The sequence below is a fragment of the Myotis myotis genome, unplaced genomic scaffold, assembly GCF_014108235.1.
Source record: "Myotis myotis isolate mMyoMyo1 unplaced genomic scaffold, mMyoMyo1.p scaffold_m19_p_2, whole genome shotgun sequence".
Classification (NCBI taxonomy): Eukaryota; Metazoa; Chordata; class Mammalia; order Chiroptera; family Vespertilionidae; genus Myotis; species Myotis myotis.
The window spans coordinates 40,120,878-40,192,966 of NW_023416324.1; the positions used below are offsets into that span (position 1 = coordinate 40,120,878).

Below are 72,089 nucleotides of genomic sequence, written 5' to 3' on the forward strand. Positions count from 1 at the left end.
TAGTGTCTGGCGCTATTTAACAATAAAGAATATCTCCATTAATTGAATAAGCGAATCCTCTGAGAACTGTCGAGGCGGCATAGAGGACTGGATAAGATCATGCTCTTTAGGAGTAGACAGACAGACTGTTCCAGTTCAACCCCGTTACCAGGGACAACTTTGGGCAAGATTCTTAACCTTAATTTTCTCATCTATAAAATGAGGCAAATGAGACCTACCTCACAGAGAAAGCATACAAAACCCTTAGAATAGTGCCTAAACCAAAGTTACCTATAAACCCTGTTAGATAATTATAATTCTGAACAGACCTCTCAAAAAAGGTAATTATAAAAATCAAAATTTTAAATTATTTCCCTAGACCATTAGGTGAAAATACTGGGGAGAATACAAGTAGGCAGTAATTACCTCACCAGCCTGCTGCAGCAATATTTCCCCTAATTACAATGTACATTTCATAAGCTGGTTCTGCAACATTCGGTGTAGGACACAAAATCCCATTGGACAAATGAGCACCTTGTGCGCAGCAGGCAGAGAGCCCTTCATCCGAGCACCTGGAGCTCTCAGGGCGTATGTATTATCATCATTTGCCATCCCAGGCAATGGCAGGTGTAATTTGGGAAACCTGGAAGGTTGGAAAACTGGTTTTGAAGAGGGAATACTCAAGTAAAAACATGAGAAGAAGGTTTGGTTCTGACTCCTTGTCACTCCTTCTGCTGGCCATGCCATCTTGAACAGGGGACCCATCCATCCACCCAACCATCCATCCACCCATTCAACTTTTACTAAGCACTTACTGTGTGACAGCCACTCTGCTGGACCTGTAGACAGGGATGAGCAGTTTCAGCCCTCAGGGAGCACACTCTCTCCTGGGAAAGAGAGAAAATCACAATTGTATATCCAAGTAGCAAGCACTCAAGTTCAGTCGCATGTGCTCTGGGACTTAGTCCTGTGATGGGACCAGGAAAGTCAGGTGAAACTTGCTGGAGAAGTTGATGCTGAGTCAGTCAGGTGGAAAGAGTGGGAACAAAATTCCAGAAAGAGAGAATGACACGTAGATAGGGATGAAGTCTTGGGAGAAGGGTACATTAATGAGCAATGAATAGCCAAGCAAGACAGATATAGAATGATGCATGTTAGGAAATGAGGAGTGGCGAGTCCAGAAAGAAAAGCCGAGTCAAAAACAGAAGGAGCCATGGGAAGCTAAGGAATTTGAAACTTGTCCTAATGATAATGGGACAGCGAATGGTTTTAAAAAGACGAGAGGCACAATCAAATTGGTGTTTGTAAAGACCATGCGGTACCCATTGGGATGTGTGGTCTAGAAGGGGAACTAGAGCCTGGCAGGGTAGAAGTGGGATTGACAAGACAGGAGGTCAAAATGGCATCCAGGCGAACAGCCTGGGAGAGGTGACCAGGGCCTCAGCTGACGCAGGAGCAGTGGTTTGAGGAGAGCTGGGAGAGATAAACCTCACAGACTGATGGCATGTGGGAAGGGAGAGAGGGGGGGAGCATTGGCTGTCTTGCAAGTTTCTGGCTGGGTGACCAGGTAGGTAGGTGTTGGAGGTGGGATTTAAGGTGGGGCCCGTACCCATTGGGCGAGTATTAGGGCTGTGTGAGTCAGAGAGGAGTCTGTGGCTGGGTTTACTGGATGTTTAACACTCCGCCCCCACTAAAGTCAGAACTGGTTCCAGAATAGAGGGCAGAGCTCAGTCTGAGGAGGAGGAGGAGCAGGGGGCCAAGTCACTCCAGCTTCCAAGGTCAGGGGCAAAACACTTTGAGGAGTCCGGAAATTATTCTGACATTCCAAAGGTGTGTTATCATAGATGCAAAAGAAGACCACAGGCTCAGTTTAGGTAAAACTGGCCTTTGCTAGGGAAAAATATTGGCTGTTTTCTCCCACTCCTGGAATGATCTGCACAGAGCAGAGACCACAAATCCCCTCACTGTTACTATTATCATTTAATTATTGGCTGTTAACTATCCTATATCCACCAGTATAAAAAAGTACATGCATATTCATTTTACTTTTTATCCAACCCCAGAGATTTTCCCTTTGCATTCTCCTACCTCCCTAATCTATCACCAATGGAGTTCCCTTCGATTCTGATGTATAAAATAAGTGGTTGCCAGGCCAGCGTAGCTCAGTGATTGAGCATCCACCTATGAACCAGGAGGGTCACGGTTTGATTCCCGGGTTGCGGGCTGCGGGCTTGATCTCCAGTGGCTCGGGGGGGGGGGGGGGGGGCGTGTGCAGAAGGCAGCTGATCAGTGATTCTGTCTCATCATTAATGTTTCTATCTCTGCCTCTCCCTTCCTCTCTGAAATCAATAAAATATATTTTTTTTAAAAAGTGGTAAAACTCCCATTTTACAGTGCATTTTCTCAATCTGTTAAGATTTTGCTTCCTAGCAATTGTCATCAGCTTGGCTCAAATAAACTAAAGCATTCATACAGGTGAGAGCACTCCATCCTTACATTGACACAGCATAAAGTCCATCTATGTTGTAGCCTAAATCAGTCCTCATTCCTTCTAAGGGTGAATATTATTCCATCAAATGGATAAACCACGTTTTGTTTATCCATTTTTCAGTTGATAGCCAATTGATTCTTTCTACTTTTTGGCTTTTATCTGTTTTAAATGCTTGGTTTTGATGCAAGCTGGCCTTTAAACAGAGATCTCTGGCTAAAGAAAAGCCTGAATCCAACTAGTTTTGTGGTCGGCAGTTAGACAGACGTGAGCAGAGCAAGGACAATGGGCCAGGTACAGAAGGTCATCTGGTGCCTAGCAACCAGCAAAACTGGGAAAACAAGGACCTCAGGTGCCCAGGGTAACCTTCCCTCTCCTAGTCATGCAGGTTTGATCCCCTTTAGCAGGGAAACAAACATGGGGGCCACAGAACAGTCCTTACGCATTAAGCCCACAGGACAATGAGGTTCTGACCTACCTCAGCTGCATCTAGGCTTCAGTTGTTTCAGCTCCAAGCCCAGAAAAACAGCAAAACCAGACAAGCGGCGCCATGGCTGACCTCAGGACCAGCTGCATTGACTAATGACCCTCTCCCCTGGTGCGGACCAATCGGGGAAGACCAGGACCTGAAAGGCCTCACCTGGAAAGTTGATGAATATTCTATTGAGATCCTTCCCTAGAAGCTCTCCTAAAATCTCTACCCTTAAAAGCCTGTAGGATGGAGGACCTAGTGGCTTTGTCTCCCAGGAGCACACCATGGCATTCCCCTCCACCACTCCTTCTCCCCCTAGGCACCTTCCCTTTGCCTCTCTCTCTCCTAAGTTCCAAGGGCCCTTCTTTGGCCTCTGTAATTTGTGTCTACCTTTGTGATTCTCTAAATCAGTGGTTCTCAACCTTCTGGTCCTTTAAATACAGTTCCTCATGTTGTGACCCAACCATAAAATTATTTTTGTTGCTACTTCATAACTGTAATGTTGCTACCGTTATGAATCGTAATGTAAATATCTGATATGCAGGATGGTCTTAGACGACCCCTGTGAAAGGGTTGTTCGACCGCCAAAGGGGTCGCGACCCACAGGTTGAGAACCGCTGCTCTAAATAAAGGTTCTCTTACAGTCTGAGTCTTGGCTTTGAATTCCTTCCTAACCAGAGCTGAAGTACCGAGGTTGCTGAACCCAAGTCCCCGTCTGACCCCACCCATCTCATACCTGTGCCATTTTTTGCTGCTGCCAATAGTTTTGTGGAACCCCTTCACTTTAGGATTTGAAGAGGGTGGTTGTTGATTGCCCACACCTCTTCATGAGGATCACGAATATCCCGCTCTCTAAAATGCCATGTGACCCCCTTGGGGACCCGACCCCACAGCCCCATCTCCTGTGGTGGCCTCTGACTTGTAGCCACACATGGGACACACCAGCTTCACAGAAATCTTCACTTGGCTTCATGTGCCCCTGTCTTCTCTCGTCCCTGTGCCGCTGCTGCCCCCTACCTCCTGCTGGAGGTCTTTTCACTCCGGAGGCTAAAAAAGTAATACTTTTCCTCCCACCTTCTTCTTCTAGCTGGGCTAATCATCCAATCGATAGGAGAAAGTAAGATTTTTAATACATGCCCATGGGGAATTCACAAGCATGAAAACTCCAAAGACAGTGAAGCAACATTGGGTGCACAAGACATTCTGGACGAAGGAGAGGAGCGGGGGACGGGGTCTTAGGTTTCAGAAGTGAGAGTGGGCGATTTCAGGTAGTTGAGGAAGAGGGGAAGGCACCGGGCAGGCAAAGCCTTGCTAGGAGACTCAGAAACAATGGGACACAGGGGCTCGCTAGCCCACTGGCCCTGCCTGAAGCCCCCGTTTACTAATATTTAATTCAAATGAGACGAAGGGAACAGCCTAACACCTCCTGTCTGAATCTCTGGAGAAGGAAAGGGAGGAGGGTCAAGGGTTCTTTCTAAGTCTTGTTTCTTAATAAACAGTTTAAAATCAAATCAATATCCTAAAAGACAGCATAGGGTGGCAACACTGATTCCCTTTACGCCCCTTCCCGGACTGCCCCAATCCTGCTCTCCCTTTTACAGAGAGATCAGTGACTGGGATTTCAGCTCCTCCTGCCTGGCCCTGCCTCTCCACAGCCAGCTCTGCCCCCTCCAGGGAGCTGGGTTCTGTGTGGGGGGTCAGGAGGAAGGGCAGTTGCACCCCTAAACCAGGGTCACGGGAGAATCCTTTTCTTTTCTTGTAGCAGTGAAAAAAGCATCCAGCCCAGCAAGGGCCTGCTTGTTTTGTTCTCCTGGTTTTTGTTGTTCTCTCTCCTAATGGGCGAGAGGACTCCATCTGGGTCCAGAGAGGCAGGTGTACCCCCATCACGCCTATGCCCTCCACGTGGGCCTGGGCAGAGAAGCCGGCTGGACTGACTCCAGGGCGGGGGGGAGGGGTTACAGTTCAAGGGCATCTTGCCAGTGGAGATGGGCCTTGGAGGGGAGCTGAAGCCGCCTCTCCCTGCTCCCCTTGGCCAGGTCTCAGGATGATGTACTTATGTCCCCATTTGCCCGACAGAGAAACACAGTTGCCCAAAGAACTCAGAGCCCATTTCACTTTGGACCTCAAATGACTGAGGCACCTGTGTCACCTTAAACTGATGCTACCACATTGCCTGCTTCCTCTTTCGAGCGGTTTTTCTCCCTGTGCAGTGCAGTTGCCATGGCAAAGAACAAGAGGGGATAGATCCCAATGTGTGAAGGCCCCCAGCTCGCAGCGATACAAACACCCAGGGTGGAGAGGGATAAAGCCACTGACGTCTCAGAATGATTGAGTTATGTCCCACTTTTAATTAGAAAGCGCAATTATGTTTATCATGTTATAATCTCACCTGCCTTTGTGTTTGGGGGAAATTGCCAGAGAACGCATCTTCTAGAGCGAGCTGTCCGTGCATAGCTGTGGGTTCCTGTCTCTGGAAGCTCCCTCACACTCACGCTACCCAGGAAATGCTGCTTCTCCCAGGCTCCCAGCCCCCTCACCCTGACTGGGGACCCGTTTTCAGAAGGAATAGGGCCCCTCCGTTCTTTTCTCCTCCTTCTAGTAGGAAACAAGAAAATCTGGCGCCTGCGTGTAATAGAACTGATTTCCCCCAAAGGATCTGCCTTCCGTTCTTCCTTTTGGTTTTCTTTCATTCATTTAATCATGTATTCATTCATCAAACTGCTGTTAAGTGTCCTTTAAATCTATGCTAGGTCTTATATTAGCCAATGGGCATATGAAGTTTAAAGAGGCAGGGTCCATCCTCAGAAGCTCAAGGCCAGTGAAGGCAGAACAGTAAAGAGACAAGTCAGAGCGGGTGTGACAGGGCAGTCAGAGCAGGGTGTTAGAGGCACTCCACTAACAGGCTCTCTCCCAGGCCCAGCGTGAAGAGTGTAGGGGCAGGACAGGCTCCTAGGTAGGGGTGATGTTTGGGTTTTGAAGCTGGCCCAGAAAGCAGACAATGGTGGGACCAGGGACTGTGCTCCATGCACAGGGAAAGGCATGTGCAGGCCTGCAGGGATGGGTTCACCACACAGTTCATATGACCAGAAATCGGCAAAAGGTGAGACCAGAGAATGGATAGGGGCACATAATAAGGGTCTTCAAAGCTTTCATATTGGACTTGGTGCAAAAGTGTGGGGAGCCATTGGAGAGTTTCAAGCAGAGAAATGACATGCTCAGATGTGTGCTTCATAACACACCACCCTGTGGCTGCAGTGCCGAGGGTGGAGGGGGACTGGTGAGGCGAAGAGATTAATTACTTTTGAAAATTCGAGGTGTGCTTATGAAGTCACTTCTCCTGGGTTTGGCCATACTGGAAAAGCAGAGAACCATGCTGGAGTAAAATCTCTACCCATCAAATCTTTCTATTGTCCAGGTAACAGACACAATCCATGGCTTCACCTGCTGTATTGGGGTGGGAACCTTTTGTTTTTGCCAAGGGCCATTTGGATATTCATAACATCATTCGAGGGCCATACAAAATTATCAACTTAAAAATTAGCCTGCTATATTTGGTCAAACATTCAATTGACTCACTCACGCCTAATGCCTCTGCAGGGCCAGACCAAATGCCTTATGCCTTATACAGCACACGGGCCGGACGTTCCCCACCCTTAGGGTATAGCACGGTGCAGAATTGAGAGCTCAGGATTTCTTTGCCCTGAGAAGGCAGAGGTTCCATGGGGTATAATCCAGGAGCACTGGCATTGGGAACACCTTGACTTTTCAGTCTGGCCTGGATGTGGACAAGTCACTTCTCTTACCTGGGTATCAGTTCTCCCACTCAAAAGTGAAGACATTGAACTCAATTGTTCCTTAGGTTCCTCTCAGCTCTGAAACCAATAACATGATAGTTTGGTGAGCTGGTATTAGAATGATAATGTAAGTCTCTGTTTGAATTCCATCTCTGCCATTTCTGGTTGCATGACTTTGGATACCTTACTGAAACACTCTAAGGCGAAACTTAAAATTGGGACCGTCAAACCTCTTGCAAGGTTGTTGTGGAATTAGGTAGTATATGTAAAGCATTTAGCGCTGTGTGTACCTAGAAATGGATGGATGCTGTTCTTATAAAATAGCTTTAAAAATGGAAAATAGCTAACCTAGAGAGACCATGAAACAAGGAAACTCACACCTGGATCACACAATGTCAAGGAACTAGGCAACTGAATGTTTCACAGTGTTTACAAATTCAGCCATATGTGCAGTCTTTTCTGACTTTGTTAAACCAGACAGCATTACAGGCTGAGACTATTGTGCTCATACACTATGACGGAGCGCCCTCTCGTGGCTGCAGATATTAACATTTCATTAAGATGATTGAAGAACAAATGTAGCTTTGTGGATTTATAAGCAAACAGCAAGGATTTGGAGGTTTGTTAATCTTAGATGAAGCTAATAAAACTAACCTTAGATAACGCTAGTAAAGTGCCATTAATCAAATCACTTCTAATAGTAATCCCTTAGTCAACTTTCCCATAAAAGTCATATTCTGGGCATTTATTAGATCTTGCCGTTCCAAAAGACAAAATTACATTTTAAATTAAAACATAAATTATATCAAACACTTTAATTGCACATGAAATCTTTACAGTTCTTTTTGCTATGAAAACTTAAAATAATTTGGAATCGCTCAAAAGGATGGTGCAGTAGAACTGAGGGTTTCCTAGAGGCTACCTTGCTACAAACTTGGCTGTGTAACTTTGGGCAAGTTGCTTATTTCTATGGACCCCAGTTTCCTCAGATTAGGCTATAGGACTCTAAGCCTGAACGTTTTCAAGGTTCTTTCCAGTTCTAAGATTCTTTGATTTGAGGGGGGTAAATGATCCTTTTATTTATTTTTTTAGATATATTTTCCCGCCGCTATCTTGAATCCTCTATTTTTATTGATTTCAAAGAGGATGGGAGAGGGAGATAGAAACATCAATGATGAGAATTACTGATGGGCTGCTTCCTGTACGCCCGCTACTGGAGATCAAGCCCGCAACCCAGGCATGTGCCCTGTCCCGGGAATCCAAAAGGTGATCTCCTGGTTTATAGGTCGAAGCTCAACCCCTGAGTCACGTAAATGATCCTTTTTAAAAAATTAGGGCTCTGCCTTTAAAGAAACTTGATGTCAACTTTCCATTATGAACTTGTGTCTCAAGCACAGGGGTTTAAAGCCCGTATGAAGATGTGTATACGTTTTACAAAAGCCACCCTATCCGGCTGTGAGAGAACTAGTCACTAACAGATTCTCACTCTCCCTCCACAGTGAAGAGCTTTGCAGAGAAGCAGCTGCGCAGGCGGGACTTCATTTAACAGCCCCTCTTTGCATCTGGGTAGAACCATATGATGAGTTCTTGCCAAAGGACTGTGAGCAAAAATGATGTACTACTTCCAAGCCAAGATATTAAATATCGCGTGTGACTTTCCCTTCTTTCTCCTTCACCTTGTCCTCAAATGGATGACACCTGGGCTGCTTGGAGTCACAGGATGGGAGAGCCACATGGGAAAGGAACCTGTTACCTCCTGGACACTATCCACCCAGGAGAGCCACGCGGTCAGAACACCTGCAGTGCACTTCGTGTGAGCGAGAACCTGTACTGTGTTTCACGGTACTAAAAATCTGGGTGGTGTGTTAGAGCAGCTTGCTTTAATTATCCTAACAGACGCTCCAACTCCATACTATGCGAGTCTAATTTGAGGCTTTGCATAAAAGCAAACTGGCCTCATAAAAGCAAATTCTCTTTCTCTCCAGAGGGTGAGGGTGGGGTAAGTCTACTCATTAGGTCTTATGATTAAGAAAATAGTTGTTCTGCAAAAAGGTCTTTATCAAGATTTCGCGTAATTTTGTTTCACAAATGGAGTCTGATGTAGAAATCTCTGGCTATCGATGGGATAGATGCCACAATTACTGCTGAGCTGTTTATCAGGTATTTTGGAACCATAGAAAGTTCAATAATCATTGATGTAAATAAAATAAACTAAGCAGTTAACTTGCTTTCTGAAACTTTCCCATTCTTCTATAGTTTGAGATGACCTTGTTAATGGGGGCAAGTGGAGAGGAATCATTGATTATATCCAATAACAGGTACTCATTAGTTATTAATAAGAATTGTTTTTGATCACAGGAAAAATATGGAAGATAAAATAAGTATTTTTAGCTATATCTATGTAGATACTGACAATATTCTATTTAAGCTAGCATTCTATGGGAAGATAATTGAGAATCAGTGATGAGGAAACACATCAGCAACACTAAGAAAAACCCATTAGAGTACAAATAGGATTGTGAGACAATGCCGGTCTGGGGCCATAGGCAGGATATGATGCTGGCCTCAATCAGAAAATTATATCAAATGCTTAATTAGCAAGAACCCATACAGCTGTACAGAGGCATGAACTTCCACTGAAATAAATGCCTTGCAGAATTAGAACTCTTAGGATTTCATGTACTTTGCCACCTAAATTACCATTTAGGAGCTTCAGTTCAAATTGGTTCTGTAAACAAGATGTACACAGCTGTATTACTATGAGGAAAATTAGCTTGTATTGAAAACTTTTCTGCAGAAACTAACATAATTTAAAGGGTACATAGATCTTGATCTGGCAACTAAGCTTCTAGAAATTTATTCAGCCTTAGCTGGTTTGGCTCAGTGGACAGAGCATTGGCCTGCGAATGGAAGGGTCCAGGGTTTAATTCCGGTCAAGGGCACATGCCCGGGTTTTGGACTTGATCCCCAGTAGGGGGCGTGCAGGAGACAGCTGATCAATGATTTTCCTTATTGATGTATCTCTCTCTCTCCCTTCCTCTTTGTAATCAATAAAAAATATATATTAGAAACTTATTCAGAGAAATATCACCAGTGTACAAAAAAGATCAATTTTCCATAAAAAAAAAACAATAACCTAACCTTCATCAATTAAAAACTGATCAATTATGCAAATCTGTACTACAAAATGTGCTAGGTACTTCTTGCCAAGAATAGATATTTATGTACAGCTATGGAGGGAAGTCCCTGTGAAAGGATAGAAATTAAAGATACTATATCTATATATAACAGCTCTATTGTTTTTCAAAATTGATAGGTTTGTATATACTCGGAGGAAAGACTAAAAAGTTATAGTTAAGAGTTAATTCTAATTTTAAGGTAAGATTTTCTTTATACCTTCTGTATCTTTAATTGACTGGATGTGAATTGCCATCTATCATAATTAATACCTGCATATACTCTGGCCCCACATGCTAAATATTCCTTAAATATTTCTCAGCTCTTACCTTTATGCCTCCCATGCTAAAGTCACTTCTTTCTGGAACATCTGCCCCCAAATGTCATCTACCCCAAACCCTGCCAGGCTATTTGAAGGCACTCGCTTCCAATAAATCAGTATCAAGGCTCACATTTTAGAGAATCATTTCTCATTTGTCTAAACACCTATTACCCGTGAGGTCTTTTTACAGGCATTTATCACCACTTACAGTTTGTATCTTAAGAAGTTAGCTATCTATGTCAGGTTTTAAGTGTTTCTAACTCATTAGGTAATAAGCTTCTCATGAGAAGAAACCAAGATTTATTCATCTTTGTGCCCCCTACAATCCTCAACATAATAGATGCTTAGCCAATGTATACTGAATTAATGGGACATATTTTGCCATTCAATGTGTATGCTGCTAACAATTCAGAAAAAGACAAAATGATTCACCACTTTATTTTCAAAACTTTACTTATAATCTTCAGAATGTTTCTCTTTAATTTTTACCACAAGATAAAATCCCACTTTTTAAAGTCAGATATTTTATAATATGTCACAGTTAAGTATTGGGAGGAGAGTTCAATCATTTTGTGAAAAAGTTTTCATAACCATATAAATATTCATATTCACAATATTCTTTAATATATAGTCAACATGGCATCATATTTAAACGTACAAAATAGCTTAAGTTGTATTTTGTTACAGAACATTCCAAGATTCAAACTACTAAAAGAAATCCATAAACACTGATAATATTTTGGGAAAACAGCAATAGTCTTATCAATAATCATAGTAACCTTATACATAATACACAATTTACATGTCAAATCCACAGATTTAAAAATATATGACTAATCTACTTAAATCATGCTAGAATCTACATACTACTTTACCATTCATAGGTTGAAACAAATATTTTTTTGTACCCTATGAAAGAGGAACATAAACTATGAAATCATATTTAACATCCTTCTTAATTCCTAAGAGACTACTTGAGGAATTCTCAAAGATAGCAAATCAGGCATTTTCCCCTAAAATTAAAGTCCTTATGAATAAGTTCATAAGTAATATTCAAAGAAAATAAAAACAAGATGTCATAAGTTAATTAATTAGGGGGAGACCATATGTGTTCTCTGTCTTGTTCCAGAAAGGATTTAAGATGACTTAAAAGATCGGATGCCTGGCCAGAGTGGCTCAGTGGTTGAGTGTGGACCTGTGCACCAAGAGCTCACTGGTCTGATTGACTGTCAGGACATATGCCTGGGTTGCAGGCTTGATCGCCATTAGGAGGCGTGCAGTAGACAGCAGGTTGATGTTTCTCTCTAATCAATGTTTCTATCTCTCTCCTTTTCCCTCCCTCTCTAAAATCAATAAAAACATATTAAAAAAACCTTGGAAAACAGCAGAAAGCACAAATTACAGGTTAAATGAAAACAAAAATAAAAAAATACCCAGAATAAACAGTTTGGGGAAACAGCACACATAAAACCACTTAAGGAAAGGTCAGGAATGAAATATATTACATTATTCTCCATAGTGATTTTTTGGAAATATTGCAAAATCTGGTATTAATTTACAAGAAAGTTATTAAACTACTGAAGAACTGGAGATGCAGATCAAATGTGTTACATGCTTATGAACACTGATGGAGCAGATGCTGATAAAAATGTGCTTTTTCCTTTGTGCATAAGTGAAGTTTTACTAACTGCCATGATGTGTGTGATTCTAGATTTAATCTCTAGCTATTAAAAAAAAAGTGTAAAAAAACCTCACACCCACAAAATGTGGGTATCCTGACTTCATTTTTACTGAGAAAAACAACAAGTGGATATCTGCTGATGACTTGAGAACAGGTAGCTACCTTTCAGGTATTCAAATGTCACTTGGCTCTTATTTAGGTATAGGACAAAGCATCAATCCTAGGACACCCAGACTACATCAGTTCCTCAGTTCCTCCAGCTCACCTTGTTAGGACCCAGCATGAAACAGGAAGCAGGTAAACTGAAGAACAGAAGACCTGCTCAGGTTGGCATGTTGAGGCCCTCGTTTCCTCTGCTACCCAGAGAGCTGCAGAGGTTCTCTGACCCTGCTTGCAGGGTGCATGTCACAGACCCCACCACTCCTGTGGGGGAGGCAAGTTAGAGAGAGAAGGCTGGGGCAGCATTAATCAACTTCTGGGAAATATGAATGTATGTGTTCATCTCTATTTTTCAGGTCCTGCTTTCAACAAATGATAGAATGAATAACCTCGTACCTAAATGCTGACAGGTCAGAAGTAGAGTGAGGATGAAGAAAGGGCTTGAGGGAAATGAAGAGAGAAGTTGGTAGGATGTATGGATGAGTTTAAAAACTACAGATTATAAATTCATTTTATGCAAATGCAATTATAATGTACTAGAGACCTGGTGCATGAATTCATGCACCAGTAGGGTCCCTTGTCCTGGCCTGTGGGATCAGGCCGAAACTGGCTCTCCGACATCCCACAAGGGGTCCCGGATTATGAGAGGGTGCAGGCCAGGCCGAGGGACCCCACTGGTGCATGATTGGGGCCGGGGACGGACGCAGGAGGTTAGCCAGCCAGGGAGGGACCATGGGAAGGCTCCAGGGCATGTCCGGCCAGTCCCGATAGGCCGGACCCCAGCAGCAAGCTAATCTACCGGTTGGAGCATCTGTCCCCTGGTGGTCAGTGCACATCACAGTGAGTGGTTGAGCAGCCTTAAGATATCATTAGCATATTACTCTTTGACTGGCTGAACGGATGACTGGATGACCAGACACTTAGCATATTAGGCTTTTATTATATAGGATTAATTTTTAATGGAAGAGGTCCAAGAAGACAAAAGTGTCTTAGGCCCTGTGATAGTCATAAGGTAGCTCTGAATATAGGGCCAATGGACCAATACTGGAGTAATGGAGAGGGACGAAGAGTCTGATCTTATTCCACTGATTTTTTTTTTTAACATTACTTTCGGATTAGATTTTTCAAGAGAGGTAAATCTAATACTGGTGAAGTACTAGTGTCAATTTCTATAGCCAAGCTAGAAGAAAAAAATTAAGTTCATTTGAAGAGACTTGGATGTTTTCAAGTCCTATCTCCAATACTGTACACATTATGAGAGACAGATTTCCCTTTAAGACCCTGCCTCCTGAGCTTCCTGTACTACACTGCCATTCAGTTCTAAATTTCTTCTGTTTCTCCACGGACCTGCCTGCTTCAACTACCCTCACAGCCCAAGGTTGATAGTGACAGAAATGTGGGTACCTCCAGCTACAAAAATGTTTTAAGAATATGCAAGAAAAGGAAGCAGGAGAATGAATGAGGGAGGAGGAGAGGAAATATCACAGCTTTTAAAGTTCTAAAAGTACACTATCCAAAAAAAATAAATAAAAAATGGGGAAGGATGTGGTTTTCTAGATAGTGGAATATTTTCTTTTATTTTTAAAAAATATTTAATTTAAAAAATTGTGCTCTCAAAGCTCTAAATGCTGAGGATTACCAGCTTTGCATTCCTCACAGTATGGCTTAGTAAATATAGTTAACCACTGCATGCAGAGGACCCAGATTGGAGAAAAGAGCTTCTAACAATTTCCACAATTTTCTATCACCCAATATAAATTTGGGGACTGTCGATCACAAAGGCTAACTAATACCATCTTCTAAGATCTGTTCCCCATGTACAATGAGGAAAATATGTCAAAAGGAAGAGTACAAAGAAATGAATTACTACCTTTACAGAATCACAGATTTTTCTGCACTTGGAAAGAAATACTAAAATCATAAAATTTAGACCCTTGAATTCTAGATGAAGAACCTGAGGTCCAGACAGGTTATGTGATTTTATCACGGTCACACAGCAAAGCTGATAAAAGAATTAGGGTAAGAACTCTTAAGTTTCCTGAATTTCGGTCTAGAGCTTACACCCCCAGTCCCCAAAGCAATGGCTTTATATGTTATGTTTCATTGTTTATTCTAAATGCATATGGAGAAATAGAAAATACTACCAGTTTTCTTTAAAAACATTTGCTAATTTTGGAACTATACCATCTCAAAATATCAAGTCCCAGGTGAGTAGTCCAACAATTAGAATGAAGTGTATGATTTCAGACCTGGAGGGATGTCAGGAAGATAATTCAGACCTCAGATGTACAGGAATTTAGGCCTAAAGAAGTTAGTAAGCTTACCCTCTAAAATTACAAGGTTGAATCAAGACCCAGATCATCTAAAACTAGCTCACTGTTTCTTCCAGTACTGCCTTATTCTTCCTTGGCTACTGATTATAACCAAAAAGGTAAAAATACAGGATCATATCCAGATTAGACATAATAAATCTGTTATTAATAAGAATATTGAAGAATGAATATAAATTTGATGGTTAATAGAAATAAACTACAATTAGGATAAATCAGGCAGCATGATTGTTAGTTTTTGGGTTTTTTTAAAAAATGTACTTAAATGTAAATCACAATTTTGAGTTTTATTTGTTTGAAAATGATGCAAGATCTTTCAGTGTCTTAAGCTTATGCATCTAAAAAGAAATCCTAATTATCTGCAGTTCTCTAGAGCAGGGGTTGGAAGGTAATGACCAGCAGTGTTTTTTTGTGAGGCTTATGAGCTAAGAATGGCGTTACATTTTTAAAGGGTTGTAAAAAAATATAAAAATGTCTGGCAGAGACAGTATGTGTCCAGCAAAGCCTACATTATTAACTAACTGCTCCTTTACATAAAAAATTTGCTGACTTCTGTTCTACATTCAAAAAGTATATGAAATTGGGTTGCATATGCAATTTGTCCTGGAAGGCTTTTTTGTTTTTAAAAGTAAATCTCTGATTTATTTAAGCTTTATTGTAATTTGCCTCTTTCTACTGATAGCAGGTAGTAGAAAAAGAGTCTAGTTTGAGGGTTATGATTATCTGTGTTGCAGTTAAATGAGGTTTTATCACACACACACTAATGTGTGGACCTATAATTGAAGCTAATTATTTTATATATCTGAAATCCATACAAAATGTTTCAGAAAGCTGAGGAAATGGCATATTCTGTAGTATTGTGGTTATAAAAAAAATGGAAGCAAATATCTATAATTAAAAAACTGATAATTTGATTCTCTCCTTTGGGCCTCTTCCCAATTTTTAAGATTTTCTCCTTAGGCTCTCCCTGCCGCCCGCCCCTGGCCTCACATAGCATGTTGTTAGATTTATTAAATCAGTAATTTTCAACCATGTTAATTACCTCTGGGACCACCCATCCATATGTCACTTGCAACCATAAACAAATCTCACCAAAACACATGGAAAGGATGGAAGTGCTCCTAAGGAGACATGAGATCCCAAAAATGGAATGACTAGTTCAGGGAGAAATAAAAATTAGAGACACATTCTACTTATCAACCTGAATACAACAGTAAAGCAGACAGCCCTTCAGTCTGCTGCTCTGCTTGCTGGCCACTGCTCACAGGACAGGAGCAACGTGGCAAACCCATTTACACAAACTCTGGTACTCACTACATAAAAACAAGTCCCTATCTCTTTCTGTCACACGATTTATGTGGCAAAGTTCCGATTTTGTGAACTAGAGAAAAGTATCAAAGCTGTGTCACTGTTAACTAAATTAGAATCATTCAAGGTTGTAAATGACAGTAGGACCTATTGTGTCAAGATTAAAATGTCTTACTTTAAAATCACTACATTAACAATTCCTTTGGACCTACAGTACAGTTGTCTTCACCCAATCCATTCTCCTGCTTGCTTTTATAACTGGAAAGGAATAAATTTTCTATTTGAGTCAAGAATTCTTCAGCGATGAAGCAATTTGTCACTTTGCTCAGAGTTTTCCTCAGACACTCCAAAAGCTAGTTGAAAAAGAAAAGTTTTACATTTAAACACACGAAAAGTATAAGGTTTATATTATCATCCTTATTTAATGATAAATCTCACATTTTCTAATGCTCAAATGAGAAACATTTTTCTTACATATGGCTGACAATAAACTTGTGCACAGTAACCGTGCAGCAGGAGTATAGGAAGTCACTATTGACTGCTTAGGTTAGTTCCTTTATGATTTATATAAGGAAACACAATTGATATTGTATGTGCAAATGTGATGCTTTCTACTTGGACAAATTTGTGACTGTGCTCTTTTTTTTTAATCCTCATCTGAGGATGTTTTTATTGGTATTTTAAGAGAGGTAGAGAGAGAGAGAAAAACATAGATTTAAGAGAGAAACATCAACCAGCTGCCTCCGACATGTGCTCCAAGAGGGGACTGAACCCGCAACGTAGGTATATGCCCTGACCAGGAACAGAATCTGCAACCTCTTGTGCACAGGATGATGCTACAACCAACTGAGAGCCACCCAGCCAGGGCCTGTGCTCCTTTCTTAGTAGCTACATTACAAAACAAAATATCCAGCCTGGCCCATGTGGCTCAGTTGGTTGAGCGCTGCCCCATGCACCAGGAGGCTGCTGGCTTGATTCCCAGTCTGGGCACATGCCCGGGAGGCAGCCAATGGATCAATGTTTCTCTCTCTCTTTCTCCCTCTCTCTGAAATCAATAAAAATAATTTTTTTTAAAACTGGGATAAGATTAAAAAAAAATCTATGTAAATACAAACACAGGACTCTACCATTTCAAAATTAGGATGCTACAGTCTATTTCCTGGTAAAGGTGCATATTAATCTTACAACAAAGCACAGATAAAGTGGTTATAATAGAAGGGGGTAAAAATATTATAAAAGAAACAGCATGTTTACATTTTCTATTTCCAAACTGCTACCAAAAAAGAGAGAGAGAGAGAGAGAGAAATGTTGCCACTCTACTGGTCTTAATCCATTACACTCATAAACAAAATTAGAAGTGAAATAAAAGAATTCAGGACTCATATCCTACCAGAAAGTTAAGTAAGATGACTATTTAAATTTAATTGTTAGATTTATAATACCATTCTTTAAAATGATCAATTGTTAAAGCTAAATGGAAACATGGTGCTTTTGAATTTAATAAAATGAGAAAAATGTTCTCTATTGTGTACAATAATATGCTAAGAAATTTATCAGCTAACACTGACAAATTTATTCTAAAATAGTATTATTTCTATATGCAAGTGTGGGCAACAAAACATATTACTAATTATCTCCTAGAAATTAATTTTAAAAAGAAAAAAAAAGCAATAAAAGAAACAGAAAATGTATCCACAAAGCATTAGGCATCATGGGAAAACACACTGAGATAAATAGCTTTAGAATCCTCAAACAAAGGAGCCAATTAAAATGAAGGCTGCTTACTTTCTGCAAACAAGTCAGGTCAGAATCCCGGCGAAAAATTTTATCCATAGGGACACTGCTGTTGTAAAAAACAGGAAAACAGAGTGATGAAACAAGTACTATAAACTAATCAGTTCTGCAATAAACTATTCCTGATGCCATACATCACAATTTTACATTTAACTTGGGTTTTCTCTAAAACATAATTTAATGAGAAATGCTGCAGATATGCAACCATCTCAAATCACAGCACATACCTATGGGAGAGCCTGTATTTTTCTATTATCCATCTTGTCTTTTCAAACACTAATCCCCACTGAGGTTCTTCTAACATCTGCTGTACTTCAAATTTATAAGGTACACCTAGAAAAGCAGAAAGAAGCACATTTTAATCAACTATTTCTTAAATCTCCAATTTCCTTTTCCCTATTTATATATTTATTTATTTATATTTTATTTTATCTTTTCTGATAGCGTATTGGACTTCTTCCAATCTCCTTTTAATTACTTAAAAACCCTCACTGTTTTCACAACCATAGCTTTGCAGACCAGCTGAACAGCACTTCAACATAGTGAGCCACCATTAAATATTTACTGCCTTGCTGAACTTAGTTCACCAAGCATATTAATGCCAAACAATTAATAATAATAATAAAGAAAAGTAAAGTGCTATTTGCATGACAATTCTATGCAAGGAACTGTGAGAGATAAAATGATCACATAATTTATTACCTAAAACAAGAGACTTTTTGAGTGAAAGGGGGCATTGCTAAGAATTGAGCCAGAATGACAATAGTCTTAAACTGAGTCTAATCTAAGCAAACCAAGACATATACCATTCTAGTGATTTTTTTAAATACAGGTTATATTAAGGTTTACAACAATGTTATACGGTAGGTACCATTATTCCTATTTAACAGATAAGAAAACTGAGGCTGACAAAGGTTAAACAACCTGTTCAGACTAGTAAATTGGAAGAAGTTGGATTTAAAAATTTACCATGTTTGCCTGGTGTGTGTGTGTGTGTGTGTGTGTGTGTGTGTGTGTGTGTGTGTTTAAATATATTTTTATTGATTTCAGAGAGGAAGGGAAAGGGAGAGAGAGACAGAAACATCAATGATGAGAAAAAAAATCATTGATTGGCTGCCTCCTGCCCATCCCACACTGGGGATCAAGCCTGCAACCGGGGCATGTGCCCAGACCAGGAATCAAACCATGACCTACTGACTCAACTACTGAGCAACACCAGCCTGGCTCTTTTTTTTTTATGAGGACGCTGAGCCACAGAGAGATTAAATAACATGTTCATGGACATATATAACCAGTAAGAGGTAGAGCCAGAACTTGAGCCCAGGCATTCTATCTCAAGCTTATGTTCTTAACCCTTCCATTTATACTGCCTCTCAACTGGGTTTTTGACATCATAAGGCTTTTCAAGTAAATAAATTATGCCAGCAAATCAGAAGGCATAAGAAAAAAAAATATGACTATGCTTCCCCCATTTTTTTTCATGTGTATGGAAGGAGGAACAGTGGACTTGATGATAATTATCTTTTTTTCATTCCTCAATTCTCCTCCATTACATTTCTCACCTCCAAAAATTTAAGAAGAGTGACTCCTTTAAGCAAACTCCCTTTGGTGATCATCATTCACTTGATATGCACTGATTACCTAACTAAGCGCAGACAATGGCTGTAATTATAACTATCTATTGAAGACCCTAGTATTTGCTAAGCACTTTACACACATTATTGACAACTTTTACAACTCCCTATAAGCAAGGTAATAATATTTTCTCACTTTATGGATGTGGCAAAGAAGAATGAAAGAGGTAAAGTAATCTAACCAAAGTAAAATAACCACAAATGCCAGAGCTGGGATCTGAATCCAGGTGAAAAGCTCCTACTCCTAATGAAAGTCAAAAATGAGTATAAAGAGAGATAAATAAATGCATTTTCAGTCTGTGCTGATGGAAAATGATAAGTACACACATGCGCGCGTGCACACACACACACACTATATACAGCTCTATTTAGTATTAAGAATATTTTTGTAAGTTAAAAAAAGGCACTAAAACCAGCAAAAAAAATTCCTTTTGAATCCACTAAAAACCAGAAGAAAACGAATCACTAAGTATATATCCTGCCTATTAGAAGTACAGAAAATGCTTAACCAGTAGAGACATTTAAAAATAGAATTTGGATATATGACAGAGAGAGAGAGAGAGAGAGAGAGAGAGAGAGAGAGAGAGAGAGAGAGAGAGAGAGAGAGAGAAATAGAGATACAGTGGGGCCTTGACTTATGAGTTTAATTCATTCCGAGACCGAGCTCATTAAGGAGCTCGTTAACTCAAATTACTCTATCAACTCAATGCAAAAAATAGGCTGAGACAGCTGGTATCTCAAAAAACTCGTTAGTCGGGACACTTGTAAGTCAAGGCCCCACTGTAGACAGAGAGAGGGGGAAAGAAGGAAGAAGGGAGAAAGAGCCAGTAAAAGTACCAAAATATAAGGTATCCCATGGCTTCTAGAAATTCTTAATTCTTGAACCAGAAGATTTCCAAGAGGAGTAAAGTAAAGGACCTAAGATTAAAACCTAATAAGCAGTGTTAATAATGACCAAGCCATTTAAGAAGCAGTTCTGTCCAACAGAACTTTCCACTAATGTTGAATGCTTGTGCACTGTCTTATGTGAACATCCAGCACTGTTCCCTCTAATCCTTTCAAGTGATTCTCTCTCCCATCTGCTGTAGTTTCTTCACATGCTTATGCTGGTCCATTTCTCGGTAAGTACTAAATTTGTACCTTCTACAATCTGTGATCTTCGGATCTCTGGCCCTCTGTCCTGTAAATTTAGCTGCCTTGGTCTCACCTCCATCACCTCAACTCAGAGCCAGCCTAGCTCTGGGTGGGTTTCTCCTCCTTGTGCCATGCCTGGAAATTCTTCCAAGTTAGTAAGTTTGGTTAATTTGGAGCTCACTATTTGGTCCAGTTTTGGGTCATTTAATTCTAATTAATTTAAATAGTTCTATGTGGCTAGTAGCTACTGTATTGAGCAACATCAGAGTAGAGGTTCACTCCCAAAATCCAGATTGTGAGATTAATAAGTTATCTAAATTAAGAACAAATTAACTGTGATTCCTCCTTTTTAATGTTTTGTACAATTATACTGGCTAAAGAATGATGTATATATGCGCTATGTGCATTTTGAACTGAAGTTAATGTCAATACTATTCATTCTACAAAAATCTACAAAGTGGGGGTCATTTCCCAGGTGCAAGGCAATCGATTAAATGCTACCAGAGATACACAAACAAAGAAGACAGTTCCTGCTCTCTGGGGCTCACAGTTTAGTGAGACATGCTAAATAAATTACCATTTACCAAGACAAAGCGACCATGAAGACAGAAAACAGTGTAGCAGATGCACAAAGAACAGAGCAACTAATAGTGAATAACTGGAGGTAATGCTGAGAAGTCTTTATCAAACAGAAGGCACATAATGCCATTAAGAATAAAGAGAAATTAATCTCATAAACATTCACTTGGCACCCACTTAATGCCAGGTTGTGCTAGAAACTGAGGATAGAAAAATGAGGATAATATAGTATCTACCTTCAAGGAGCTCATGAGCTAACAGGGAGGAGTACAATGTGCAGTGACAGTATCTAGAGAAGACAGTACACTAGAGCCGTGGTAGTTAGAATAAATAAGACAGAATAAATATCCTAGACATGTCCAGTTTCCTCTAATCACTTCCCTTCCATCCACACTTCCTTTCCCTAGTCTGCTACACTAATTCCCGGCCAGTTAATTGGACCATAAGTGGAAATGAATCCCAAAAGAGCCAATTCATATGATGGACTAAACCAACCAAATTCTTTCTTGTAATAGAATGGAAGCAAAGAAATATAAAAAGTTAGGCACTGTTAAGCCTAAACTAAGGTCATAGAGAGCTGGTAGGTAGGGTGGTCATTTTACTTTTTCTTTTTTTCATTTCTAGGCCATTGCAGAGAAAGCCAGTCTGTATGAATTGTGCTTACTGCAGTGCTTCCAGAACCTAAAACACACACTGCTTGACCATACCTCTTCCCAACTTGTAATCATTTTGCGCAGTGACCACAGTAAGACAGTGGAGACTGGAATCTAGATGGATATCATGAAAGGCAAAAGGGTGATTGTACTATGTGGCATGCAAATAGTGATTCCCCTGTTGAGGGCACTAACTTTTCCATCTACTAGTTTCATATAATTGTAAATTCTTTGATTTGTAGAATTCTAAGAAGTAAAGATAGAAAGAGGGTGAAGTTGTTTTTGTTGAAAACTTACGATAAGAGCCATCTGGGCTAATTTCATCACTTATAACCAGACAGGTAATCTGGGAATATGGTAAAGGATTGTTTCGATTATAGGGACTAACAATCATTCCAATGAACTTGGCACCACCTCTGGAGAAGTAACTCTACAATAAAAGGTAAAGTACAATTAGTTTGAACTACATAAATTTAAAAGTCAGTATTTATCCATACCAACATTTTAAACAAAAAGGTGTGTTAAAAATTCAGATCCAAAGAGCGACTAAATGAAATGTCTTCTATAGTCATTCCACACTAAAGTTTTCAGGCCAAATGTGTTCAGCCAACCTTAAAAAAAAATCTTTATTTGCCATGAATATATTTACTAATTATATTCACAACCCATCAGCTATATTCTTTCTCAATATGGTAATAATTTACAAACAGCTGCCTATGGCAAAAGCATAAAATTGCAGAATAAAACAAAACTTTGTATTTCTCAGAGATGCAAAATGTATGTTTCTGATTATTTCAATTATTCCCAGTCCCTGTCCTAATTGTACCCACCAATTTTTAAAGGCTCTGGGGGCAGAGCCACGTCTCACAGAGCAAATGTAGGAAGTCAGCCGCTTTGGAGACTCTGAATCCATTCTTTTCGATGTACTAGTAAAACAAAATCTGCCAGTGGAGGCAGGTGGCAGAAGCCAAAGGAAAAATAAAGGTACTTTTTAATCTAAGCCACAGAAGGCGAGGGGAGGTGGGGCGTTCTCCACATAAGACCCTCACCCCAGTGCAGCCAGACTCCACCAACGTTACCAGCTGGGAATGACTCAGGGACAAAGAGAGCAGCTGCCCAGAGGCACAGGTGCAATGACAGGCCCTCTGTCCCCTGGAGGTAGAGTAGAGGGGATGGGGGAAAGGGGTTAGCCCATCAGAACAAATGGCCACAGGGTGAGGGGCCACTTACACAGAGGTCATAGGTAAAGGAGACATAGGACGTGGGCTATCAGAGGGTTCCAATTTTAGCTCTGCCCTTTTACTGCCGGCTGCCCTCAAGGAAGTCACTCACCCTCTCTGGGCTGCAGTAGCCTCACCTGTACAATGGGCCACAGCTGCTCCTCACAGAGGAGTGTGGGGTGATTGTGTGTGTGCCCCCACTTGCCCTGAGGGATTCCCACTCACTAGTCAGCACCCCCGCCTCACCACCCTTCCCTCCCCGAGCCTTCCAGGGACTGCACAGGCCCCTCTGGATCTCTTGCATGGACCCTAGACGGGCCACTGCTCTCCTCTCTCCTTTTCAATACCAGTTGTCACAGTCCCAGCAGAAAGAAAAAAAGACAGCACACACAAAAGATTTTCTGTAAGTACTTTGGCAAAGGCACTGTTGACAGGTGGGAGAGCAGGGCCAGACAACCAACCAGGGAGATGGCACCCCAGAAACAGAAACCATCCAAGGTCTCAAGGGGGTGGGGCCACATGATCAGCTGGAAGAGGGCACTTGATCAGGGGGGCGGGGGCACGTGATTAGCCAGTTGATCCAATTAAATCAAAGTGACCCAATTAAATCAAATTTAGTTAATTGGATCAAAGTAAGTTGACTAGTACACTGCTCTAAGAAAAAAAAATTGTAAGGCTCTGGGAATAATTATCACTGTTACTTTGATGGCTTGTCTGTATTAAACATTTTCCAAAATTTAAATAAACATATATTACTCTAGTAATCAGAAAAAAATGCAAGTTATTTAAATACTCCAGATGTACAGTACATCAGAAACGCAATACTTTGCTAGGAACCTTAAAAGTACATTTATGTAATAGAAAGCAACGAGGGGGAGAATGTGCAATCATTTACAGAATGCATACATATAAGACCCATAACACACCTGGTATTTGGCTTGAGTATCAATATCTCGTAGGGAAGGGTTGGGATCAAAGGCAGGATGAGAATGGTACCAGCCAATAACACTGTAGCCTCTGACAGCCAAGGCTTCCGAGGCCTGTGTTTGTGAGACAGGGTCCATCTCACACTGCAGTCCTGTACTCAGACTGTTACATGGTTCTGCTGCACAGACCTAAAAAGGATTAAAACTTGTATGATTACACTGAAATTCTGTTAATTCTACTACTTAAATGTTTTAGTTCGTTCACATAGACACAGAAACATTTTAAAGCCAAGCCTTTTATTTGATTACAATCATAGGCAGCCTTTAACTTGCAAATGAATTATACTCCAAAAATGTGATTGTATGCTAGGACCTCAGAATCCACTTTCTATTAAACAAGGTCATAATAATTGTTACTTTTCAGGTCAGCCCATCTAATACCTGTACCAATATACTCTTTCAGTGACCCCTATTATTTATGATAATAATTTCAACAGAATGATGCACACCAAGTTTCAACTATAAGGTTCCACATGCTTCCTGGCCTCGTAGGGATTATAGCTTTTTATTGGTGAAGGCAATTAGGAACTAAGGTCTGGCAGAGTGTTCCCTCTTTCTCAGTGGTAAAGGAACATAAACGGGTACTCAACAGATGGAATGTTAAGTCACTTTTGGGAATACATAACTTCTACATTTGTATGTTCTCATTCACATCATATGTGAAGTCACCGAAATCTATAAAAATATTTGGTATGGCAGTAGGACAAAATCTTTTAACGTCTTTAAAATTGAGAACTTACTTCGACTATCTTATCAATTTCTGAGTATCTTCCTCCTAAGAGACCAATCACTTCTGCCATAGACACATGAGCATGCTGAAAGAGATACAAGACAGACTTAGCCCAAACAAACCACCGGACAAAAATGTCAGAATAAAACTCACTTATGCATTTCTAATATAAAGTAGTATGCTAGAGGAACTAGATGCTGGGCTCAGAGCACAGAGACTTAGATTTCAGACCCATCTGCACTGCAGTCTGCAAAGCTTTGAACCAAGCATTCAAACACTCCATGATGTTACTTTTTCACTTACAAAATCAAGATACCACTTGCTCTCCCTATTTAGGAAAGATATAAGGATACAAAGTAAAAAGTTACTCAAGAACATCCTACAGGAAAAGACCATAAACAAACATACAACTATGGAGTCTCGGTAGTTTAGTACAAAGCAACTCCAAATTATGAGTATTGTTTTGTTGTAGTTATCTAGAAGGCAGCAGACAAAGGACACTAGGAAATGAAAACAGGGTTAATGATGATAAACAGTCTGCAAAAACTCACATTAATTTATTTTCTCTAAAATATGGAAACATGCAATTGTTTGGCTTTTCTCCAAAAGAAAAGACTTATTTTTAGATTCCTTGTAAAAGAGGATAGTTAAGATCCAAAATACAGGTCTTCCATACTCTCTCTTATGCCTGCAATAAAAATACACAAGAATACAAATCAGAATAACTAAGTAAACACAATAGATTATCCTTACCAAATCCATTATTAAAAGTGCTTCTGAAGCCACTTTCACCTGAAATGGCTCCTGAAATATAAAAAAAAACACACAACAAAAATGGGGGAGCATAAAAATAGAGATTTGTTCTCTCTCACTGGAATGTCCACCCTCTCTTCCTTTACCTATCACCTATCATACCAAGGTCTCACTACCAATCAAAACTCAGTGAGAACGAAACTTCAAAAACAATTTACCATTTAAAACCCTCTCATTTTCCATCTGTAGTACTCATCTAACCTTTAATATACCCGGCCTTGCCCACTATTATTTTTATACATAATATGCCTTGCACACACTGAAGAAGTATTTCATGTCTGACGGGAGGGCATTATGTATGGTCATTCAGTGATGCATAAGTAGTACCTGCTTTTCTTCACTGAAAAAATTACAAGGTATCAGTTGGAAGGGATCAAATGAGCTGAAAAAGAAGAAAAACATTTATTTCTAATATAATCTAACAAGATTAGGAAAATAACATTTATTTACAAATTTGAAAATGTGTATCAAAAATTAAAACCTACTGTCTAAGAGAGAAAAATATTAAACAAGGAAATTTTCTTAAAATGTTCCATACAACCCTTCTGAAAGCAGCACTGCTCTTTTGGACTTGATTTTTAAAAAGGCGGGGGGAATGACAGGACTTATGGGAGAAAGTAATTCTGTTATCCTAATTTCTTTAAATATCCAAAGAAGAGAGCATTAAAAATGGCCAGATATGTATCCTACACTCAAAGCAGATTTCAAAAAATTCAATGAAGATTTAACCAATTTCCTGACATGAGACCTGGAAGAAATGTCAACAAAGATGGAAGTTTCTCAAAAACATTTCTGTCCGTATAATAATATGGTCAGCATAGAGTAGGGACTCAATATTTGTTAATGAATAAATGACAAACAGTTCTGCTAAAGAAATGAATGTATACAGAAAGTTCTATAATAAAGTAATATTTTAAAATGAAAAAGTGCAAAAAAAAAAAAAAAGATGGGACGAGGGGCACCTAAGCAAGTCCAGATACAAGGTATATGTTAACCAATCGAAGAGAAATGATAGAAAGGCTTTGGCCAGTAAAGAATTGAGATCTGAGAAATATATTAAGAATGAAAAGGTTTTGCCCTGGCCAGTTTGGCTTAGTGGACAGAGCGTCAGACTGCAGGATCCCGGGTTCGATTCCAGTCAAGGGCACATGCCTGGGTTGTGGGCTCGATCCCCAGTGGGGGCATGCAAGAGGCAGCCAATCAATGGTTCCCTCTCATCACTGATGCTTTTATTCTCTCTCCCTCTCCCTTTCCTCTCTGAAATCAATAAAAATATATTTTTTTAAAAAAGAATGAAAAGTTTCTCTATGTTCAGATAAACAAACGAAGAATATATTCATGTTAACACAACTGAAAAAGAGTGAAACTATTTTGTTCCTATTCTACCTGAGACTATTAGCTCCAGGAGAACACACACTGTACCTTGTTTGTTGAATACTGCATTCCAAGGGCCTAGAACAGTGCCTCACATATTGTAGGCATCCAAAAAACATTTATTAAAAAAGAACAATTTTCAAATTAGAAAATGCTTTATGAACATGAATAAAAAGAAACTAAAGGCCAAGATAGATGAGAAAATAGCAAGAGCACATATGCATCCCAGAGCACCAAAGAACCATGATGTGAAATCACTGTCCATGTTTTTTGAGGAGTTGCAGAGAATGTGAAAATTATTGGAAGCCTTGGAATAGGCAATTATTGATCTTATTTCAAAACACAAAATAAGCAGACTTTAGAAACAGAGGAATCAGATGCTGAATATTAGAAAAATTCTAGAAAAGATTTTTAAATAGCTGATTAGTGAGCCTTTAGCAAGTGAAAAGGTGACTACTAAGGATAATAATGGGTTCGTGAAAATAGAAGTTGTGATAAGTAGACCTATATTTCATTTTTGATAGGAAGGATCTGCTAAACTAGTAGACTCAAAATGACTCAAGTATATTTCATCTAAATGTAAGCAAGACATCTGCTATCATTACTTTTCTGCATAGATGAAGAAATATGGGTTAACTGTAGTACCTAACTGATTAAACAGTAATGCTCAAGCATACTGACATGTTGATGATTCAAAACTACAGAGGCTATTATAAGAAAAGTGGATCTGCCCTAGCTGGTTTGGCTTAGTAGGTAGAGCGTAGGCCAGCGGACTGAAGGGTCCATAGTTCAATTCCGGTCCAGGGCAAATACCTGGGTTGCAGGCTCCATCTTGGCCCTGGTTGGGGCACCAGGGCCACATGCGAGAGGCAACCAATCGATGTGCCTCTCTCACATCAATGATTCTCTCTCTGTGTCTCTCTCTCTCCCTTCCACTCTCTCTAAAAATCAATGGAAAAATATCCTTCAGTGAGGATTAACAACAAAAAAGTGGATCCAGATTTAAAAATCCTGACAAACTGGAACAATGATTTGATAATCATAATAAATAGAAGACTCACATTTAGATTGTCTGGATTACTAGATGAAAAGTTCTAGGTTATGGATGACTATATAACAGTTTATCTCACATAATTTATTCCCACAACTATAACTTGACATATACTGTAGTGTAATGGTCAGGAGTATGGATGCTTAAGCCTTAATGCCTGAGTTTAAATCATAGCCTCATCAGTGACAAGTATAAGCAAGTTACTCCAAACTCTTTGTGCTTCTCAGTTTCCTTAGCTATAAAATGGGAATGATATTAACTACTGCATAGAGTCGGTATGAGGATTAAGTGAGTTAGTAACGTTAAGTGCTTAAAACATAGCTAACAGTATTAGCTATTACTGTTATTTTATAAACTAGAGGTCTGGTGCACAAAAATTTGTGCACTCCGGGGAGGTGCGGGGTCCCTCAGCCTGGCCTGTGCCCTCTCGCACAATCTGGGACCCCTCGGGGGATGACCACCTGCTGGCTGAGGCCTGCTCCCTGGGGGATTGGGCCTAAGATGGCAATCAGACATCTCTCTGGCAGCCTGGCAGCCATCGGGGGATGTACACTTGCCAGTGGGGACAGACCTAAGCTGCAGTCGGACATCCTTAGCACTGCTGAGGAGGCAGGAGAGGCTCCCACCACCACCGCTGTACTGGCAGCCATCAGCCTGGCTTGTGGCTGAGCAGAGCTCCCCCATGTGGGAGCGCACTGACCACCAGAGGGCAGCTCCTGCATTGAGCATCGGCCCCCTGGTGGTCAGTGTGTGTCTTAGTGACCAGTCATTCCCAGTATTTCTGCTGTGAGGGTCAGTTTGCATATTACCCTTTTACTATATAGGATAGAGGCCTGGTGCACGGGTGGGGGCCGGCTGGTTTGCCCTGAAGGGTGTCCCGGATCAGGGTGGGGGTCCTGCTGGGGTGCCTGGCCAGCTTCGGTGAGGGGCTGATGGCTGTTTGCAGCTGGTCACACCCCCTTCAGGGTGGGGGTCCCCACTGGGATGCCTGGCCAGCCTGGATGAAGGGCTGATGGCTGTTTGCAGCTGGCCACACCCCCTTTAGGGTGGGGGTCCCCACTGGGGTGCCTGGCCAGTCTGGGTGAGGGGCTGAGGGCTGTTTTCAGGCTGGCTGGCATCTGAAGCTCCCAGCCTCTCCTTTTTTTCTTTTTTATTCTGGGATTTATTTACCTTCTATAATTGAAACTTTGTTGTCACTGGAGCTGAGAGCCGGGCTCCTGCTCGCTCCAGCTCTGAGGCCACGGCCTGCTGAAAGCAGGTATCTGGGGTTTGTTTAGCTTCTATAATTGACACTTTGTTGCTTTCGGAGCTCAGAGCCGGGCCGTGGCAGGCGGGGAACCTTGGTTTCCTCCATCACTGGAGCAAGCAAGCCTCCTGCTCGCTTCAGCTGCGTGGCTGCCGGCCGCCATCTTGGTTGGGTTAATTTGCATATCTCACTGATTAGCCAATGGGAGGTGTAGCGAAGGTACGGTCAATTACCATGTTTGTCTATTATTAGATAGGATGAAGACCTAAGGCTTATAAAGGCTTTAAGGGACATAATAACTGGTAAGTATCAGGGCTCTTTCCTTCAAAAATGACCTAGTGGCATTCTTGGATATTGTGTTTTCTTTGTTTTTTCTGGGGTTTTTTTTTAGTAATTTTCACCAGTGGATTTTTCCATTGATTTTTAGAGAGAGTGAAAGTTAGGGAGGGAGGAGAGGAGAAGTAGAGGGAGGAAGAAAGGAGAAATGGAGGAAGGGAGCGAGGAGAGAGGGAGATGGAGAGAGAGGGAGATGGAGAGGAGAAGAGAGAGAGACGATGTGAGAGAGACACATTGATTGGTTGTTTCCCACATGCACTCCAAGGACTGAGGAGTGAACCTGAACCCAAGTATGTGGCCTTGTGCCCTTGACTAACATTCGAACCCATGACCCTTTGGTGCATGGGCCGATGGTCTAATCAGTTAGGTACACTGGCCAGGGCTTGAATGTCTTGTTTTAAAAGAGACACTGACAAAACTATAGTTCATTCAATGGGGCATCTGCACAAAGTGAGGGGTCTAGAAAATCAACACATGGAACTCACCTGGGGACCCTTAATGTTACAAGTTACAAATTTTAGATTATAAATGACCAAAAACCGCATTGCTAACAATCAGCACCAGCCAAAGAGAGAACCAGTCACTTCATGAGGTTGTCTATTCATAATGTCTGAGTTAAATGACCATCTGTTATAAACAAGTCCCCTCTTCAAGATAGGTTACACTCACTAAACCTGAACAAATTTAAAACTTGTGCTCCAGGTGTCCCAAATTGATAAGCAATGAAATAAAAAATTTCAAAATTTTTATATGTATTTTTTTACTTAATGTGAACAATACAATGCAACTATTTCAAATATTTTTCTGTGCATTTTCTAATCATTTATGATAAGTTAAAGAATCACATTTATATACCTTTTTGTTGGTCTTTGGACTTTTGAAGATTTAATAGGTTTGCATTTTTCCTCTTCTCTTCTTCTTGCCAACTCCTCAGCAGAGAGATGCTAAAATATGAACACCAGTTGATCATGGATCCATTAGCCATTGAGAGGTAGAATTAATAAAAAATACTCCTTTAAAACCATATTTAAGGGCATGTGAGAACAAGACAAAGTTGATAGGTGTGTCTCCTTCTTGTTACTAATAAACAGAAATGCTGAATAATGTGGTTAAAATTGTTCCAAAATATATAGCCATACAAAACTTAAAATTTACTCCTTCTCTTGACTTACTGATTTCAATTAATGGTACCCTGGGTCAAAAAACTCAGAATCACCCGAGTCTTTCCTCCTTCTTATTTCCCATTTCTAGTCAGCAAGTATTGAGTTTTCTTTCACAACTGAGAGACATCCCAGTGGTCATGATAAAGAGCTGATTCTGGAGGTAAAATGCCTGGCTCTGCTACTTACTAGCTGGGTGACCCCAGGCAAGTTCCTAAAGCTTTCTTTGTCTTAGTTTCCTCATACAGTATTTAAAATGGGAACAACTACAGTAATAATAACTATGTCATGATGTTATTGTGAAGATTAGTTAATGATTGTAAAATACTGACAATAGTGTCGATACATGGTTAAGTCCTATGTAAATAGAAGTGTTTCATTCCTTTTCTATTACCAACCTTACACTCTAGCCTCAATGAACTATGCACTTTTCCCCAGAACATTTCTAGTATTTTTCCATGTCTATACCTTTATTTGTGCTGCTCCCTCAGCCTGGAATGACCTAACCTACATTCTACATTTTGAGATTCTCTAGCTCATCACATCCTCTGTGAAAACTTCCCAATCATATCATTTGAGAGGACCTTATACTTCTTCGGAACAATATTATAGAACTAACCACAGGCTTTATCTTTTCTACTAATCTAAGTTACTTCTAGGCAGGAACCATGTATTATTACACATGATCTTAGCCAAAAGGCCAGGAAGCAATGGAAACACATGATTACTAATTGTTGTGCCTAGAACTGTGCTCAGTTGTGAGGTTAGGGGGAAGGAGCGGGTGAAAAAAAGAACAGACTAACATTTATCACCTTCATACACCTTATTTCATTTATTTCACTGAATTCTCACAACAATCGTTTGAGGGAGGTACTTTCACATTTTCCATTTGTATGGAGAGGACTTTTTGGACACCTTTGACAATCCAACGTGGAGTCACTGTCAGCCATGACAATTATGTCAAGTGTATGTCAAGTTTGAGGAGGGGTCTGGATGGCCAAAACCACAAGTCTGGACACTTGGCTAAGAACTCACTGATATGAAAGGGGAACCTCCACCCCTGATGGGTAAGAACTCAGAGCTCTGATGACCCAACACTTAAGCTTGGCTGTACCACAGGTCTCGCTCAGAGCCCTGCCAGACTTCCATTTCACCAGATGTGTGCCATCACTGTAGCCGCCTAGCTCAAAACCGACACCCGCCTCTCCATCTGGGGACACCACCAAAGGCTAGGACTTTGAAAAGGGTGCTCACTTTCCTAGTTTCTATAGCACAAGCTCCGTCTCTCTGTGTAATATGTGTGTGTCACTCTACTGGGTTATTGGGCGGTCTCCCTAATAAACCTGGCATTGTGGAAAGACACAAATGTGTGTGAATGGCTCCTTTTGGGGATGCTCCCTTGTTCATGACACCATTATACTACACTGGCTGTTCATAAACAAATTATATATGTAAAATGCGTGTGGGTGTATACATATACACATTCATTGCTTATTTTCTTTTTAGGACCGTAGTTTTTATTAGTAGAAATAATACTTCAATATTTGCATTATGTCTAATCCTTGGGACAATATTTTAATTGGGTATCAGAATGTCATTCAGCAATGTTTACTGAAATGAACTCGGCATACCAACTTCCCGGCACCCTGGAAAATATTCTTGAGCTAGAGAGCAGAATGTAGAAATAGATAATCAAAGTTCTGAAAATGAGTCCAATTCCCAGTTAACTGCACCACCAAACCCTTCTACTTTGCTGTTTATTAGTAACTTCTAGACCAGCTGTGGGCAAACTACGGCCCGCGGGCCGGATCTGGCCGTTTGAAATGAATAAAACTAAAAAAAAAAAAAAAAGACCGTACCCTTTTATGTAATGATGTTTACTTTGAATGTATATTAATTCACACAAACACTCCATCCATGCTTTTGTTCCGGTCCTCCGGTCCAGTTTAAGAACCCATTGTGGCCCTCGAGTCAAAAAGTTTGCCCACCCCTGTTCTAGACAAAACAACATGGAAATGAGACATACATATATGTATATGTTTTTAAAATATAATATTTGTGGCATTAAGATAAACAAATATGTACTGACAAAACAACTTTCACTAATGAGCCATTTGAAAAGGTCAAGGTTACCTCAAACGTCTGTCCTTCTAAGTCTTTTGCATCACACCAATTTCCCCATGGGTCTCGGACTCTACGCCTCCTTGTGCGCTGTGATGAGGTTAAAATAAAGCAAAAGGTAACAAGATTCACTTGGAGAAATCACAGCACATTTTAATTAAAAAAACAAAAATGATTTTCCAAAAAACATTTCCTCCATTAATATATTGTAATCCCCGATCAGCAATGCCTGACTAAATTTAATTTTATTAATTAATGTTCAATAGTTAGCACTCTGCTCAGAAATAAAACAGTGATGACTTTCTGTATTCTGGGATTTCGTCTTTAATTTTCATTTCCTTTCACCATTTGGGAGCTAAAACACTCAAACGAAAAGTATTTTTAAGACTGCCCTGGCAGGTGTGGCTCAGTTGGCTGAGCATCATCCCATACACTCAAGAGTACCAGTTTGACTCCTGGTCAGGGCACACACTCAGGTTGTGGGTTGGGTTCGATCCCGATCGAGGTACATATGGGAGGCAACTGATCGATGTTTCCCTTTCACATCGATATTTCTCTCTCTTTCTCTCCCTTCTTATCTCTCTAAAAAATCAATAAAAACATTTAAGAAATATAATTTTAAGACCAAAAAGAATCCCCAAGAAAATGACTACCTGTTCTATCACTGGTGGCAGAAAACTTAGGGAAAATATTGAAAATTAGAAGCAAAATAATTATATTTCAGTATTAGAAAGGAAAAGATTGCTTAGTTAATACAAATGGTAAAAAATTACAAAGTTGGATAACTGCATTACTAATATCCAGTTTTGCAAACTCCATGTAAACCCTTTAAATGGACTAGCTTGCCAGAGGTCACTGTCTGACTAGCAATAGCTCCAGCAACTATATTTGAAAACATCCTTTCTTACAGTAAATCTAGGTAGAACTGATTTCAGCCCAAATACTCTAAGAAAGATATTCACTTAAGTATTTATTCTTTTTTATCTCACCTATTACCAATTTAACCTATTTATTTGTTCACAACCTGATTCTGCCTTTTAGGAGACTTGTTGGATTATTTTTTAAATCAAATTCATGACTTTTAAACTATTGTAAAACTCACTAACCTCAAGAATTAAAAAAGTAAAGGCTAAAATATTTTCGATAACTATTCCAAAAGGCTGAATCTTAGAGTAAGAATTTTAAACAAACAAAAAATAAATTAAAGAGAAAAAAAGCGCTTCACTGTACAGTGTAAATAAAATGTTAGGTTTAGGAATCAAAGCAAGCAGTCTAAGGCCACTTTCGCAAAACATTACACTTAAACGTTGCCAGTGAAATTTGAGGATTTTTGTTTGTTTTTTGTCTTATAAACTATGTGAAATTGAATGGAAAGAGTAAAGTGAATGGCAAGGTAAAATACAAGAGAAAACATGTTCTTCCACTAAATGGCCACTTGTCAAGCAGTTGAAGAGCAGACATACCTTACTTAACAGGGTAAAGAGTGATTTGGAGAGATCATTTAGTGTGAGAGGTGACTGCTTACCATGGATTGCAGACGCTGGGCAAGTTGGTATGCTTCTACTGTATCTTTTCTGTCTCTGATTCGTACTTTATCAACTGGTTGTGGCCTGTTATATACAGCCTGTTCTATTGGAATTTAGGGAAAACAAAACAATCTATTTTTTCATTTGTTAAAAAGGAGGACACATCTACACTGACTATATATTGTAAGCCAATTTCCAAGTTTCTTTATACCAGAGCTTCAATGTTTCTATCCTACTCCGCAATCATATTTTATGTGCCACTTAGTTCTCACATAAAAGTAATACTATAGTTTATTATAAGGAAATCTCAATAAAATGTGATACTTAGGAAATGAGTAATTTGTTTAACTTTTTAAATTAAGTCCACTTTGCTAACTTAGGAAGTCTAATACAAAAAACATGATTTCATTTTTCTTTTAGTGGCTGAGGAAACTAGGACACCTTAGTTTTCCTGAAAAGCCAGTCCTAATAGTGCGTTGGGCAAACAAAGACACTAAAACAAAGACCTCAGAGCAAACTGTAAATTCTATCTACCTCTATATAAAACAAAACCATCTGATGGGATGTTTTCTGGTTAGTTATCTTTCCAAAGACAGACTACAGAACACTCTTCTCAAACCATGGGTTGCAAGGTTCTTAGTACTTTGTCACTTTGCAACTATGGTACTATGTTTCTTCAAAAAGTTTATGTCATGTTCATAAAGGGGTAGAACACATTTAAAAATATACATATTCATTAACTCTTATATTTGAGAAAAAGTAGGATGAAAAAACTTTCTTCCATGAAAAATATTTTGGCACTTTTATTACACTTAAGTGTATAGGCTCATTAATTATTTCTCTTATTTAAACACTGCTAGACAGTATTTCTGGCATGAACACAATATTTGCAAATTAAATGGTCTATTATTAGACTTTTCATAAAATAATTTTACTTTTACTTGACAAAGAACTGTATTTTTAAATTATTTCTACTACTTAGACTGCATATATTTCCTTTAAAAATTATACCACCAATTTTCACTGTAGGTCAAAGGGAAATACAGTTTAATCAACAGAAATCTGTTTATTAAAATCCCAATACATTTATTCCAAAATGTTATAGAATCTCTCTAAATCTACCTGAATTCTAACCATCAAAGAAATGAATGGGTGCCGTAAGATAAAAATGTCAAGTAAAAGATGTTGTTGGGTTTTTATGTTTACCACATCCAAAATTGATTGCTCCTATCAATTCGAGGTATGTATGAATCCGTCCAATACAATTAACATCCCCACAGTTCTTCAGGCCAGGACGTACTGAGGTCTTATTTAAGTATTTCGGTTTGCATATCTCCCTAATTAAGAGATGGAAGTACAATTATTTGGGGTAAATAAAAACATGAAAAAAGATTTCTGGGAAAAACTTTTAATATTTGAAATATCTTAAAAATTTACCCCTCTCAATATGTAAATGTGTAGTAAATACAATACTAATACATTATACCCAAGTGTACTTTTTTTCTGAGATAAAATAAATGACACAATAACTTAATAGTGTGATTTTTATAAGTATTACTTCTTTCCCAATATTAAATTCAATAGATGCCAGTTATCCTAGGACTTTTAAATTAGAGGCTCATTTATCTATAGATCCAAATTTAAGTCTGAATTCTTGACTAAAACGGGCACTTAATTTTATATGTTTTTAATCATTATGCCAATACTTATGAAGTGATTACTCTCAGTGGAAAACAGAAATTATAGGGGATCCCCAAAAAATCAAGAAATGCCCAAAGATTATGAAAGAAATGAAAGGTTTATATAATAAAACATATATTTACTGAATATATTTAATGTACCATGCTAGATGGTACAATATAAAGTGTAAGAGTAATAGAAAACTTAATACTAGCAGTAAATATTTACTTAAGTCCTTATGCCAGATGTTGTACCTTAATCCTCACCAACAACTCTATAAGATATAGATTTTTTTATTCTCATTTTAGAGATGAGAAACAAAAAGGCCAGAGAAATTAAAGCACTCACTTTAAGTGACAGGATGCAAACAGACATTACAAACCAAGTATTCAGATAAATCATATAACATAGGTATTTCTTATTCAATCTTTATTTTATCCTACAAATATTTATTTTATTTTGTATCCTCTGAATCAGGCATTGTTCTGGGCACTAAGGATACAGAGATGAATAATATCAATTTCCTGACCTTACTTTAACACTTCCTGACAACACTTTAACTAGCTTCATCAACTACTTTAATGGGGAGACAGTCAAATAAATTAATGAATAATATCTATTGTACAGGTGGCAATGAGTGCTAGGAAGAAAAAAGGATACAGTGAGACAAATAGGCATAGACTATTTTAGATAGGGTATTTGGGGAAGGCCTCTCTAAGCAAAAACCATATTTGAAATAATAAATCCTGTAAAATTTCAGGAATGGTAAAAAGTAGTTTGAGATGTGGGTTTTAAAGTTCCATTGAAAAGTTGAGATTTTGAATGTTTTAAAAGAAAACAAACGGCACAAAAGAAGAAAGCAGAAATGAGCATGGTATAACTGGCTACCAAAAAACTGGAGTCTAAAAACTGAATTAATGTCATTAACAATTATCCAAATCACAGGCTTTAAGCAGAACTTAGTAATCTAGTACAGTGCTGAACAAATGATAAAGCCTCTCAAAATATCTGTTCATGATATAATGATGATTCATTCATTCAATCTTTTCTTCCTAACAAATAAAGAGACTTCTGTATTCCAAGCATTGTTCTAAACATTAGGGATTTAACAATGAACAAATAGATTTTAAAAAAAAAAATCTGTCCTTGTGTGGAGCCTACATTATCACTGGGAGGGGGGTAAGAGGAGAGAGGGGAGAGACAATAAATAAAAATATAATATTTTCAGTGGTAATAAATTCTATGAAGATAAATTAAAAACAGGGTAAGAGAATGAGAGGAAGGAGATATGTATGTGAGCTATTTTAGATAGGGTGGTTAGAGAAGGCCTTTAATTTCCCTTGGGCAGACCTAAATGAGATAAGGAAGCAAGATGTGGAGGGGAAAACATCCAAGGCAGAATGAAAAGTCTAGGTCAAGGCCCTGAGTTGGAAGTGTGAAAATAATAAGTCAAGACTACAGATCCTGGATATTATCTTCACTTATAGTAACCTGCAACAACTTCCTTTTACTCTCTGAAACTCACTGTTCTCATCTGTAAAATGAGAACAGGTTGTCAAGAGGATTGGAGATGATTTAAATACAAGCATGGCATTGGTAGGCACTCAATAATGGTATTGGTTACTATTTTTATTAAATTCCCCTAAGCAGGGAGTTGACTGCATGTGCTTTTATTTTTTTTTTAATATATTTTATTGATTTTTTACAGAGAAGAAGGGAGAGGGGTAGAGAGTTAGAAACATCGATCAGAGAGAAACACTGATCAGCTGCCTCCTGCACACCCCCACTGGCGATGTGCCTGCAATCAAGGCACATGCCCTTGACTGGAATCGAACCCGGGACCCTTCAGTCCGCAGGCTGGCACTCTATCCACTGAGCCAAACCGGTCAGGGCTGCATGTGCTTTTATGAAAAGGATCTTTTAGCTACAAACAAGTCAAGCAGACCTCTTTTTATTTTGACAACATTAATTTTCCCTTCTATTTTTTTTTAAATACCACATCCAGTCCCTTACCACTCTCTCTTCTATTTTTGAAGAGGACATCTGAGTTCCTATTCAAAACCTTTCTCTTTGCTTTCTCACCTACTGAAACAGCAACACTTTCACTAGCTTCATAAACTAAGGCAAATGACATTAGGAAACTACTGCTATATAATTTATACTGTCTCTATAACTTATTCTGCCTCATAGAATCCAAAATTCAAAATAACAAATGAAATTTGATTAAAGTAACAGTAAATACTCACTGTTGATTCATATAGACATTTTTGAGTTATTTTAAAGTCATTCATCCTCTTATTTCCAAATTTTGGCCATTCATCCTCTTATTTCCAAAATCAAAATTAGGTATCAATTTAATTTATCTTTTTTAATAGTGTGAATTAGGCAATATGGAATAATGGAAAGAGTAATTTATAGTGTCAAGACTTGCACTGAAGTCAGCGACTGGTTGTAAACCTCTCCTGACCTCAGGATTGTTTTATCAAATACTAGTAGAGAAAATATCAGCTGCCTATTTATAGGATTGTTGTAAGGAATCAGATGACACAGAAAAGCTTTCTGTAAACTGTAAAGCACTATGCCAATATCAGTTGTTGTTTATATGTATTCTTTACTTTGATTCCACCCTTACCCAAACTTATATTTTTAGCAATCTTAAACTGCCTGCAAGAAGAAAATCTTTCTTAGAATATAGTTATCCTTAAAAGCCAAATCACTCAATATTGTACAGCAAAATGGTTACCTATTTAATAGCCTTGTTTTCCTTTGGTAATCTTCCTAGATTGTAGCAGAAGCCCTCTATAAAGATGGTCCTACACAATCCTGAAGCAGTAACAATTATGAATGTTTAATGATGTCTTAAGCTATTATGAAAAATTCAAATTACTTTCAGAGCAGTTAGGCTAATAAGGTGGGAAGTTTTTTGGTTTGTTCCCCAATCCCCACTAAATAATTTAAGTAAAAGGGACTGACACTTTAGAGGGTAAGCTGCATATATCAAAAATCCTGTTTCCTGATGAAGCTGGGTGAAGGAATGAACAATCTGCCAGAGGTTCAAAGTTGAAAGCACTTAAGGCAGCTATTTAGAATGTCATTATCCTGTCATGGAAGTTTTCTTTGTTTGTATTTCAAAGTACAGGATAAACTGGGAAAGATGTTATGCTATCCCCTTTCCAGAACAGTAGTGCTTTCTATATCTTCCTAACAACGCCCTAAGAAAGTACTTCTTAAGGCAATCATCTACCCCTTTTTCCAGGCCCAAACACTCTAATGAACAGAGATGGATTAAGATAGCTATAGATAACAATGTTTACCAAAGCTTTCCCCAAAAAGTTCACTACGAGAAATTTTAAGTCATGCTTATTGAAATACAGTATGTTAAAGTTCTCTGGATCATTAGCATTATAAAATACTAACTTCTGCATAAGCCTAATTAAAATACTATAGAATATCGTAAGTTTTAAAACAGTATCTATAATATAATTCTTCCTTACCACTGATCCAAAATGTAATTCCTAATTTTCAAATAGCGTTCTGGTGTTTTAGCTTGGCGTCCCTCAAAAAACTCAGGAATTGCTTGTTTTTCTTCTTCTTGAATAATATTTCTATCTATTTCTACTTCTTGCTCCGGTGGCTTAAGCTCTTCTTCCACATGGTGCTCCTCCTCCATTTGGCAAGAATGAAAAAGCATTTCATGATCACTCAAATCTTTCTGAACTTCACAAGGCTCCGGAGAAGGCAACAGCCTGGTATCATCTACTATTCCATTTCCATTATGCTTATCACAGTTTTTCATCAGTTTATTACATTTCTGATCATTTAATTCAACTGATTTTTTACCACTGGTGCTCTGTTTTTCAGTCCAAAATTTAATTCCTGAGCTTGAAAGTGTTTCCATCTCAACGTGCTTTGAATTCTGAAGATATTCCTTGGAAGATTTAGAAATGGGATCTTCCTTGCTGTCAGAGGTAATACATTCTCCTTGGTAGGTTTCATTACTTTTACTATTAGGGGTGTCTAATAAAATATCACTACTAGGATTCTCCTGAGGTGCCTGAGAAGTCAACTCATCTGCCTCATCTGTGATGTCTACTTCTTCATCGTCAGATAACTTCTCAATTTTTACAGCATTCAAGTTGGGATCAGCACGTCCCCTTAAACTTGATGGGGTCCATGACTTTGAGCTTTCATCTTCACTTTTAATCTGAAAATCACTGCTGTTCTTCTGATTTGGTGTTTCCTTCTCTGGACCATCTAATTTTACCTTATTAAAAATCAAGATAAAACCCCAGTAATATTACAATTTGAAAACTTAATAACTGGCACAAAAAGCAGAATAAATACAATGTTATTAAACTGAGTACATCACTGGTGTATTGTACCTTTATGGTTCTTTTCTTTAAAGTGTTTATTACATTTTAAATGAGCAATTAATATTTCATACATATTTAACTGTATGAAATCAAGTAGAATAATATAATATCTATTCAATAGGAACAATCATAACACTGAAGATATGCTTTGAGATTCTTAAGATAAATATCTGTAGAGTACTTTATGGGTATAAAATATTTCTACTAAAAAAATTTGAACATTAAAACTTTAATACCTGAATTAAAAACTACTTTTTCTTACTAATTTTATTTAAAATATTATCATCAATTAGGATAGTTATATTCTGCTTACCTTATTTTTAAAGTACTGTCTGGCATAGCTCTTCACTTGTAAAATAGTTCGACTTCCAATTAGCTTTGCAATTTTGGTCCATCTTCGGCCAAATTTAGCCTATATTATCAAAATGAAAAAGAAATTGCTTCTGTTGAACTGACTTGTTAATATTCTAAGCAACTGTCACACTAAAAAAAGCAAGCTAAAATTAAAACCCATCTTCATTTATTTTCTAAAGCACACAATGAAGCCTCATATATAGCTAAGACTTAAAATCAAGGCCCACATTCTTCTTTTATAGGGTGTCTCAAAATTCACACATAAGTAATTTTGATAGAAAACACAGGTTTATAATTAAAAATTGTAAATTTTTTATTGACTCATAAAGTATACAGTATAGGGTTATGTATGGAATAGCACATCGGGTAAATGGCCTCCACAGCTTTGCTGGCACATACACAAAGCCGTGGTCTTCATTGGTCTTCATTGTCCCTGCTCCTGGGCCATAATTGGTACTTGGTAATGCTTATCAAATTGAAGGGATTGAAATCAAAGGGCAACAGATATTAGAATCTTATTCAATAAACCAAGTAAAATTAGGCTTTTACTTGTTGTTGTTGTTGTTGTTAATGCTCATGCAAAATTCAAATCTTGCATGAATTTTGGGACACCCTATAGAATCCAGACTTAATGACAACTGACCAAAATGGTTTAGAAATTAGTTTTCTTTTCATAGCTATCTAAATAAAGATATATTACTTTTATGTATTCCTAACTATATGTATTCAGATTGCACATTATGATGTTCCAAATCTTAAGATAACTTAAAAAAACAGTATCTGAAACGGAGGCAGGTTGCATCCATTTATACAATCAACTGAATATGTTCTGACACTAATTTAAAAATATCCTCTTGCCCAGATTCCATCTGTTACAATATCCATTATACTCTATGAAGACATCACGGTGAACTGACTTACTAAGAATCACAAATGAAGAGAGCTGCAACCAACGCCTCCCTACACCCATCTACTGTCAAAGTTGTCCACTAACACTAAGCTGTGGTGAGAAAAACTAAGAACTCAAGGGAATTCCGGTGTGTTCTGAAGTACAGAAAGGAAGAAATATAATTTTAAAGCTAAATGGGATTTTTAGGTATCAAGTCTATCATTTGATACATACATAAACCTCCTTTATAATATCTCTAACACAAGATACTCTCTACTTCCCAAAGCAGGTCAACAATTCTAATTTTTTAGAATTCTTAAAGCTCTGAAAAACAAACCACCACCAACAAAAAACCCCAGCCACAACTCAGGGGAGTTGACCTCAGGGCAGGCTTTAGGCCAGGCAGTCATGACTTATGGTAGCAAGTCATCTTCAAACATCTGACCCAAATGATAAACCTTAATTTATACAATTATTTGTGGTACTCATGAGAAAAATCTGATATGTGGGTAATTTCTTAAAACTGAAAATATTTCAGGGTAAATTACTAGTGAGTATAAATTAATTATCTATATTGCTCTTAACTAACACCTAGCAGAGATCAACTTACTGCAGAATTCATTATCTTTCTTGTGGGATAAAGTCAAGCAAGTAACCTGGCAGCATGGAGCACTTTGGAGATAGTAAGTGTGACCAGTAGGGACTCTAAGGGCTTGGGCACTATGAAACTCACAGAGGGGACACTAACAACAGGAGCAAAGAAAACATTCATTAATTTTAAAATAGAGCAAAGGGAGAGCCTTATGCCCACGAAAAGGAAGGAAAAATCTTCCTTCATCATTCAGTACCACATAATTCCCTTCTCTCAAACCTGAGAAAATTCAGTCTATAAGCAAACTACATCAAAAGGTTAAAATACAACCAATAGTTCCATTTGTTTTTGTGGGAAACCATTCTAAGTTTAAAATATCTGATTATGTATATAAATAGATATCTACATATGTATATAAATAAATACACATTTTCTTATACTGGGATAAATATCTCCGGAAGAATCCACAAAAGAACAGATTAAAATGATTATCTCGGGCATAGAAAACTGAAGGCTGAGACAAGAGTTAGACTTAACACCCTATAAACTTTAGGCACCTTTTGAATTTTGAACCATGCAGATGTAGCTCCTATAACTACTACCAATGTCAACAATAATAACCTAAAATTCACAACCCACTTGCATTGGTGTGTGTGTGTGTGTGTGTGTGTGTGTGTGTGTGTGTGTGTGTAGAGTCTTCAGTAAGGGACAATTTAAATAAATGGCTAGTTAGATTATGTAAACGATAATCATGCAACAGACTAAAATACAAAAATATAAAATATAACAGCACAGGATAAAAATCTCAGGAAGAGATAAAATGTTCAAGGATAGTTTAGATATTTATATAAAAACATCACAGAATATATGAAAGTCATAGTAATGACTAACTATAAAACTACAAGCACATTTATTTCTCACCATCTGTAGAAACATTATCAATAATACTTCAATTAGCATTCCTGAATCCTACATAATTATATAAACATCCTATATATGTAATGTAAATATATAATTTCAAAATTAATTTAGTATAATATTGGGTAACATGTTCCTTCAAAGGAAATGATATAACCTATTCCCCATAGTTAAAAAAACTTTTCTGAATATTTTACTAAAAGTGTCTTCATATTAAGAAGTATTTTCAGAATTAGAAATTGGCATGCATATTTTTCCATTATATAACTTGTAGACATTTATATAGGTCTCAGTGAAACTTTCATGCAAAAAGAAACATGTTTTGTCTTCAATTACATCCGCTGAAATATTTAGATTATATGCACAATGCCAAATATCTGAATAAAAAATAACTCAACCCAAAACAGACAGTTCTATATACACAGATAACGAAATAATTTTGTCTTTTAAACTAGATAGTTTAAAGAAATAGCTCAATTTGGGGGTTTTACTAGTATAAAAATAGGGTAAAAACTATCCAAAAATTAATCCAAATCTATTTTAATATTTTATTAACTTAAGTGAGTTAAATTCTCTTGTACTATACTACATACATCACCATTCTATCTATAGAAAAACTATAGATATGATCACTGTAATTAAAAAGAAATTTCTGGTCTCTACAAATTAATTTAACCTTATAATTCTATCAATATTTGCTTCTAGAATTATTTTACTATAAGTCAAAAATTGCTCTATTTACCAGCCCTTGTTCAAACAGCTCTTTTTCTTCTATCGTCCACTTTACTGAGAAACTGGCTGGTTTTGTAGGAGATTGTACCCTAAGGGGGGAAAAAAGGAATTGCAAAAAAAAAAAATCTGAAATGGAACATTCCATATTTACGCAGCTAAAGATTATAGATAGCCATAAACTAAATTCAATATTCTGAGTCTAAGAACTTAAAAAAAGGAAAAGAAGAAAAAGGCTGCAGCCTCTACATGAGGGGACAGATTTACCCTGTCTCATATACTTCTCTAGCTCAGGATGATTGGAGCCCCAAAAGACATAATCCTTGAGTCTGAGTGAAGATAACACTAAAAGACATTAAAGGAAGTCAGTGTGAAAACAAACAAATAGGGTTCTTTATGCTGGACATAAAACAGCAGACATTAAAACATCCAACTCCTGAAAGGCATGTAAAAGTTTAAACTGACTCCAGAAATATTATCTCTTTGATTCTTCCACATACCATGTAAGTATCAAGCCAGAAAAGTAATAAAAAAACCAAACTATGGCATTATGTTTATTGCTTTTGAAACTGCAGTCTCTTAAGAAATTAAGAGAGTGATGAGGCTCACTAATTTAATTCAAGCACACCATTAATCTTTTCATTAACTTCATTTTTTATTGTTGTTTATTTAGCAAAATGCAAAAGCCAAAGTCTGTTTGGTGCTCAAACTCTTGGCAATTGCATATCTGTTAGCCTTACCTTTAAGGTACCATAAACATGCAAGTTCATAAACACTAAATAAAATAGTTAATAGTTTCTTTAAGTTTTTGAAAACTAAAAATTCAAATTAAATTTTTGTTTGAAGTGACTGAAAATTAACTGACAGGGCAATAGAAATCATGTCAATTCCTAACATTAAATAGCAGATTTTAAAAGTTTCCCCACAAATTCCTAAGAAACCATCTTTTCCATAATCTGATGACACCAAAAGAGAAATTCTGGAAAATAGAAGCATAAAATTACCTTGGGGCATTCCAATGTATACAAGAAATCTTGATTTTATATTTTTGAATAACTCAAGATCAAGAAAGCTCTTCCACAAGCCAACTATAATTTTTATTTAATTTCCTTATAACTTTTAACTAATAAAAAAGGTTTTAAAATTTTAAACATAAGTACATACATGATTTTTGCTGTTTTCTGCAGACTGCACCACCACATGAAAAAAGAAAATAAGGAAGCTTGTGAAGTTTCTAAAAGTACTGTTCATATTTTTAAAAGTATAAATTAATTTTTACCTTTTCATATATTTTTTATCATCTTCCTTTTGACCAAGCCAGAATTTTTCTGGAAGTGATTTTTTAGATAAATAATACCTGTGTAGTTATTAAGGAAACTTTAACAAGAATGAAGTCATAACTTTTACATGGCTCATATAAAGTAGGCATTTATATTATACTAGAGGCCCGGTGCACAAAAATTTGTGCACTCGGGGGGTCCCTCAGCCCGGCCTATGCCCTCTTGCAGTGTGGGACCCCTCGGAGGATGTCCACTCCAGTGGGGACCCTCACCCCATGGAGGTTTGGCCAGCCTGGGTGAGGGGCTGATGGCTGTTTTCAGGCTGGCCACACTCCCTTTAGGGTGGGGGTTCCCCACTGGGGTGCTTGGCCAGTCTGGGTGAGGGGCTGAGGGCCGTTTTTAGGTTGGCCAAGCACCCTGGCGACATAAGCTCCCAGCCTCTCCTTTTTATTCTGGGATTTATTTACCTTCTATAATTGAAACTTTGTTGCCTTTAGTGGAGACCTGCAGAAAGCTTAGCTTCCTCCATCGCCAGGGGCAACCCACTCCTGCTCACTCCAGCTCAGTGGCCACGGCTGGTTGAAAGCAGGTATCTGGGGTTTGTTTAGCTTCTATAATTGAAACTTTGTTGCTTTCAGTGGAGCTCAGAGCTGGGCTGCGGCAGGTGGGGAACCTTGGCTTCCTCCATCACTGGAGCAAGCAAGCCTCCTGCTCGCTCCAGCTCCGTGGCTGCCGGCAGCATCTTGGTTGGGTTACTTTGCATATAGTCACTCTGGCTGATGGGCGTGGCTTAAGGCATAGCAAAAGTATGGTCAATTTGCATGTTTGTCTTTTATTACTATAGGACTAGAGGCCCAGTGCACGAATTTGTGCACAGGTGAGGTCTGGCTGGCCCAGCCCTAATCGGGGCAGACTGGGGCCAGGCCTGTCAGGAGGAGGAGATGGCGGGCGGTTGGCCAGCTGACCCACCCCAATCGGGGCTGGGATGGCTAGGGGGAGGGGCCATGGGCATTGGCCAGTGGGCCCCACCCGATTGGGGTGGTGGCGGCTGATTGGGGGTGGGGCCGGCCATGGGGAGGGGCTGTGGGTGGTGGGCCAGCCAGCCCCACCCCCAAATGGGGTCCAGGGGACCAATAGGGGGCCAGTGGTCTGGGGGAGGGGCCATGGGCTGGCTGGCTCTGCCCGATTGGAGTGGGGGTGCTGATCGGGGGTAGAGCTGTCTGGGGGGAGGGGCCGAGGGCCGATGGGGAGCCAGGGGCCTGGGGGAGGGGTCATGGGTGGTTGGCCGGCCGGCCCTGCCCCTGATCAGGGGCTGATCTGGGGTGGGGCCGGGTGGGAGGAGGGGCCGCAGAAGGTTGGCCAGCTGGCTCCACCCCTTATTGGGGTAAGGGGGCAATCAGGGGTGGGGCCGGCCAAGGGAGGGGCTGCAGGTCGATGGGGGTAGTGGGGGCCCATTGGGGGCAGGGCCGGCCAAGGGAAGAGGCCATGGGAGGTTGGCCAGCTGGCCCCAGCCCCGGATCCATCAGGTTTACTGGCTGCAGTGGGCGTCATAGCAATGGGTCGTTCTGTTGTTACTGCGTTCTGGTTGCTGGCTTTTTATATATATAGATACTCATGAAAGTCACACTTGAATCCTAGCTAAATCAATTCCTTTCAAAGCCCTTTTCAGGTCTGTACAATTTTTGATAAAATTATTTATACCTCACAGGGTTGTTATATGAATTAAATATTACATGTAAAATCTCACAAAATGGTACCTGCATAAAATGTGTTATATAAATGCTAGTTCCTCTTATCTTCCCTTTTAGAAGTGGCTAAGAGAAGAAACATCCTCAATGTTTCATTTAATTCTTTTTCTCCTAGACCATATGGAGAATGTAATGGATGAATTTGATTGGTCGTCCAGGGTAATTGAGGACAACCAATTGTCTTCATATTTCTCAAGGTAACAGAGAAGAGCTCAATGTTGTCCTCTACCCTAATAAAACTAACAAACACGTAGGTCAAATCTACCAGAAAGCCTCTCTCAAACGTCTTAAAACTGGCCTTTACAATAACTTAATCAGAAATATTCTTCACTGACAATTATTGCCTGTATATTGTGGATGTCAGGCACTATACTAGGTACTAGGTACTGATGACAAAGATGGAAGAAAATATTATCCCTGTCTTCCAAGAGCTGACATAGCTTTTACTCTCATTACTTCTGTTTCCACATCTGGAAGTGAACCAGTAACTAAGTATTCATTAATTTAGAATTGCACTGTTCAATACATTGGCCAATAGCCACATGTATAACTACTAAATACTTGAAATGTGGCTAGCACAAACTGAGGTGCATTGTAAGTATAAAATACACACTGAATTTCAAAGAGTATGAAACAAATGTGAAAGATCTCAATGTTTTTATATTAAATGATGAAATAACATTTTAAATATAATGGGTTAAATAAATTATTAAAATTAATTCCATCTGTTTTAAAGGAGGCCACTAGAAAATGTTACATAAACCACTACTCACTAAACTACTATTAATACTCTTTATAAATCATAAAATCAGAAATCATTTTGTTCAATCCTCACATTTTACATATAAGAAAATTTAGTCCCAAAGAAATTAAGTTGCCAACATCACATACAGATTAAAGAAACAAGGACAAGAAGCCAGTGCCTGACCATGGATAAGGATCCACAACTTCTCAAGGCTGGAGGGTGGGGGTAGGGGGGAGGGAAGATCTTTATCCTTTTGTTTTTGTTTTGTGCTTTTTACTTAGATTCCTCTCACATAACACCTGTAAATTGGTAGAGTAAGAAGTGAGAACTTTAACATAATCTAATTCTGAAATCTTGGACAAATCAACATCTCTGGATTTCAGCTTATATAACTAAAGATGGAGGATTGAACTAAACGGTCTTGGACTAAAGGTTTTAGCTAACTTAAAACATTTTATAATTTCAAATCAATATTCAGACAGTATAAAGAGTTGGTTGACAACAGAAACTAAAAAATGTTGAATCATACCTCAGACTTAGCAATAAAACAGAACCAAAAGAATAAAATGCAGCTTTTTGCATAGGTAGGTAACATGTTATATTGTAGCAGTCTGGGGCCAAATATATCTATCTAGTAATTAACAGTGGTCTCTTTTGTAATTTTTGCATTTAGAGATATTTAACCCTGAAATCTTCTTTCCTCACAATCATTAAAGGATACTCTTCTTCCAACAACATTTTCTCAATGACAGCTCTGTTCTCTTCACTGATGGTGCTATCCAGAGTCCAAGGCTATTATAAAAGAGAAGAACATATTTTCTTTTTATTTACTACTTTTTGAAGTTATCTTCCATATTTTGTTAAATGAAAATACACAATGATATGATTAACAATAACAGCTGTCATTTACTGAGCACATAGACATAGCTTTGATTCCCACAATAACTATGAAATAGGCATTATTACTTTACAGAGGCATCCCTAGCACTGCTAACATTTCAAGTGGAAGAGCAGAGACTTGACACACCAGTCTGTTAGACTCCCAAGGCTCAAGCTCCTATATGTGATACAGTAATAATGGCTATCTATAATAATAAAAGCATAATATGCTAATTAGACCGGATGTCCTTCCGGACGACCTTCTGGATGAAGCCTGGGCTGTGAGGGAAGCCTGGGTCCCGGGTGCCTGCAGGCACCTGGAAGGAAGCCCGGGTCCCAGGTGCCAGAGGGATGCTGGTGCCAGCAGCTGGGGGGAAGGAAGGTCTACTCCAGCACGACTTTCATGCATCATAAAGTCATGTATAAAAGACTTTAGTTATCAGAATTTTGCTAGATACTTCACCTATTTCCAAAACTCACAATTCTTTTTTCCCTCAAGCCACAATCTCTCCTTGAATGATCACACTCATTTTCAACTCCCAAAACTTAAGAAATTTCAGCTCAGGTCTCCTCTCCAAGATCTAGAGTCTAGATTCTAGACTGTTATATCCAACTGCCCCCTCAAAACTTCCACTTGGGTATCTAGTAGGCTTCTTAAATTTAACATTTAAAACATAACTCCATCACATACCTCCCTTCATCTATTTCTTCCCCGACCTTCCCAACTTTATAGATGGCACTGGCACTACTGTCACCAAGTTATTCCAGCCAGAAACCCAAGAATCACCCTGGATTCTTTCCTCTTCCTTCAATCCTATGTCCAGTCTACCAAGGAGCTCAACCTCCAAAGTATAATTAAATCTGTCTACTTCTATTGACTCTGCCACAACCTCCAGCCAAGCTACCACCAAATACTGCTTAGATTACTCAAATGTTTCCTAACTGGTCTCTTGATTCCTACAAATATGACGGAGCTCTCATCTGCTTTTCCAGCCTTGTCACAGCTATCATCCCCCTTCCCTTACCATATTCTAGAACTGGCTTCCAACCAGCCTTTGTGATACTATTCTTTCTGCCTAACGTTTTCCCTCAACTCATCAAATATCTACTCCCCTCTTTTTATTACATTTCAACTTAAAAGTCACCTCCTCAGTTTCCCATATTGACAGCTTTATCTAAAGTAGGTTCCCCATCCTGTCACCCTTAGTCTGTACCTAATGTCCTTAATGATTTATAATTAGTCTGTCTATTTGTTTAGTACCTGACTCTTTAGACTATAAGCTCCTTGAGAGCAGAACCATGTCTATCTTAATTATAGTTGGAACCCCCAAATCTGGTCTAGTGTCTGGCACATAGTATATACTCAGTAAGTAACTGTTAAATGAGGAAATGAAACCTGCAATGATCCCCATTTTTCAGATGAAACTGAGGTTCACAAATCTGGTAGTGGTAGAGCAAGGACTTGTGTATTCAAATCCAGCTGGATCCAACAGTTGTTTCCCAATTGTGGACATTTTTCAAAGTCAAAAGAAATAAGAGTAAGTTTCTGCTATTTTTACAGTAAGAAAAATGTTTCGCCTAACTGGTTTGGCTCAGTGGATAGAGTGTTGGCCTGTGGACTGAAGGGCCCCAGGTTCCATTCCGGTCAAGGGCACATGCCTGGGTTGTGGGCTTGATCCCCCGTAGGGGGCGTGCAGGAGGCAGCCAATCAATGATTCTCTCTCATCATTGATGTTTCTATCTCTCTCTCCCTCTCCCTTGACATCAATAAAAATATATTTTTAAAAAAAGTTTAAATTTATGACCTCTGTGATTGCTGAGAACTAGCACCAAATTAAAAAAAAAAGAGGTACTTTGGCTAATAATAGCTTAATGTCCTTAATATTTTCATAAAATACTTACAATAAGACCATTCTCAGTTCTCCATGATGAATCAAGATAGTGATCTTGTAAAATAGATGCTGTATTTTCATCGTTTCTGTAATAAGAAAAATGAGTATAAAAGTGATATTGTATCAGTTAATGTACACATTTTACATAGCAGTGACTGGTAGGTTGAGATGTTAAGCAAATATTTAGTTCCCTTCTCTCCTTAACAGATTTAATGTTGTAGAAATGCCTGTGGTACCTCTTTGGTCTGTGAATTACATAGTGCTTTAGGTTACCCTATCTCAACTGCTAAACCTCAAGTCCATTCACTTCTTTTGTTTCCCAAGAATAAACAAGTTCACGAGAAAAAAAATAACCCAAAGCAGCAACCACACATGCTCTGTGGCCATGAATCAACACTTCAGACTTCTTTTGAGGCGTGTGTAGGAATTCAACTTTATAATTAATTCTTTTAGATATACCTAAAGCATGAAAGCTACCATCAATAGCACCACCCTCAAAATGGAAAAAAATAAAAAATAAATGGAAGAACCTGAATAGAAAATACTTGAAGGACAGTACAATGAAGAGATAAGAGAGTGTAATGTTTTAATAACAACTCATATAATTTAACAAGGTAACTTGGGTTATTTGGGCTCTTTTCTATGTCCATGAGGGATCAAACTCTGTTAATTCACTTCTTTCATTAGTAAACTAATAAGAACTCACAAGTCACATGTTCACTTCATATGCAAAAAAGCTGAATAGTTAAATATTTAAGTTTTGGAAGGCCTAATCTATGATATAATTAAATTTAATTTTTGCTTTTGTATGTCCTGAAGTTATAAATTTTCCAAGTTAAGTTACTGACTTTCCCCAGACCTAGTGTAGTGCTAAGAAATTAACTGCAAAAACCTATCTATGGGTTTACATTTTTGAATCTTCAATTAGTTCCACAATAGTTATAATGAATTGTGGGGCTAACAGACTATCTACAATAAATTAAAAGTGATAATGTCTCTCAACTGTTGATGACAAAAAGGTTTTTAACTCGTGTCAATTCAGATTTGGTAGGGACTACCAGAAATACAAACTAAGGGATTCTGAGACTTGGATCAGCAGAAGAAAACCTTTACTTAACTAGGTCTGCCAAGGATGCAGGAGGTGGGACTAGTACCACTTCAAGTGTACTTTAGAAATCTTTTTACATGGTATTTCTCAATAAGGATCAGCAACATCCACATCGCTAGTGTATGTGTCTGGACACCTACCTGAAGCTCCATAGGTACCCCATATTAGCATGTTTAAACCTGAGTTCACATTTCCTCTCAAATATGCTACTCTTTTATCATTACCTATCTCAGTCTATGGCACCTCCATCCCTTAGACCCAAGCCAGAAATCTGTACCTGCCCTTATTTCCTCAAAATGCACATTCAACCTGTTGCCAATTCTATTGCTTCTCCCTTTTCCAAATCCAGTTTTTACACCACATCCACACTGACCTTTGAGGTCCCATAGTTTCAGTCCTGATAGTTATCCCTGGTTAACTGCAAGGGATTAGGTTGATAAGTCAGTCGTCCACCTTCCCTCCTTTATCTTTTCCACTTTTCCCCATCTGATATATACAGAAATGTTACTGTCTGTCTCACCTAATAAGAATGATATTTCTATGAAAGCAAGGACGTAGTTTTGGTAACTGCTGTATAATCAGGGCTTGGCATACAAAAGGTGTTCAATCAATATTTCTTAAATGATTGAATGAACGAGGTAGGTGAGGCATGGATCACACAGGTCTCTCTAGGAGTTAAGGAATGAAGAAGACTTTATCATAATGCCAACTAGGGATTGAAGAAAATAACATGATCAGACCTGGATGTAAGAAAGAATGCTCTAACTTCAGGAAAGAGTAGAAGGAGCCAAAGAGACAAGGAGCAGTTAAGAGGGAGTGATTACAGTATAAGCACTAGAAAAAAGGTGACAGTAACAGACCTAGAGAACAAGCAGTGTGAATAGGAAGAAGTGAATACATTTGAGAGGATACTAAGAATCAACAGACCCTTCATAACTGATAGAAGTGGAAGGAGAGAGGTAAGGAAAAGAATACATATAGGTCTGTTCCTTGGGTGACTGGGTGGATGGTGCCATTTACTGAAGTAGGGAACCCAGAGAGGCACAAGTGGTGGGGAAGGTTTATAAGCTGAGATTGAGGGACTTTTGGAGCATCCAAATGCAAACAGACTGAGAAAGTTGGATAAATGGATCTGAAGATCGGGAGAGATTTGGGTTGGCAGGAGGTTGGGAAAGATCAACATGTATTAGGTGAACTTATGAAATGGTCATTGGCAAACTTTCATATTGTCCAACCCAACAAACAGAAATTTAAGTCTTGAGATATGGTATCACCAGGGACTACTAGTATGTAGTTACTGAGTAGAAGTCTTACGACAAAACCACTTAAAACACTATGATTTAAAGATCAAGTAGAAGAAAAGGAGGATGATAAGGAATGGTAGGAGAAATAGAAAGGAAAAAAGTTTCAATACCATCTTCTAACTTGGGTACCTAGCACCTAGCAAGTGCAAATGCTCCTTGACTTATGATGGAGTTTTGTCCTGATAAACTCATCCTAACTAAAAAATGCATTTAATACACCTAACCTAACAAACATCATAGCTTAGCCTAGCCCAGTGGTTGGCAAACCGTGGCTCGCGAGCCACATGTGGCCTTTGGCCCCTTGAATGTGGCTCTTCCACAAAATACTGACTTCTGGGCATGGGCCACGAAGTTTCAATAGCACTGTACATGCGCACCCGCACGTGGTATTTTGTGGAAGAGCCACACTCAAGGGGCCAAAGAGCCGCATGTGGCTCACGAGCCGCGGTTTGCCAACCACGGGCCTAGCCTACCTTAAACGTGCTCAGATCACAATATCAAAAAAATGCTGGCAACACAGTTCACTGTAGGAGTATCTGTTGTTTACCCTTGTGATCCAGTGCCTGTTTAGGAGTTACAACTTGCTGCCAAGGCCCAGCATCATACGAGAGTATCGTACCTGCATATCACTAGCCTAGGAAAAGATCAAAATTCAAAATTGGAAGTACGATTTCTATTGAATGCTTATTACTTTTGCACCATCGTAAAGTTGAAAAATCACATCAGGGGGCACGATTCCCCAGAATATAATGTTACTGATACTCCTTGGAGATTGTAAAGCAATGGCTCTGACTACCAGAAACCAATAACCGTTGTAATACTTCCTGCATAAGGCTAAGATGATCATAGGTGCCACCAATAGACCTAAAGCTCAAACAGAGTAAGAAGAAAGAGAAAATGGGGTGTGCTGGGGTCCGACCCCAGCAGGTCCAGGGGTCCCCAAAGGTGTGGACGGAGTCGGCAAAGAAGGAATGCCTTTCCTTCCTCTTCTGGTCTGGATCTCCAGCGAAGTTCTGGTTAGGATCTCCAGCCAGGTTCTGTGTCCATGTTCTCTTGCTAGGTTCTCCAGGTTCTCCAGCCAGGTTCTGTAGCCATGTTCCCTCGCTAGGTTCTCCAGCCATGTCTGTCCAGGAACTTTTGCCAGGTTCAGTCACCAGGTTCTAGTCAGGTTCTCTTGCCATGTTCTATCCAGGTTCTGTAGCCAGGTTCTGTCACCAGGTTCTAGTCAGGTTCTCTTGCCATGTTCTATCCAGGTTCTGTAGCCAGGTTCTGTCTCTAGGTTCTCCAGCCAGGTTCTCGCGCTAGGTTCTGTCTCTAGGTTCTGTTGCCAGTTTCTGTCGAGGATCTTTTGCCATGTTCTCTCCAGCAAAGTTCTTCTGTCTCTAGGTTCTGTGTAGGTTCTGTGTCTAGGTTCTGTCTCTAGGTTCTGTGTCCTGTTGTCTTGTTACATCTGTATTTATACCAGTTGATTCCAATCCTATCAATCTCTATTCCAAAGGTTAGGGCGTTTCTTATCTCCATTCCAGGGAGTAAAGATTATGTAGCTTAAGCATGATTGTTCCTAGTTAAAGTGATTAATTACCCGCCTGGCACTTAGTTAAGGGGTTTTATTCCCTCCCTAACTTCAGGGGAAAATCCCTACCTGGGGAAACAACCTTTCTCAGAGAGGTGACCTTGGTTAAAACACATAGTGCCAAGAAGGTGAGCAAACATATTAAGAACAGTATGCCATATATGCCAGGTCCCTTGAAACAGCAAGGATGGACCGGCTCCCGGCAGGGGTGGGGGGGGGGGGGGGGGGGAGAAAAAGTAAATACAATCTATATATAAAAGCCTAAGTGACCATTTGACCGTTCAACCATTCGACCAGTAGCTACGATGCACACTGACCACCAGGGGGCAGATGCTCAACACACAGGTATGGAAACATGGAACAGACTAATGAATCTCAGAGAAAAGGGGGGAGGGGAGAGGGCGGGAAGAGATTAACCAAAGATCTTATGTGCATACTAGAGGCCCGGTGCACGAATTCATGCACCAGTGGGGTCCCTCGGCCTGGCCTAAAGGGATCGGGCTGAAACCGGCAGTCCGACATCCCCTGAGGGGTCCCAGATTGCAAGAGGGTGCAGGCCAGGCTGAGGGACCCCACCAGTGCATGAATCCGTGCACCGGGCCTCTAGTAAGAAAAATAAAGAAGAACCTATGGAAAAGGGGTAGAGCCAATGCTCTCAGATGATCTTTAGTGTTTCCCAGTTCAACTTATTTCTCTCTTGACTGCAAGTAAGTATTCTTGCCCACTGATCTCATAGACTTCTTGTGAAAAGCAAATTAAATCATGCAAGCAAAAGCGCTTGATCAAGATGAACTTGACCTACACAAATGTGAACAGTAATTGTTAATAAAATAGGCTCTCTACTCATTTTGTGTAACTTTGGACTGCTTTACCTAAAGACTTTTGGAAAAATGACTATATATGAATTTAATTACTCTGCACATTTTTACCGTGCTTTACCGTTCACCAGCACTTTAAACCCTCTATCTTGTTCCTTCATTGTCAAGAGTTACTATTCTTCTCCACCATTTACAGAGGCCCTATTATTAGACTGGACCATATGAAATCGCCACTTTATAGGTAAAAAATGCTCTAAGATTGAAAATTTCACATAGTTCAACCTAACAGAGCTCTAATAAAGTTGTTCATAGTTACAAGCAACACAGCTGGCGGAGTTTGGAACGGATTTTTTTTGATTCCTCATAGGCCTCTTCCATTACTAAAAGGAGACTCTGGAAGCACTTTTTTTTTTTTTTTTTTAATGGCATGTATCAATTTCTTCTCAGAAGGCAAGGAATGGAAGGGCGCGACCGCTCAGTCTGGACATTGCTGTTTAAAAACTACATTGGCCTGTTATGCAGGAATCGGGAATCAGTATTAAGTGCTGACTCCTCGCTGGGTCCTCACAATACCATCCCTAAGAGTAACGGGACGGTAAAGAGCACGTTTACAGAACACCTATCACATGCAAAAATGTACCCCGTGATTATTTTATTGGCTCCTCGCAATAACCGCATGCAGTACGGCTCATGACTGTCAGTTTACACATGGGCTGTCAGAGGATGTGATGAGCTAAACCTCGGGTCCCAGGCCACACTGTAGTAACGGGAAGGGCCGGCAATGCAGAAGAAACCCAGAGCTGTCCCGCGCAGGCGCAGTCCTACCCGTGCCTCAAAGCCCAGCTGTCTCTCGGAAGTGTTCCACAGCCAAGCCTTTCAGCGGTTCTCAACCTGTGGGCCGCGACCACTTTGGCGATCGAACAACCCTTTCACAGGGGTCGCCTAAAACCATCCTGCAGATCAGATATTTACATTACGATTCATAACAGTAGCAACATTACAGTTATGAAGTAGCAACGAAAATAATTTTATGGTTGGGTCACAACATGAAGAACTGTATTTAAAGGGCCAGAAGGTTGAGAACCACTGGGTGGAAAAGTAAACCTGTGGCCAGGGGGAATGAGACGGCACGCCCAAGGTCACAGGCTGGCAGATACTAGAACAGGGGTCCCAGAGCGCAGGGCCCCTCCCGGGCCGCCCGGGTTCTAGTTACTGTCAGGCGGGGGCAAAGGGCGAATTATGGCGAGATTCTGAGGCGCGGGTAATGGAAGGACTCTAACTGCAATGTGCTAGGCGAAGCCAGCATGCTCACAGCATCCCGGTAAAATGTGAAAGAGCGTCCGACACGAGCCCGAGCCCCCGGTACCTGGCCGTGGGGCGCAGGAGCAGCCGGCCGGCGGGATGGGCGCGGCCCTTCTCCTGCTCCGGGACACCCCGTGCACACGGGGGTTCTTCCGCTCCCCTGGCCCCTAACACACCCGCGGCCTCTCCAAGGCACTCTCCGCGCATCCGCGTCCCTCTGCGTCCCTGCGGGACCCTGTCTCTACGCCTCACCCTGGCTGTGCCGCCGCTGCCACCACGTCCCCTTCGATATCCACATCCGCCTCCTCCGCCGCCATGATGGGGTCTGACCCCATCCGTCCTCCCGGGAGATCCCGCGAGAGGTGGGCAGCTGGGGGGCAGGCCCCGTGCGTCACGGGGCGGGGCGGCATCCTGGGGGCGGGCCCCGTGCGTCACGGGGTGGGGCGGCAGCCTGGGGACGGGCCCCGTGCGTCACGAGGTGGGGCGGGAGCCTGGGGGCGGGCCCCGTGCGTCACGGGGCGGGGCGGCAGCCTGGGGGCGGGCCCCGTGCGTCACGGGGTGGAGCGGAAGCCTGGTCCCGCCCCTCCTGAACTTGCCCTTCCGGAACTGAGCTTGGTCCTTTAGACTTTCTTTGATGTTTAAAGACCTTCGGAAGTGGTTCAGGCTTGGGTTTTGGAGAGATTATGTTTTTGGGCAAATTCCTTGGCCCCTCACGTCTCTCATTTTAGTAAATATCCTTCTGAAGTTCTGAAAAGGTCAAGTCAGACCTGCTTTGAACTGTGAAAGCTGCTACAGTGAAGGATGCTCACCTGCTGGTTCCCTCCCTTCCTTTATTATTATTATTATTATTTTTTAAAGATCATTCAGCACTTATGTGAAATGCTGAATAATTTCTTTAAAATTAAAAAACCAAGTGAGACTCTAACATGATTACATATTTTATTTTGTAGAGATATTTACAATTAATTAAGAAGTTACTCTCATGACCATTGATCTTTGCAATAACCTGGTGAGGTAGGTGGGACTGGAATCAGCAGTTACACATTACAGATGGGAAACGGAGGCTCAGAAAGCTGAAATGATTGTCAAAGGATACACAGCTGCTACTCAGAGAAAAAGCTGGGATCAGAATCCAGGGTGGGGTTTTTTGTTGTTATTTGTTTGTTTGTTTATTTATTTTACTCTTTACAGAGTGCTTCTACAAATTATGCTGTTAGGAAAGATAAACACCATTTCTCTCAAAGAACTTACGTCCTCTCAAGAAATTGGATATTGGCCTTATGTATTCTTCTACTTTAGCATTTCTCACTCACATTATTGTAACTTCACTTGTCTGCCTCTACCACAGGACTATGAATTCTTCAAAGACAAAGTTTGTATCTACTAGTCTTTGTACTACTAACATTCAACATGGTGTCTGACGCATAGTAGGTGCTCAATAAATATTAAACTGATGAATGAATAAATCAATTAATGGAATGAATAGACTTCCCATACTACTATCACTTTGTTCCATCTCACATTTGTCTTGGCTCAGGGCATTAGATTAGCTGGACTATGAATATGATGGCAGAAGATGGAGAGAAAGATTTGTAACAAAGGAGATCCACAGCTCAGAAACTGAATACTGTTCCACCCCTTATGTCACCTTGGGAGTACTATTTCTGTTGTTAAAGGGCTTATCCAATGACCAGTCCCAATGGTAACTGGAATGCCTGGCACGGAGTAGGTATTCTAAAATATTTGTTGAATTTAGTTTAAAGCAAGATGTACATGTCCAGGTAGTCAAAAGAAAATACAGAATAGAGATGTGTTTCTTTTTTTTTCTTTTTTTATCCCCCCGCCCTAGACAGTCCCCTTAGCCTCCCCTATCCCCCAGTGTCTTATGTCCATTGGTTATGCTTATATGCATGCATACAAGTCCTTTAGTTGATCTCTTACCCCCCTACCTCCTGCCCCCCAACCCTCCCCGGCCTTCCCGCTGCAGTTTGACAATCTGTTTGAGGCAGCTCTGTCTCTGTATCTATTATTGTTCAAAAGTTTATAATGGTCTCTATTATCCATGAATGAGTGAGATCATGCGGTATTTTTCCTTCATTGACTGGCTTATTTCACATAGCATAATGCTCTCCAGTTCCATCCATGCCGTTGCAAATGGTAAGAGTTCCTTCCTTTTTAGAGCAGCATAGTATTCCATCGTGTAGATGTACCACTGTTTTCTAATCCATTCATCTACTGATGGGCACTTAGGCTGTTTCCAGATCTTAGCTATGGTGAATTGTGCTGCTATGAACATAGGGGTGCATATATCCTTTCTGATTGGTGTTTCTGGTTTCTTGGGATATATTCCTAGAAGTGGGATCACAGGGTCAAATGGGAGTTCCATTTTTAGTTTTTTAAGGAAACTCCATACTGTCTTCCATAGTGGCTGCACCAGTCTGCATTCCCACCAGCAGTGCACGAGTGTTCCTTCTTCTCCACATCCTCTCCAGCACTTGTCGTTTGTTGATTTGTTGATGATAGCCAGTCTGACAGGTGTGAGATGGTACCTCATTGTAGTTTTGATTTGCATCTCTCGGATGATTAGTGACTTTGAGCATGTTTTCATAGGTCTCTTGGCTTTCTGAATGTCCTCTTTTGAAAGGTGTCTATTTAGGTCCTTTGCCCATTTTTTGATTGGATTGTTTATCTTCCTTTTGTTAAGTTGTATGAGTTCCCTATAAATTTTGGAGATTAGGCCCTTATCAGATATGACATTGGCAAATATGTTTAGAATAGAGATGTGTTTCATTGATCTTTATGTAACAGGCTGGGATGGAAACTCTGGTAGTACCATCTGGATACATGTGATAGCAAATGCCTCCTATCCATAACACAAAATACTATGTGAACAATTGCTCTTGCAACACTGCACTGAAGGCTTTCTGGCCCAGTGCCAGGCATCAGTAGCACTAAAATATATGTGGAAGGAAGGAGAGGTCTGCACAGAATTCAAATATTCCCCAAGGCTGTTGGAGTAGTCTGAAGCCTCCCCATACCTACTCTACCCACACGATGCCCCTGGTTAGTTGGCTTTATGTGAAATCCTATATAATAAGAGGCTTTATGCAAATTGTCCATTCCATTGGGCAACCACCTGTGGCCCCTCCCCCCGGCTGGCCCAGTCCAATTGACTCCGATCGGCCCAGACCCCACCTGTGCACGAACTCGTGCACTGGGCCTCTAGTAGGCTTATAAGTGTCAAGACTCAATCTCACCTGCAGGATGGGACTATAACCTCACAGTTAGGTGAACTGCTGAGGCCTGATCTATTTAAAATCTTCTGTTTTAGAGTTCTGCAACTCTGTAACCCATTTAAAGATTCATTTTCTCACCAAGCAGGTTGGAAGCAGAATTCAGAATTCATATTTCACAATTACCTGTACTCCTACTGTGCTCAGTACTGAGGAAATGGCATTGAGCAAGACAAACTCAGTCTCTGCCCTCATCAAGTCTATTAAATATGTAATTTCAAGACAATATGGTAATTTCTATGATAGAGAAGTTACAGTCTGTTGTAGGATCACAAAGGAAGAGCACTTATCCCAGAATGAACCCACTTCTGTGCCACATTTTTTGAGGATGATATTGATCAGTCAAAATTTGAGAGCAATGCTCTAGACCAGCCGTGGGCAAACTATGGCCCGCGGGCCGGATCCGGCCCGTTTGAAATGAATAAAACTAAAAAAAAAAAAAAAAAGACCATACCCTTTTATGTAATGATGTTTACTTTGAATTTATATTAGTTCACACAAACACTCCATCCATGCTTTTGTTCCGGCCCTCCGGTCCAGTTTAAGAACCCATTGTAGCCCTCGAGTCAAAAAGTTTGCCCACCCCTGCTAGACTCTAGGGAATACAGAATAGAACATATTGTTCTCTAAACTGTAGAAAGAACCAGTGGAAAAATATTGGAAGGAATAGTGCAGTGACTAGTACTCACAAACAGCCAGGAATAATGCCTATTCCCACTGGCCAGACTGGAAAAACCTGATGATTCTTGGGGCATTGGGTAGATAACTGAGAGGGGTATTGTCTAAGTAGTCAAGAATAATTAGCTCTAGGTGGAGCATTGCTCTGGTGCCCTCTATGCAAATCTTAAAGATAAGATCTAAAAGGATAAAACTGTTTGCAGGTTAATTTAACTGTATCTCCACTTCTTCTCCCCTCCTCCGCCCCCCCCCCCCCCCCCCCCGCCAAATAATATTTATAGGAGCCCTAGCTGGCTTGGCTCAGTGGATAGAGCATCAGCCTGCGGACTGAAAGGTCCCAGGTTCGATTCTGGCCAAGGGCACATGCCTGGGTTGTGGGCTCGATCCCCAGTAGGGGGTGTGCAGGAGGCAGCCAATCAATGATTCTCTCTCATCATTGATATTTCTATCTCTCTCTCCTTCTCCCTTCCTCTCTGAAATAAATAAATATATTTTAAAAAATAAAAAAATAAAGAATATAGGAATACAAAAATATCCAGCACCCAACAAGACAAAGTTCACAATGTTTGACGTCCAATTACTAGTCATGCAAAGAAATAGGAAGATATGGCACATGATAAGGAAAATAAATGAATAAATTGAAACCCACCTACTACTGACACCGATGTGAAAATTAAACCACTAAAACAGTTATTATAACTGTATTCTATGTGTTCAAAAAGTTAAGTAGAAACATGGAAAATATAAAGAGAATGTAACTAAACTAAATATCTACAAATAAAAACTACAACGCCTGCAATGAAAAACACACTGGGTTGGATTAATGGAAAATTAGAGAGTGCAGAAGAAAGGATTTGTGAACTTAAACACATAAAAGAACTAACCAAAATAAAACACACAGAAAAAAATAAGAGAGAAACAAAAAAATCAATGAGCTGTAGGACATCTCCAAGCTTCCTAATATATGGACAAATGGAGTTCTGAAAAGTGGAGAATAGGCATCAGGAAAAATATTAGAAGAAATAGTGATTAAAAAACTATAAATGTATAGATCCAAGAAACTCAAAGAACCCTAGACAGAAGAAACATAAAGAAACATCCCAAGGCCCATTATAGTTGCTCAAAAATGGTAATAAGAGGGAAACTCTCCAGAGAATAAAGGCATGTTGGCTACAGAGAAAAAAGATAAGAGTGACAACGATCTTGTTGGAAACAATGGAAGCAAGAGGATGTTAAATCAATATCTGAGTGACTAAAAGAAAAAGAAAATCAGTCAAGTTAGAGAATTGTATACCTAGTAAAAATATCTTTCAAAAATGAAACCCAAATAATGTCTTTTTAAAATACAAAATCTGAAGAACTCATTACCAACCTATTTTTACTATAAGAAATGTTAATGGACATCCTTCAGGCACAGGGAAATATCAGATGGTAATCTGGATCTGCATAAAAGAAGGAAGAGCACAGGGAATGGTAACTACGTGGTAAAATGATAAGGCTTTTTCTTAGCATTTAAATCTCTTTGAATGAGAATTGACTGTTTAAGCAAAAGTGTGTGAGCTCTACTTGGAAACAGCCTATGTGCCCATCAGCAGATGAGTGGATAAAAAGTTGCGGTACAGTTACACAATGAAATATTATGTGGCAATAAAAAAGAAAGAGCTCTTACCATTTGCAACAGCAAGGATGGACCTGGAGAGCATTTTGCAGAGCAAAACAAGCCAGTCAGAGAAAGATAAGTATCACATGATCTCACTCATATGTGAAATCTAATGAACCAAATAAACTAATGATCAAAAATAGACCCAGCCTTAGCTGGTTTGGCTCAGCGAATAGAGCAATGACCTGTGGACTCAAGGGTCCCAGATTTGATTCCGGTTAAGGGCACAGGCCCAGGTTGTGGGCTCAATCCCCAGTGGGGAGCATGCAGGAGTCAGCCAATCAATGATTCTCTCTCATCATTGATGTTTCTCTCTCTCTCTCTCTCTCTCTCTCTCTCTCTCTCTCTCTCTCTCTTCTTCCTCCCTGAAATCAATAAAAATATATATATTTTTAAAAGTAGACCCAGTGTTATAGAAGCATGAACAGACTGTTGAACCTTCAGAGGGAAGGCAAGGGCAGGTAGGTGGGAAAAGATTAACCAATGACCTTGTATGCATATATGCATAACCCATGGACACAGACAATGAGGTGGTAAGGGCCTAGGGTGGGGGGTGCGGGGAGGATGGGAGCCGGCTGGAAGAGTTTAATGAGGAGAAAAGAAGGACCTATGTAATACTTTCAAAAACAAAAATTTTTTTAAAAAGAAAAAAAAAGTGTGTGAGCTTTATAACATGTGTATAAGTTAAATGTATAACAACAATAATATAAAGTCCAGAAATGGAGAAATCCTATATAATAAAAGCCTAATATGCTAAGTGTCTGATTGTCCGGCCATCCATTCAACCAACCAAAGTGTAATATGCTAATGTTATGCTAAGGCCACTCAACTGCTTGCTTTGATGTGCACTGACCACCAGGGAGCAGACAGTTGACCAGTTGACCAGCTGCTATGACATGCACTGACCACCAGGGGGCAGATGCTCTGACCGTTAGGTTAGCTTGCTGCTGGGGTCCGGCCAATCAGGACTGAGCGAGATGGGCCAGACGCGCCTTGGACGCCCCCCCCCCCCCCATGATCCCTCCCCAGCTGACCAACCTCCCACGTCCCTCCCCAGCCCCAATCATGCACCAGTGGGGTCCCTCGGCCTGGTCTGCTTCCTCTTGCAATCTGGGACCCCTTGGGGGAATGTCAGAGAGCCAATTTTGGCCCAACAGCAGGACAACCAGTTGCAATGACATGGACTGACCACCAGGGGGCAGACACTCAATGTAGGAGCTGCCCCCTGGTGGTCAGTGTGCTCCCACAGGGGGAGTGCCACTCAGCCAGAAGCTGGGCTCATGGCTGGCGAGCGCAACAGTGGTGGCGGGAGCCTCTCCCACCTCTGCGGCAGCGCTAAGAATGTCTGACTGATGGCTTAGGCCCACTCCCTGCGGGCTCCCAGACTGCAAGAGGGCGCAGGCTGGGCTGAGAGACCCCCAAGTCCATGAATTTCATGCACCAGGCCTCTAGTGCAAGTATATTATTGTGAGATTATTATACATATATGAAGTAGTACTTGAATATGTTATCACTATGATATATTAAAGATGTATAATATCAACCCTAAAATAATCACTATAATAACAGAAAAAAGTTTGAATGTTAACAATTAAAATGTATTCATATATTATTTGTACTATTTTCTTAAAAGCAATAAAGGAAGGGTTGCTAACTTGCTAAAGGATATAGAACTAGAAATTGATGGAGCAGGAATTCAAACCAAAGCCAACTTCAAAGCTTGTGTTGTTTTTCCCACACCAGACTGTCCCTCTACTTCATATATTTATCCAATATGAATTTTTTTCAGTTCTTGGGGCTACAGATAATTGACCCTCAAAGATTGTAAATAAAGAACATCAGACTCTTCAGAGTGAAATGGGGAATTCATCTCATCATGGCAGAGATATCCAAGGAAACTTAAAGAAATGGAATGACATTTAGGCCTGAATGAATTCATACACTTAAATTCACCAGTAGTAAATGCTGTTGATACCTTTCCAACCAGTCCAAGGAGAAGGACGGGAGTATTACAGGTTTTCCATTCTAGTGTGAATAGAGAAAGATTCAAATATTTTTCATCCCATCAGCCAGACAGGCCATGATAAGGTAAGTGCCATGAGAGGAGGGAGTTTGTTTTTTTTCATTGCTTTATTCCTATGGCCCATAATGGTGCTGGCTGCATAGCAGGCACTCAACAAACATTTGTTGAATTAATAGTGGCATAAGGCCATGACTAACAGCATGAAGCCGTTACACTGGATACATAGCTAACTCTCCTTGTTCTGATTCCACACTCAGAAAGCAACCTTCAGATTTTGTGAATTATATTCTCACAGAAACAAGTGAATGGACTGATCACACTGGTGTGGGTTTTATAGACGAGGCAGTCACAATTTTCATTGCAAGGAACAATTTGACAGACCGCTGGCCACATCAGTCTTGCAAGCCTTTCAGGTAGTGCTTGTCAACTTCTTGGGGGGGTCTGGCCACTCTGCACATGGAGAGGACAAGCCAGTTTACAGACATTTAAGTGTGCTCCAGGCAGCCTGCTACCCGTCCCAAGCAGTCTTCCCACTGTTGTTCATTCTCACATCACTTCTTGCTAATTTTGTACAAAATGACCACAATTAACTGACATATTGCTACAATTTCTTATTTCAGGTGATCATATTTTTCCCATCAAAATGAACTTTTAGCCAGCACCGGTTTGGCTCGGTGGATAGAGCGTCGGCCTGCGGACTGAGGGGTCCCGGGTTCGATTCCGGTCAAGGGCATGTACCTTGGTTGCGGGCACATCCCCAGTAGGGGGTGTGCAGGAGGCAGCTGATCGATGTTTCTCTCTCATCGATGTTTCTAACTCTCTATCCCTCTCCCTTCCTCTCTGTCGAAAATCAATAAAATATATTTAAAAAAAATGAACTTTCATATTTAATCCTAATCTCTTCCTTTAAAATTTAATTAAGTATTTAAAAATATATCAGACAGATATGGGGAAGAACATTTTATTGTGGCCCTTTTATTTCCTGTAAACTGAATGAATGTCGGAGTAATTTTAGAAAAAGGGAAGGGGAGGAAGATGTGTTACAGACTGAGAGGGTGGACCTGTCACACCCCAGATTTGTGTGAGGCAGGATCTCGTTTGGATCAACGTATATTTACTACAAGAAATATTGAAGAATATTGTTCAGGAAGAAGAAAACGATATCAGATGGAACTCTGGAATTGCATAAAAGAAGGAAGAGCACAGGGAATACTTCCCAGGAATCCTGCAGAGTAAATATTATCACCCCCATTTTAGAGGCGAGAAAATCAAGATTCAGAGAGTTACAGAGGTCACAGAACTGAGTACCAGACCTGGGATTCTAAGCCCAAGTCTTTCTCACTCCATACTTAGTCTGTTACATTTTCATATTACAGCAGAAAGAATAGGGTATTTACCAATACTGTGTGAACTGGTATTTTCTCATTTTGGTTGAAGAATAAATCACGACCACAGTAAATCACAGGAAAAAATAATAATTTCCTCATTTCTTTGAGGTGTGTCAGTCTAGAAATGAGTAGAGAGTATAGTTTGAAGGTTGGAAATTTGTCTTGTGTGTAAAAATTCCATTTTTTCCCACGAACACACTTTATTTCCTTTGTTGATCCTGAAATAGAACTATGAGGAGGTGCCATACCTGTAAATCCTCATGAAGGTTGTTTGAAGACCACTCAGTCAATAAAGCATCAGCCTCATATTTCAACTACATTGTGTTTGAATTCATTGGAGAGACGGCTTATTCATTTTGTTTTTCCCCATTTCTGGTGAAAAAAAAAATCACTGCATTTTTATTGAAAAAGCAAAGTATAATTGCAATATTAATCCATAAAAAGCTGGCATGTTAGCATTCATGCTAATTAGCTCAGATTTGCAAAGTGCTTTAAAAGCAGGAAGTGTCATTCAACTGCTCACTAATGTTATTACTCCGTTATGATCCAAACTGTCAGCTAAATGATTGCCAGGGATCCAAAAGAGCTCCCATTTAAAAAATAAAATGGCCAGTGAGCGGGGAGGAAGGCTACTTTATCTACGTAGAGGTGAGATAATAGATGAATGCAGACACAGACTTATAGGCTACACTTGGCAGGCATTGGATATGGCTTGAATTATTCCAGGAAAGCAAGCTGCATTTTATTTTATTTTCCCTCCCCAATTCCCTGAAATCACATAAGGTAGCTACTGAAAATCTGTTCTCAATATGTTGTAAGGAAAGTCCGCCAATACACTTTTTACATTTTAATTACAGTAATGCTACATCCATCTGACAGTATTCAGAAAGGGAAGGAAAGATGCCAACATTAATGAGCTCCTACTGTGTGCCAGGGCATTTTACATACATTATTTATTTACAGCCCTTTGAGGTAAGGAATTGGTATTTCCATTTACAGATGTAGTAGCCAAGGTCCAGAATACTTAAACAATTTACAAGGAGATGTAGCTTATCATCTTTTCATTACATCATGCAATCTTAGGTTGGGTACTAACAGCATCTTTCAGAATTGCAGTTTTTCTTCTCAGCAACCCCCAGTGGAAGGATTATGCCTCTTTCTCAATAGCTATGGGAGGATGGGTGTGGTTGGGCAGGGTTGGGTCACATGCCATCCCAGAAGCCATGTGGACTGAGATCCACCAGGATTACATGGGATAAAGAGGAGTGGTGGTTCCCCAAGCAAAGTATGTGTTTCCAGGGAGAGGAGAAATGGATGCTGGGTAGGCAAAACAACAGATGCCCACTATTCTGTTCTATGTTGCAATTCCCCTCTGTTCCCTCAAGCCTTTAATACAATCTGTTAACCACTACAGGCTCACGCTAATATTTCATTGGGCAAATTAACTCCACCTCTCTATACTCCTGCTTCTTCATTTGTAAAATGACCTATGAAATAATCTTTTCCAGGGGTAAAATTCTTTGATCATGCTCTTATTCATCTCACAGACATTTATTGAACATTGTTACCAACAAAAGAGGGGGATAAGAGTGTTGGAATTTGCATGGGCTTGTAAATGTTTGGCTGGTTAGTTAAGTGTAAACCACAGAAAAATATTCCCTCTGCCTGGAATCCATACCTCACCTCCCATTCTCAGACTGTCCACATTCTCAGGGCCTCCCTCCCTCCATCCTTCCCTCCCTTTAAAAGGGCTGTCTCTAATTTAGCTCTAACCTACTGTTGCCATTTTAGAATTCTGGCTCCAAGTTGCCAGATCTTATAATTTTTCCTTTAAGAGAAGCCAGAAATCAATATTTAATTTGTGAAAACCAATTCAAAATTTTAAAACACACTATTGAACCCAAACAAACACTTATGTGAGCTCCATCTGACCTACAGTTTGTAACTGTTGTCCTAAATCCTTCTCCCAGATCACATAGGATGCTTCCATGTACTTATTTTTTCACATTTTTCTATCCCACTACAAAGCTTCATAAGGGCATGGAATATGCTTCCGTTCTTTATATCCACAGCATCTAGCACAATGCCTGTTGCATAGAAAACACTTGATAATTGTTTTGTTTTTTTAAAAATATATTTTATTGATTTTTTACAGAGAGGAAGGGAGAGAGATAGAGAGTTAGAAACATCGATGAGAGAGAAACATCAATCAGCTGCCTCCTGCACATCTCCTAATGGGGATGTGCCCGCAACCCAGGTACATGCTCTTGACCGGAATCGAACCTGGGACCTTTCAGTCCGCAAGCCGACGCTCTATCCACTGAGCCAAACCGGTTTCGGTGATAATTGTTGAATGAATGAGCAAATTAACTGGGAAGTATAAGTCCAAAATATTTTAAAAAAGAGAAAATATACTTTATAAATACAATCAATAGATATTTAAGTGAATATATATGTATGTATATGTGTATATACAAAAGAAAGAGATTTAAAAAGCAATTAAATTATGATTCTGACAAAAAAGTACACAACTTTATATAGAAGGGAAAAATTATAAACCTAAATAGATCCCCAAAGTCCCTTCCCATTACGAAGGGACAGACATGTGAAGTTCTACTGCCTGCCTACTTATTTGAAGTCTATGCTTTGGGAGGAAATAAGAGAAGGCAGAAGGCAAATAACTAACTTAAGGGGAAAATTTTATTCTGCATTCATTCTAAAGGACTGCACTGACTCTAATTGTGTAGCTCACACATGATGGAATACCTGTGCATGAAGTCCCATCCAATGTCCTTCCCTTCATTGTCTAGAGCAGTGGTTCTCAATCTGTGGGTCGCGACCCCTTTGGAGGTCAAACGACCCTTTCACAGGGGTCGCCTAAGACCATCGGAAAACACATATAAAATTACATATTGTTTTTGTGATTAATCACTATGCTTTAATTATGTTCAATTTGTAACAATGAAATTGGGGGTCACCACAACATGAGGAACTGTATTAAAGGGTCGCGGCATTAGGAAGGTTGAGAACCACTGGTCTAGAGGCTCCCTTCCCACATGAAAAGTCAGTTTTAGTGTTGTCTCCTTGCTTAACATCTCCCTGACCATCCACATGTGCTTCCTCCTTCGTGATCCTACTGTCACTGTGCATGCTTGTGTCAGAGTGCCCGTCACTCTGGCCTGCTGTGGCCTGCCTGTGCCCACACCAGCCTGGGCCTCCTGAGGATAGGGATTGTGTCTAAGTAACCATGCCCAGCACTTAGGAGGTGCCCAATCAATGTTGGAAAACAAATGAATGACATGTCCTCTACATTATGAAGATATTGTTGTCTCCTGGCCTTCAAGATAATCAGTTCAATTCAATAAGTGTTCATTGAACACCTACTATGTGCCAGACACTGTTTGGGGGATATGCCAATGAACAAAAAATATAAAGTTTCCTACTCTGGTGAAATTCACATCCTAGCAGAGGGAGAGAGAAAATTAAACAATAGACATAAAACATTAATCTTATATTTGTTAGAGGTGATTGAGTGTTATGGGGAAAAAAGTAGAGCACCCAATAGCTCAGAGTGGTGAAGGGCTACAGGTTTTATTTTTAATTTTAATCATATTCCTGGATTTCAGGATTTTTTATTACTTAACTTCAAATCTTCAGTGTTTTAAATTATTTCACTAATTCAGAAGCATAATCTTTATGAGTCCTAAAGGAGTAAGTACTTCTTAAAATTGTATTCACTTAGCCAACTCTGTTCTGCCTTTGTACTCTTAGTATTATTTCTCTCAACCAAGAGGTAAGATTCAAGGCAGACCCAGCCTCTGGGCTAAGGAGTCCCCGACCATTGGACGGCTGGCATGACGACATTGGGGTTGAACCTCACTGGCAGCAAGTCAGAGGACATCAACAATCAAGTCCCAATTACAACAGGAGAACCCAAACAATGCACAAAAGGGGCATTCCTAGAGCATCCAGCTTAGGGGAACAAAGAGACTAGACCACTGGACCCCTCAAGACACTTTCTACATAAGGCTATTCCACAAAGACTGGGAGGCATAGCAGTTCTATCTAATACATAGAAGCAAATACAGAGACAGCTAAAATGGGGAGACAAAGAAACAACCCCCAAATGAGAGAAAAGAAGAAATCTCCAGAAAAAGAACATAATACAGGTTTTAAATAGCAGCTTAGGAAAGGCCTATTGGAAAGGTAGCTTTTGAGTAAAGTCTCGCAAAGCTGAGGGAATTGCCAAGCTGATGTCAAGAGAAAGTGTTCAGGTGGAAGAAATAGACATGCAAGGGCTCCAGGCAGGAGTGTGCCTGGTGAAGGCCAGCATGGTGAAGAGAAGTGAGCAAAGAGGAGAGCAGTGGGAAAGGAGGCCAGACAGGTGACAGGACCACATTTTGTCATTGTAAAGACATTTGTTTTTATTAAGAATATATCAAGGAGTCATTGCAGGGATCTAGTGAGAGTAAAGATAGATCTTATGAGTTCATTGAAATTTACCTAGGATTATATACTGAATGGTTGCTCATATGATAGATGTGATGTTTCTTTTTTTGGTCAGGGTTCTTAAGAAAAAATTCCTGCCAAATATAATGGATGTTTTGTTAAAAATAATTCCTTTTCCACAGGATCATGGATGATCACATCTTTGTCTATGCTGACTTATTTTCAGTTCATCTGTCTTATTTCTTCCTCTTTTTTTTTTTTTTGCATCATAAGGTCTCATTTAAACAGTCATATCAACTGTTTGAGAAGTAGACTGGCTGCCATAACATTTCCCATTAATTAAAAATGTGTGTTTTTACTCCATTGAGGAGATCCTTAGTCTATATGCTGGTTACTATGCTGGATTCAGTTGCCACTGAGGTGAACAAGATCTTGTCACCACTAATAAAAAGTCTGTACTCGATATAGAAACGGATCTTTGCAAACCAGCAGGACAAATGCCATTAGGCAGTGGTCTGTGCCTGGCACCAGGAGATCTGATGGGGCAAGGCTCTTTCTGTGTACACTAGGAAAGCCACATCTTGTGAACTGCCTCTCATTCTCTCAACCCATATTTTATTCCAGCTATTGCCATGGCAACCAACTTCACAGAGATGAAACCTAACAGCACCATACACAGGGTGTATGGAGTTTGGGAGAAGAAAATTACTAGCAGGAAGTTGATTGAGAAATATCCATCAGATATACTAAGCTGAGAATATTGAAGAAATGTCACCTCAAAGTGTTGTTTGTTTTTCATGATAAACATCCACATTGTTCTTCATCTCTGGGAAATGGCCCATAGACTAGAGCAGGGGTCCTCAAACTTTTTAAACAGGGGGCCAGTTCACTGTCCCTCAGACCGTTGGAGGGCCGGACTATAGTTTTAAAAAAAAAACTATGAACAAATTCCTATGCACACTGCACATATCTTATTTTGAAGTAAAAAAACAAAACGGGAACAAATACAATATTTGTATTTGCATGTGGCCCACAGGCCGTAGTTTGAGGACCCCTGGACTACAGCATAACTTTGAACTATGCAGTCAAGACAAAATTGACTATTTGGGTGAAAGACCAAATTCTGGAAAACAAAACTGCTTTTAGTGTGTATATTCCTTGCAGGTGTATAAAGCAAATTTACAACCATCTTATTGTGACAGGAACAGGAGCATCCTGAAAAATTTCAAGGAAGTAAAGAAAAGTAAATGGAAATGAACTGTGTAATATCCATTATGATTAATTAAAGTCACATAAAAGAGCAGTGCATTTTTGTTGTTTTATTATTATGAACAAACGATATTATAAATGCTTTTATTTAATCACTCCTATCTTAGCTATCCTTATTCACCAATTATGACTTAAGTTCTTTAGCTACAAATACTCTTCCAGAGAGGGCTGGTACATTAGGTTTGAAAGGGAATTCTGGACCTCCTTATGTTAGCCCTGTCTATGTTCTGTCTTATGTATTACTTTCCATATTTTATCAAACCTGAACTTCATCATAATAGATAGAAAGTTATCCCATCATTTTTATGTGCCATTAAGAAAGTGAAAGTGTTGCTCATTACATTTTGACATGGTATCAATTGTAAGATACATCCTAGTTTCTGAGATTTGCGAAAATATGCAACTTAAAATTGATGCTGCAATTTCATTTTCCCCATCTGATTGTGAGCTCTGAGGTTGGGGAGGAATCTGACTTGTTCAACTTTGACTCTTTATAATACTGGTATAATTCTTGGCACATGTGTGGTTGATATGTGTTCAACAAATCTTTGTTGAATTAAACAGAGCAGATCTCTATCTATCTTTACCCACTTTGACATAACCTTTTAAAGCCTATTTCAGAGACCAACGGATGGTTGCCAGAGGGGAGAGTGATGGGAGGGATGAGTGAAAAAGGTGAAGGGGAACATAGTAATACTGTGATAAGTTTGCATTGTGATAGATAATTGCTAAAATTAGTAGGGTGAGCACATTGTAAGGCATAAAAATGTTGAACCACTGTTTTATATACCTGAAAGTAATATAACTAACATAATATTGTATACAAACTATATTTAAATGAAATAAAAGTCTATCTCAGACATAGAACTTTTCATAAGATGAGAATTTCGCCATCCATCTCAAAAGCCTGTGTAGTATAATGAAATGGACCTATTACTATTCAGCATCAACAAAAATATCATATTACCATCTTTCTGTTTATACCGACTCAACAACTGTGTGTGAAGGTTTTCCACAGCGTGTTTTATGTATGTTTGTCTCCAGGCCACGGATCACATTCTATCACATTTGTATGAAA

At 39.6% G+C, this 72,089-nt stretch overlaps 1 protein-coding gene across 8 annotated transcripts; it reads right to left on the minus strand.

The window, feature by feature from the left end:
* Positions 1–13,099: 13,099 nt before the first annotated feature.
* Positions 13,100–56,636, minus strand: MYSM1 (Myb like, SWIRM and MPN domains 1). 8 transcript variants are annotated; one of them, XM_036348660.1, is made up of 20 exons: positions 56,504–56,636; positions 50,157–50,232; positions 48,097–48,167; positions 44,882–44,959; positions 44,767–44,790; positions 43,616–43,694; positions 40,434–40,532; positions 39,242–40,011; positions 35,274–35,404; positions 34,067–34,170; positions 32,554–32,631; positions 30,116–30,204; positions 25,581–25,635; positions 25,194–25,244; positions 24,451–24,525; positions 23,651–23,839; positions 21,802–21,934; positions 17,732–17,837; positions 17,496–17,553; positions 13,100–16,063 (listed from the first exon to the last, which is right to left on the minus strand). In XM_036348660.1, the coding sequence occupies exons 1-20, from the start codon at positions 56,584–56,586 to the stop codon at positions 15,896–15,898; spliced, it is 2,517 nt and encodes an 838-aa protein (XP_036204553.1). In that variant the 5' UTR covers positions 56,587–56,636; the 3' UTR covers positions 13,100–15,895. The 8 variants fall into 8 exon arrangements, with proteins under 8 accessions (XP_036204553.1, XP_036204550.1, XP_036204549.1 ...); XM_036348657.1 differs by lacking the exon at positions 56,504–56,636 and adding an exon at positions 56,316–56,497 and having other exon boundaries at positions 17,496–17,550; XM_036348656.1 differs by lacking the exon at positions 56,504–56,636 and adding an exon at positions 56,316–56,497.
* Between the last annotated feature and the right edge of the window lie 15,453 nt (positions 56,637–72,089).

Bases quoted from the DNA above. Each gene is read 5' to 3' on its own strand.
- MYSM1 (XM_036348656.1), bottom strand. From the start codon at position 56,458: ATGCGCGGAGAGTGCCTTGGAGAGGCCGCGGGTGTGTTAGGGGCCAGG. The intron at 44,791-44,881 runs GTAAAAATTAAT...GTGGTGGTGCAG, and splicing joins GATAAAAAATATATGAAAAG to TCTGCAGAAAACAGCAAAAA. The intron at 34,171-35,273 runs GTAAACATAAAA...AAATTCCAATAG, and splicing joins AGCAATCAATTTTGGATGTG to AACAGGCTGTATATAACAGG.